General features: G+C 49.0%; 2 protein-coding genes across 5 annotated transcripts; both read right to left on the reverse strand.

Moving 5' to 3' along the window:
* Positions 1-1313: 1313 nt before the first annotated feature.
* On the reverse strand, positions 1314-18986 carry PIGR (polymeric immunoglobulin receptor). Its single transcript, XM_061382063.1, has 11 exons — positions 18852-18986; positions 11770-11863; positions 10606-10950; positions 9204-9857; positions 7710-8042; positions 6440-6763; positions 5041-5203; positions 4544-4665; positions 3773-3904; positions 3593-3651; positions 1314-2596 (listed from the first exon to the last, which is right to left on the reverse strand). Exons 2-11 carry the CDS (start codon positions 11810-11812, stop codon positions 2498-2500), a joined length of 2274 nt encoding a protein of 757 aa, XP_061238047.1. The 5' UTR covers positions 11813-11863; positions 18852-18986; the 3' UTR covers positions 1314-2497.
* A 9859-nt stretch (positions 18987-28845) lies between these two features.
* Positions 28846-41909, reverse strand: FCAMR (Fc alpha and mu receptor). 4 transcript variants are annotated; one of them, XM_061382066.1, is made up of 6 exons: positions 41457-41909; positions 38664-38724; positions 32938-33276; positions 31259-32018; positions 30433-30587; positions 28846-29537 (listed from the first exon to the last, which is right to left on the reverse strand). In XM_061382066.1, exons 1-6 carry the CDS (start codon positions 41493-41495, stop codon positions 29368-29370), a joined length of 1524 nt encoding a protein of 507 aa, XP_061238050.1. In that variant the 5' UTR covers positions 41496-41909; the 3' UTR covers positions 28846-29367. The 4 variants fall into 4 exon arrangements, with proteins under 4 accessions (XP_061238050.1, XP_061238051.1, XP_061238052.1 ...); XM_061382067.1 differs by lacking the exon at positions 41457-41909 and adding an exon at positions 40072-40368; XM_061382068.1 differs by lacking the exons at positions 38664-38724; positions 41457-41909 and having other exon boundaries at positions 32938-33612.
* Between the last annotated feature and the right edge of the window lie 28200 nt (positions 41910-70109).

Consider the following 70109-nt stretch of genomic DNA (forward strand, 5'->3'; position numbering starts at 1 on the left):
TGCTGGCAACCACCAGAAACCAGGAGAGAGACATGAGCAGATTCTCCTTCAGAGCCCCCAGAAGGAACTGACCCTGCTGACACCTAGATTTCAGACTTCTAGACTCCTGAATGGTGAAAAAATAAATTACAGTTGTTTTAAGCCACCCAGTTCATGGCACTTTCTAGAGTAGCCCTAGGAAATTAATATCCCATCCAACCTCCCCTGCAATTTGGTGATTTTTTGTAACTTATTAGCGATCCCGTTGAGGCCATAGACCAGCTTCCTTCTTCATAGAAGGAGCAGGTGGGTTGGGGGCAGGACGTAGTACTAAAGTTGCTGTCGCCTCCTGACAGTGTCAGTTCAGAACAAGAGACGATCGCAGCTTTAGGGATGTTTCTTGGCTTTTGATTCTGGGGACTGGGATAGGCTGCCTGAGCTGAGCACTGGTGTGCAGGATATCGCATTAACACAGAAGTTGTATCTTAGCCCTCTGCCCCAGACATGACTCTCTGGTGGGTCAGAAACCAGCTTCCTGAGGGTAAAACAGCGATAGCTTATGACACACCGTGCAGTTTTAATTCTCCCGAAGTGCTGAGATCTCAGACTGGGGAAGCGCACAGCATGGAAAACATTACGTTCAAGACCAGGCTGTGCCCCACAGTGGGTGGGGTAGAAGGTCAGGAAGGACTCTCTCCCACAGAGAACTCTCCACACACAGACACCCTGAGGAAGAGTCTAGCGGTGACATGAGGGCTTGTAGGATATGACAAGGTTCAGCACCAATACCTCGGAATGGCCTTAGGCAACAAGGGGATCCTTTATCTAATCTCTGCCCCCCAAGAGACTTTGGGTCAACTATTCTAAAGCCCAACACGTATCATCTGGCTGGCTTCTAGTTGATAGTCTGTGGAGGGAGTTTATTCATTTGGTTACCTGAGTTTGGTTACCTGGGCTGTTAATTAACAGCCTCTTGATCTTAGCGGAAAACCCAGGGAGGTATGAGATTTAAGGTCAAGTGCTCCATGGATGCCACACCAAGATATTTTTTAATGTCTAAGAGGAGTGCTGGTTACACCTGCTTTCAGTCTTAATTATCTCCTATAACACAGAGCTTTGGGGTCTTGACCACTGGTATAGACCCCAAACTATCCTTTTGTTGAAGATAATCTTGGTCCCACTCGCAGGCCACCTACTAGCCCCTCTCAGCCCAGCGCTGGAGGTAGGGGAAAGCTGGTTTAGACTTGTGTCCTGGGGTGCCTAGAAGAGCAAACTGCTCTGAAAGCATTGCCTGGGGAACAGACGGTATGGGGACAGATGCAGTCTGAGCCTCCTTGGAGGAAATCATGGTCTTTAATTATTAATTAATTCACATTTTTGATTTGTTAGCAAGTGCCAGCTCATAGATGCTAGTTGAAGTGCAGAGCTTAGAAGGAAAAAAAAAAACAAAAAAACTTAAACCTTAGTTCTTTGGAGATCAGCCCCTCCCTGGCACCATCAAATCCCCCCTTTTTTCTCCCTTTCCACTCAGAACTCTTCACATTCGGGGGTTTTGAGTGTTTGACCATTCTCTTATCCTATTAGGTCTCTGTGAGTGACAGACAGGGAAAGGGGTATCTTCCCTGATGTGGGGCCTGTGAAAGACCAGTCTTATTTACATTTTTCTTCTCCTTCCTATGGAATGCTGTCTCATCTGGAGAGAGGAGGCCCTCCTGTAGGGACAGCAGGTGTCAAATCTTTAGCTTGACACTCGTACATCTCACTTGCTGCCTCTGAGCAAACCTCTCCACCTCTCAGGACCTCGGCTTTCTCACCTGTGAAATGGTAAGAATGTGTTGATGGTGCCTTGTGTGTATGCCTGTGTTACATAATCCCTAAGGCCTCAGGGCTGCAGACCCTTTATGATTTCTCCCAGCAGAGGCAGAGGTCAGTGAGTGTACACGTGAAGAGATGCTGTGGGCTCCAGGGGCTCCTTGATGTTTGCGGAAGGCTGCCGCCTGGGATTGCGGCCTACCTATCCCAGTGTCTAGCAGAGTCCCTGGAATCTAGTGAGTAACCAAATGCACATTTTTAATGAGGGAAAGAAGAAGAGAAGATGGAATGGAGTGGGGATGGAGAGGTGCAGAGATGGGGTGGAAGGGAGGATTCCACTGACATCCCCAAATAAGGGGACAGGGAAGCGCTGAATGGCCCCCTTTCTGCGGTTGTCTCCCCACCCACTCCTTTTCTTTCTGAGAGGCCCCTCTGCGATCTTAATTCTCCTCCACACCTTTAGTTCTCTCGTTCGAATAAGCTGCAGGTGGGAACTCCTCGTACCACCTCACCCCCAATAGGAACAAGTAAGCCAGGCTTGGATGCCACCAAGAAGGGACCAGCATACCCTCTGAGGACAGACAGGAGAAGCCTAGGCGGGGTGTGAGTGCAGGCAGTGGAGCCCCCCGAGCTGAGGGCCCTGAGGATCAGCATGATTCGGAGCGTGATTGCCACGTGCGGAGGGAAGGGGCGCCCAGGGCTCCGTCTAGGCTTCTGTCGGGCCGTTCTGGGTTGCGGCGGAGGCCAGGTTTTTGGCCTGGAGGAGGAAGGTGGTGAAGGCCTCGTCGGCTTCCTCCTTGGACGACTGGGGGGTGACAGGAGAGGAGTCAGTGTTGGGGGCCGCGGCTCCGAGACAGTGGGGGTTGAGGGGAGGGGACGCGCTAAGTGTCCTAAATTCACGATCTTGTCGTAAGCAGCTCGAGCCTGTGTCCGCCCACCCTCCTCACCCCAGCCGCCACACTCACCTTGAGGGACTGATCGTGAGAAACGGAAAACTGCAGCTTCTAAAAATACCTGCCTCGGTCTCACTACCTCCTTCCAACACGTGGAGTGGAACCACCTCTGGGGCCCTGAGCCCGTCCCCGGAAGCCCTGCCCACAGTCGTGGCCAAGGTGACCCAGGCTGGCATTAGCCACAGAGGTTCACAGCTTCTTCCTCTACCGGCTCAGAGACACACCACCAGCCTGGAGGGGATGGCTGTCTCCCAGACCGACCTGTTGCCCTCACTGTTCCAGATGCTGGGGTCTCTACTGTGGCCAGGGGGTGTGGACGTGATAATAAGCATCAGTGATAATAAGCAGAGAGGTTAACCTGTGACCCAAAGGCAGGTAGGATTTCAACTCACGTGGATCTTGGTTGGGGTGGGAAGGGGCCCCCCATGAGCAAAGTCTTCCAGGCCCAGCAAAAATGCCGGTCCCCAAAAATCCTCCAGTGAGGGTGCTGAGCTAAGTCTGTGAGTCCCATGGCCCGGGAAGAGCACCTCTCTGATCCCCAGGGAATGCCATTTGACCTGCCCACCCTGTGGCCAGAATCTTTAATGCGGCCACTGTCCTCACCACCCCCTAGTCCCCTCCCCACGCCCCTGCACCACCTCCCTCCCTCCTCCTGTTGATAGCCCATCAGTGCAGCTCACCTCCTGCCTGGATTTCAGCCACATCAACCCCGCAGCCAGAAAGACACACCCCTTCCCTGCCCTGGCACCAGCCCTCAGCGGAGACGACTTCTCCCCGTGTCTAACTGCAGGCTTTGCTGCCTTTCCTCATCACCCTCAAGAGGCCTCCTTCTCCCTCCTTGGCCTCACCCGCTTTGCCTTCTTGGGTTCTTTGCTCTCCACGGTGTCCTCGGTAGCGGTGGCAAACTCTGTGTGAAGAGCAGGAGAGGGGGGATCAGCTCTCCCTGGCCCCCCATTCCTGCTCCAGAGGCAGAGTCGGGGCTCATGCTTGTCCCCGGGGCCTGGGCAGTCCTCCAGGGAGGGACATACCATCCTTCCCTCCGAGAGACGTCTCTTGGGCCTCTGGAGAGGCTCCCATGTTGTCACGTCCTTCAAAATCCCTGGAGTTCTCAAAGTCCGACATGCTGATATCTGTCCGGTAGCTCCTGATTGAAATCCGGTCTGTCGGGGAGAGAGGGGGGTTGGTGCAGGGCTGGGGGCGGAAGGTCCCCGAGGGATCCCTGCAGGAGGGCTGGAGCGGGGCGGGGTCTCTGACGGCTGTCTCTGATGAGGACCCGAGGCAGAATGAAAATGACCCGAGCCTCCCCGCCAGGTCCTGTCCACAGAAACCTAGACCCAGCAGCCCCTGGCCTCTGCTCATCACTCTGGGACCTTCCAGAGCACAGGATCTCGTTTTGCCCTCGCACCAGCCCTTGGAAGTGATTATCCTCATCTCTGTCTTGAGCCGTATGGACACCAGAGGTATGAAGGGGATGCCCAGCGCCACCCAGCTGACCGGTCCTCACCCCCAGGCTGGAAGCCCAGGTTTCCAGGACCCTGCCCTCCTCTTCCCGGAGCCCCTCCCTGTGAGCTTAGATCCCCTAGCGACTGAAGATGCGCTTCCAGAGTCGGCATTTGGACGGCAGCACCTAAGGGAAGTTTCGGGCACGTGTGCATTGGTTGTCCCCCGCCTCACTTTGCCCGGACCCTTCCTCTGAGCGGATGAGAGAGGATGGACCCCGGCAGACCCCTTGGAGCTGTGGGGCCAGGACTGAGGGCTGGAGGTTGCAGGCGGTGGGCAGGCAGCGCCCTGGGACTCACCGACGTTCTTCCTGTGCCGGGCTCGGACCACCCCGATCGCCACGACCCCTGCGACCAGGACCAGGGCCAGGGGCACCAGGGTGGAGACCAGTGCTTTGGAGCTCCCGCTGTATCCTGTAGGGCTGGGGGAAGGGTTAACTTAGTCCCTGCAGGGGACACTGGGGGTCCCAGGAGGGGCTGGCAGGTTGGGTCCAGCCAACCAGATTTATCCACTCCCTCCTCCGGATACAGCCCCCCAAGCTCCGTCCTTCTAAGAAGCCCTCTCAGACAGGACAAAAGCGAGCACTGGGCCTTCCCTGCATCCCAGGACTGGGAGATGGAGCTGAATGGTGGACCGAGCTCTGGCCTCAGAAGGGCAGAGACCACAGGCCAAGGTGGCGTGGGTGCACCCACTGTCAAGAGGTGGACGGGCTCTCTTCCTGGGACCTGGTGACCCAGCCTCAGGTCCTTGGACTCTCGAATGTTCTCCAGGTGGGGGTCCCCAGACCCCTCCTCACCGGCCAGGATCTGCAGGTGCTCCGGGTCCACCAGCAGCGTCCTTCACACTTTCCTTTGCGAAAAAGCTGGGGTCCAGAAGGGCTTTGTTCTGGATCTCCCCGGCCCTCGACTGTATTGCCGCCCCCACAGGGGCAGCTTTCACTTGCTTGGCGCCTTGGGACCCTGGGGAGAGCAGAGAGGGGCTTGAGTTTAGGGAGTCTGCAGAGCGGGACTTCATTAGAAATCCCAGGATCTTGGGGAGATCTCACGCCTTTTCGGACAGGGTCTCAGAGAACACCAGAAGCAGGGGAGTTACACTCTTCTCCAGCCTGTCACAGACAACCTCTGCCCTATTCATACCAACTTCACTTCCATTGTAAGGCTGCGTGCCTAGATCCAGCTGTGCACAAGGGCTGACAGGGAGATTCTTCACAGGGTTTGCCCAGGGCCTCTTGACTACAAGGAAATGGCAATCTACTCCAGTATTCTTGCCTGGAAAATCCCATGGACGGAGGAGCCTGGTGGGCTACAGTCCATGGGGTTGCAAAGAGTCGGTGGCAGCTTAGCAAGCGGTCCCTTCAGTGAGCCTGACAACTGGAAGCTGCCATAACCTCATTTCTAGAGGCACTAAACATACTCCTTGGGCTTCCCTGGTGGCTCAACGGTAAAGTATCTGCCTGCCAATGCAGGAGACACCTGTTCAATCCCTGATCTCTAGTGCCTGCTTCCCAGGTGGCACTAGCAGTAAAGAACCCGGCTGCCAGTGCAGAAGACATAAGACATCCACGTTCAATCCCTGTGTTGGGAAGATCCCCTGGAGGAGGGCATGACAACCCACTCCACTATTCTTTCCTGGAGAATCCCGTGGACAGAGGAGCCTGGCGGGCTACAGTCCATGGGGTCACAAAGAGTTGAACACGACTTAACCACTGAGCATGCACGCACACAAAAATATCCTCTCGTTAGGGATAAGACATTTCATGGGATATTTTTAGAAGCAGTTTGAAATGCAATCTTACTGGAAGAGATTGCCCGGATTTTCCTTACCAGACCTTGTGCATGAAGGTTATCTGGCTCTCTGGAGCCGACTCTGGCAGAATATGGTATAACAGTGACTTAGACATGTCTACATGTAGAAGACCTCTCCATATAGGACTGGCTACATGGTGGTCAGAAGGGGTGACTATGGGATTTGTCTTGAGACTGAGGTTAACTGACAAATGCACTATTTTTTATGAATCTGTATGTTTATTTGGGATGCCCTTTTTGGAAGGATAAATGAGACCAGGAAGGGGCATAAGGCCTCCCCCGGCCCCTGCCTCTTACAGCCAAACCTGGGGCCACCCTTGATGGAGATGTTCTCAGGCAATTTTCTCTGGAGTCCCCTGGGGCATGCGGGCCTGGCCCTCGTAGACTCACCCTTCACCCTGCTCTCCACTGCCACGTAGACAGCCGCCGTCTCCCCGTATCGGGGGCCCTCCTTCACTCCACACCAGTACCAGCCTTCATCCTCCTTGGTGACTGTGTCCAGGTTCAGGGAGACGACCTGGCTGTTCTGGTCACAGCTCACAAAGGCCTGGCTGGGGCCGTCGTTCTGGGTGGGCAGGGCGCTGCAGCCTCTGTTGCTCCACTTACACCAGTACTTCTCAAAGGAGTAGAATTTGCAGGGGAAGTGGCAGGAGAGCTTTAAGGGCTCTCCCAGCCAAGCCGTGACGTTCTTGGGTACCTTGAGGCTTGGTTCTCCTGGAGCAGGGAGGGAGAAACAGGTGCAGAAGTTGGCCCCAGTGATGCTGCGGGCATGTGACTGGGGGCCGGGGTGGGGGTGCTTCGTCCACAGTCCGGTTCCTTTTTGGACAGCATGCTAAATAAATACACTATACTGAACAAAAAGCACTTACAATTATGTGACCATGTAATAGATTACTGGTGTCCACTATGAGTCCTTCCAGTCTATCACAGACCACGGGCCTTGCCAAGGGCTTCTGTGTGTTTCCTTGCTGCTATCTGCTCTCCTGGACTCAGTACTATGGTGCTGGAGAAGACTCTTGAGAGTCCTTTAGCCAGCAGGATGAAACCAGTCAATCCTAAAGGAAATCAACTCTGAATGCCCATTGGAAGGACTGATGCTAAAGCTGAAGCTCCAGTACTTTGGCCACCTGATGCAAAGAGCTGACTCATTGGAAAAGACCCTGATGTTGAGAAAGATTGAGGGCAGAAGGAGAAGGGGATGACACAGGATAAGATGGTTGGATGGCATCACTGTCTCAATGGACATGAGTTTGAGCAAGCTCCGGGAGTTGCTGATGGACAGGGAAGCCTGGTGTGCAGTAGTCCGTGGGGTCACAATGAACTGGACGTGACTTAGCAACTGAACAACAGCAGCAAGACTCAGTACAAAGAACTGAACTCTGCTTCAGCTGATGCCATACAGACTGTCAAAGAAGCTGATGCTCTTGATCACAGGAGTTGCTATGTGTGGTGGTTTGAAGAGCGTGGGGGCAGGAAAGGGTGTTTGTTGCTGGTATGGACAGGTCGGGGAAGGGTGCTGGTTACGGATGAACGGGTGGGCTCTCTCCAGCAGCTTGGAGGTGGGGGAGGCGGGAGGCAGAGTGGCTGGGGGTGATGCTGAGGTTGACTGGAGGGGTCCCGGAGCTGCCTCCCTTCCCTCTTGCCCAAGTTCAACTCTTACCTTGGACAACCTTGAGCTCCACTGTGGAGATCCAGCGCGTGTCGCCGTCGGTCACGCACCAGTAGAAGCCGGTGTCCTGGTCGGTGAGCTGGTTGAGGATGACGGTGTAGGTGCCGTTGCCCGGCTCGGTGAGCAGCGCCAGCCTGCCCTCGTACTGCTCCTTTATCAGCCCCCGGCTCTCCACCAGCCGCGGGCAGCGGCCGTTTTGAGCCTCTTCCCAGTGACACCAGTACTTCGCGCTGTTGGCATCCTTCGGGTTGTAGGGGCAAGATACGGTCACAGAGCCTCCCGTCACACCTTTCACCACGGAGGGGCTTGCGGGGATTGCCGTCTCTGGAAGCACAGACAAAGATGGGATGGGATAACTCAGAGTGGGCTGGGCAGCCTCCTCCCCGTGGGCTCAGCCAGGGTGGAGAGTGAGGTATAGAGCAATCCCCTTACCGGCCTCAGAAAGTGAAAAAGCCTTTCCGAATGTCACAGAGCCTGGCGCAGGAGCCTTCTCCCCGTCTTCAGGGACCTCCCCCACTATTCCTTCCCCACCTTATTCTGAGCAGAGAACGGAAGGCATTTAAAGAGTGACCATCAGCCTTTCACCTTGGGCTTCTTATAAAATATCCCTCTAGATAGTTTTTGTCTTTTTATTATTAGCTCGTCCCACAAGATGGCCAGGTTGGGTTTTTTTTTCTCCAAATTAAGAAAATACATTTAGAACAGTTTGATTTAAAATATATACTATGTAGCACAGATAAATTTAATTATTGAGGGCCGCAAAGGCCATATCCAAGAGAAGCATGGTCTATCTTCAAGAAACTAAAGCTGAGGTTCTGGGAGAGTCCCAGGTGACTGAAAATGCTGAGGGAGGTGGTGAGGACTGAGCTGGAAGGAGAAAGAAGGACAGGGAATGGGAGCCCCTTATGGGAAAGCCTCAAGTGTAGTGACCACTAACAAGTACTGCTTCAGTTTCTCAAGACGGTAACTCACTACAGAGTGCTCCCAGGGTGGAAAGGGGCAGGGATTCAACCAGATCACGCTGAATAACAAGTAGCCCTAAGAGATGTTGGAGGGGAGATTTTGGAAGCCGGGGCATTGACTTGGGAAAGCTATGAGACCAACACAAGCCAAGGCTTCTTCCACCGGAATGTGATGGTTGAGCTGCCATCCTGCTCTGGGGTCAGGGAGACTCCACGTAGAGTGCTTCCCATGGCTCTTTCAAACCCAGACAGTCGGGATCTTCACTCCCTTCATTCCTAAGGATCAGGGGTGGCCATCAAAGGCCTTTGGTAACAGAGAAGAAGGGTTAAGAGATCACACAAGGCAGAGGCCATCGCGCACAGCCTTGGGGCTCTTGTGCTGCCCCCAGAGCATCTGGTCCAGGGCTTGTCAGTGAGCAGATGCGGTCAATGGACAGAAGCTGTCAGATAGACTCAGAGGGGCCAAGCTGGGCTCTCACTTGCAGACTGCCCACTTCTCCCCTTTCCGCCTCTCAGGTCTCACCTTCATTGACGAAGAGTTGCCAGGCCTGCACAGGCCAGCCGTCCTGGGGCTCACCCTCAGGCTGGGCCCCGCACACGTAGCGCCCTGCGTCCTCTTTCCTCAGGCTGGTAATGTGCACACTGAAGACACCATTGTCCTTGGGCACGGACACGATCCTGCCCTGGAAGTCCTGAGCCTTCTTCCCCAACGTGTTGATGACCACATTGCAAGCTCCCCCATTCTTCTTCTGGCACAGAAATTTGGGCACATTTGCCACCTCGGGGCCCAGGGAACAGTCAAAGGTCACCGAGCTCCTCAAGTCTCCATAAACCAGCTCAGGCTCAGGCTCCAGCACCTGGAGGTCAATGTTGATTTTATCGGCTTTGGCATCGTCCCCAGCCTGGCAGACATACATCCCAGCATCACTGAGCTTGACTCGGTTGATGACAACGCTGAACACTAATGTGTTGGTACCTAGGATACTGATATGTGCTCTGTCTTTATAGCTGTTGCTCACATACCCGGTGGAGTCGACAACTTGGAAACAGTCCTGGATTGTCTTCTTGCACAAGGATTTTCTCTTCTCAGAATTCGCACGCGTGAAAGGGCAGTTGATGGTCACAGTCCTGCCCAGGTCTACAGTGTAGACGTGGGCATGACTTGCCTGTGCAGGATCTGCAGGGTGAAGGGTGGGGAACAAGTTGTGGTTTTCTTTCTTGCATCATAGGATGCTGAGCTGCCTTCCACACGGTTCACTTCCTCAATGTTTCTGATGAGGGCTGGGTATGCTTATCACCCGGAGGGCCCTCTTTCCCAGAGAGACAGTGTCAGAATCTGTCTTCCAAAGCCCAGCTTTTCTGCTGCCCCCTCCAGGAAGCCTTCCCAAGCTGGCACTCATCTCTCCCTGCTCTGTTCTCTCTCGATACTTGTGCCTGTGTCATTTGTTACATCCAATCTTATGGTCTTTGGATAAGAACTGATCATTTAATTTATGCAGAGACTTCTGAGGGACTACTGGAGATCAGGTAAGAGAATACATGTTAAAAGAAGTCTGGTGGCCCAAGGTCTTGATGTGAAGGGTGCTCTAACAGCAGAACTTAAGGATGCCTACAAATCTCCCCTTGCTCCTGGACCTCTGGTCCCACCTGCAACAAATATGAGGAGAGAACTTGTTCTCTTCACACTCTTCTAAGCTAGAGCTTTAGTAAAACCAGAACCGTGTCAGGCCCTTAAGACCTAGAGTGGCCCATCCGCCCTCCACCTGTCCAAGTAGGTCCCATCTGTCTCATTCCCACCTTCTACTGTGCAAATGGAAGGCTCTGGATGGACCCACAGCCTTCCCCATGCCAGGACACCCTGCCCTCTCGGGAAATCCTTCCTCCCTCTCGCTCTCCTCAGAAATCTAAAGAGCCTGAGCCCTTACCTTGGCTGACCTCCAGGCTCACATCGAAGTTAAGGCCACGGCTGCTAATGCCCAGGCCACACTTGTAGCGCCCCGAGTCTTTATGGGTGAGACGGCTGATGTCCACCACAAACGTGCCGCTCTCCGGGAAGTTGGTGAGGTTGGCTCTGCCCACGTAGTCGTCGGAGACGTAGCCCTCCGAGGAGATGAGGGTCGTGCAGCGGCCCTGGGCTCCCTGCCGGCACCAGTACTTGCGCGTGTGCCGGTTGACGGAGGTGGGCGGGTAGTAGCACTTGATGGACACTGAGCGGCCTTCCACGCTGGTCACCTCCTCGGGACCGAAGATGGGACTCTTCATGGAGACCACTGTGGGGACAGAGACAGGGGCTTTCTGAGGCTGCCGGAGGGAAAGCCTCCTGAGGGGGTCTGGACAGTCCACGCTGAGGAACTTTTCCTCCTGAGACATGTGTCTTCTGTGGGTTAGTTACCAGGCGCTGCAGCCAGGCAATTGCTACATTGCACAATTATTAAACAATTCTAAGGTTTTAATCATAATTCATTAATGATAGCCGCATTAAGAAAACAAATGGCAAACTTATTTAGTGGTCTCCTTGCATGTATACATATATGTATAATATTTCTTGCATATATACATATATTTATATATATTTAAATAGGTATAATATATTTATATATTATATATATTTTATATACATTTAAATATATATTTATATATATTATGTATATTAAATATATATAAATATATGTATATTATATATATATTTAAAACCATCCTTGTGGAGTGCTACATTATTTCATTTGTTGTCTGCTATTTCCCTATATTTCTAAAATACTTTGTAGATTCTTTTCTTCTTTTTTTTCCAGATAAAAATGTCAACAGGCACAAATATAAGTCATTTCTCCCAAACCCCAAAGCAACTCAAGAGTGAGGCTTGGTTCTAGGTCAAGGTCTCGTTTTCCTTATTCCCAGTGAAGACCCTTGGCCAGACGCAAGAGAGTGCCATTTTTAGTCCTGATGCCCCAACGCTGGCCCATCCATCCTCCCTGCAGTGTCTGTGGTCGCTCCCCGTGGGGGTGCAAGCCTTGCCTGGATGTCCCTGGGGACGGGCCGATCCCTGGGCCCAGGGGACTAGGATGGAGCGGGCCGGGGCCTGGTTGACGCACCTGGGAAGATGGCCAGCAGGCAGGCGAGGAACAGGCGCGACATCGCTGGGGGCTCCCGCGGGTCTCTGCCGCCAGCCACCGTCCTGTGTGGTTGCTGAAAGACAGTGGCACGAGGGGATGAAACGCCTTTGTTGTCCAAGACTTGCTGACCTTCCGGCCCCTGTAACACCTGTTCAATTCTGCATCTCCAGCAATGGACATAAAACCTATCAAAGAATGAATGGCCCCACCTTTCCCATCACAGCTCAAAGTCCCGTCGTCTCACAATGCCTTTTGTTCTTTAGTAGGGATAGGTAGACTTTCATTTTCTCAGCTAAGTTGCCAGTTCCTTTGTGATAGGGACACACCTGCATCATTTCCTCTGTTTCCCCACCCGTGTGGGGTTGGGAGTAGGCACCGTCCTGGGCAAGATCTGTAAGATCTCAGGAACAGCTCCCCAGATCATTGGTTACTACCAAGAAGTGTCTCCACCTCTCTGCTCCAGCTGCCCTCCCTACATCCCTGGGAGGTGGAGGGGGCTGGCATAATTTATGGCCTGTCACACGAGTAAATAGAGATGCACAGAGGCCGCGTGGTCGCAACCACTGCCAACAGTCCTCGCACTGCATTCCATGATGTACCTGTGAAAAAATGCACCTCCAGTATCTCATTTAAAGTTGGTATCACTCCTAAGAGGTGGGCATTCTTATCTACACTTGACATAGGAGGAGATGAAAGCTTAAAGGTTAAGGGCTTTCCTCAAGGCCACACAGGGGGATTAAATGTGGGGATAGGTAGGGTGGGGGTGGAGGTGGTGGGGAAGACTGAACCCTGCTTTATCTGACCCCCAGAGTCCAAGCTCTGAGTCTGTCTCCCTGCCCATATTCCATCTCAAAGGTGAGGTGCTTATCCTTCATGCTTATTCTTGTTATCTGTGGGGTGCTCTTTGCTTTTCAAATGTTGTCATTTACACCACTTCACTGGAACTCTAGAAGTTCCCTTTAAATGAGACAGGACAGATATAATTACAACCACTTCCTGGATAAGAAAAATCAAGATCGTGAGATGCTGAGGCATGTGCCCAGGATTTCCCAGAGACTCCGTTATGGAGTCAGGGTTAAACATGTAGGTGTGACCGCCTCCTGCTTGGTGAGGCTGACAGACAAAGATGGAAAATCCAAGGTGAGGCCACTCAGAGGGTGTTGCACGTGTGGCCCTTGTCACATCTGGGGATACAGCCCAGGGCTGGGGAAGGTTGAGAGTCCCAGGGCCCGGCCTGACCCCTGCCGTCCTCTGGACCCTGACTGCAGCCTGGAGGAGGATGGAAGTGAAGAGGGGAGTCCCCCCTCTCCCATGGACCTTGCCAGGCTTTCAGTTTTGGAACGGACTTGACGATGAGAGGGGGAAAGGAGAAAGCTGTGTTAACATGTGCTGGGCAGTGACGAGCACCCATAAAGATAAGGAGGCTCGAGGCAGCAGGGAGTGCGGGCACCCATCTCCCAGGCCCCCCTTCCTGCCTTGGCCTCGCTCCTGCTCCCAGAGACGCCCTTCGCTAGCTTGAGCCAAAGGCAATAGAGCTGTTTATCTTGGTTCCTTCTTTTCTGTGAGGGAATTTCCCAGCAAAGCACCTCTTTATTTCCTTGTGGAGATAAAGGTATTCTGTTTCTCCAGTTCTTCGGAAGAGTTGGGGGAGCGGGTTTGGGGAGGTAGGGACAAATATGGGTGTCGGGTGGCAGCTTGAGCCTCTCTTGATTCCGGTTAATTGCCCTGGACTTTTCATACCAGGCCAATGATTAACCTCTGGAGTGTGGCCTTAGCCAAATGCCAGCGTCAGCTCCAGCTCGGATGTGCTCAGGACGAAGCTGGCTGCAGGACCACCCAGGTGGACGTGGGACTGACTCCCAGGTGGGAGTGGGGGTCACAGGGCTGGGAAGTCTCTCTTGTCTCTTTGGGATGGGCTCACTGCAGAGTCCCACCACCTGCCATTTGCACTGGGCTTGGGCGCAGTGGCCGGTGGGAGGACACCGTGCCATCTGCTTTAAGGAGCCACAACCAGTAGGGGCTCTCTGGTTCTCGTCTCTGTTCTCCCCTGACATCAGCAAAAATTTCTCTGGACTGCAGTGGGTCTTCCCATAGGATGAGTTGGAGGAGACAATCCCTAGTCTGTACTGGTAACAGCCACTTGCCCTGGCTTGCTGCAGGCAGAGGCCACATTTTCCAAAGACTTCCTCCCCAGGCACCTCTCATTTGGGACATGCTTGGCTAGTGGTGAAGGTCCGTGCAGGGGGAGGATGCTCACATGTGCCCAATAACCCTTTGCATAACCTCCCATCAGGGATGAGATCACCAGGCATGCAGAGCTAGAGGGCAAGTTTTGTGGAAGCTGACCTTGGTAGGAAGCGCACAGTCCATTCCCTGTGGAGACTGGACTATCCCCACACCCCCACATTCTCAGGAGCAGGAAGTCTCTGCTCAAAACTTCACTTAAAGCACAGTTTCTCTGCTCTCAGCTGAAAGACCCTGGGCTTTGCAAATCATTAGAAATCCCTTCCTCTCAAAGTCTTAAAACCATATTTGTTCCCAAACCTGGGAGATTCGGGTGTCAGGGAGGCCCCAGTTCCATGGGGCTGGAGCTGGATTCAAAGGATTTGCTTTAGGAAGGAAAGAGAGAGCATATTATTTACTTGGCACAAGATGCTCTGCTACCTTCTTTGCTTTATGACTTTATCCACCATCATAGTAACCCAAGGGATAGAGAATATCTTCCTGGGAAGATAGGAAATCTAAGGGTTAGAGAGATTCTGGCCCCAAGACTTACAACAGAATGGGATCAAATTGGTACCCTATCACTCCTTGAATGCTCAGAGGGACCTATTCTCCCAGATATACATAGGTTAGTATATCATGCATGAAGGCACCTTTCCTGGCTCTTAAAATAGAAGTTGTATTTTCAGTAGTCAGGCTGGGGTATTCTAGATCATTCTCATTTTACCAAGTTACTGCCCCTCGTATATTCACAATGTATGTCTGCACAGTTGCAGGTTGGGGCTAGGTGTAGGCTCTGCTGAAGAATAGAGTCTGCCGTCTTATAAAATTACTCTAGCTAGCTCGCCTTCAGTCGGAGTGACTGATCTTCGCTCTTGTGGTTGAGAGTCACATGTTTGTCCGTCTCAGTTCAGGCTTTCTCCTCTATCAGAGGGAGAGGGTCTTCTGGACCAGGGCCTGGCTTGGCTGCTGGTGAGCATATGGCCTTCAGTAACTCTGGGCTTGTCACCAGCTTGGCTCACAGCAGAGGGACAGTTAAGGCTCTCACGGTCCTTGGGGCTTTGGAGGGAAGAGAGAGCAGGCACCACGTGGGGCTTGAAGCCATGTTGGAAGTTTCTGGCTCCTGTGAGTGTGAACTTGGGGCAGCAGGGATCTTGGGGCTCAGAGAAGCAGGGAGCAGCCGGCCTGGCTGGGGAAGGGGCTTTCCTCGGCCTGGACTGATGGCCAGGAGAGGCGCTGCTCGAGTCCGTGTGGACCTATCACTCTCTTCTCCCGTGGATGCAGAGGCTGAGCACACACGAGGGCGAGCCTGGAAACCACAGCACCACTAGGGGAGGGAGGGCAGTCCGTGGAGTTTGGAAGGGCCTCAGGCTTGTAATGACAGACAGGGTTGTAAGAGAGGTTATATAGTTTACGTAAGCCCTGGAATATGTGAGAATCTCCAAGCACAGGCAATGTTGGAGAAAAGGCACTGAAGCTCCCGAGAGCAGGGAAATAGAGAGAAAAGCCATAGGTTCCCCAAAGAAGGCGTGAGCTAGGAAGATCCAAGACATACTGGCCCCATCCCTGTCAAAAGTAGGCATGTAAGACTTCAGCAGAAATTCAACATATGGAATCCAAGCTTCATGAAGCTCTGGGAATAAGCCTTGTAGATTTTCAGATGGCCTTTCAACAGAGACTGAGAAGCCCTGTCACTGACTCTATCCCATCCTAGCTTGGTCTGTGGGTGTTTATCTCACCCACCTTACCAGATGGCAAGCTCTGGAAAGCAGGGTCAACTGAGATCCATCTCCCCATCTCCAGAAGGCCTTGCTCTCCAGGGAGTGCCTGGCAAGGACCAGCTGTTCAGAAAAGACCAATCAGATTGGGAATGGTTATCGCCTCATTCCCTCTCTGAGAAGGACAAAGTCAGGGCTGATTTCTCTCACTTTGCCCAATGCCTTCTTTGTTCTGGGTGCTCAAGGGACAGTAGCTCAAGGGAGGGTGGAAGAGACTCAGAGGTCCAGAGTCCTGCTCTGTCACAGGCTACCAGAAGAGCTCTCCCACTTGGGCAAAATGTGCTGGCTCAACTCTCCCATCTGTAAAATGGGTATTGTCGTCCCTGACTCGTCTAGTTGAGGGGCTACCTTGGGATGGGGGACTATGGTTAATATACATAGAGGCATTCCCAATAGTGTAAAGTGCTCTTCCACTGTAAGAGACTGCAATTACCTGTTAGCACAGGAGGTTGAGGGGCTTATGCACTTGACTTTTACGGGTGCCGTGCACTTAGAGAGTAGCACAGTGTACGGACTCCTCAGGTTGGCTGTTGGCTCTCTCACTTGGGGATTGTGTGATTTGGGGCAGACTGTTCAAATCCATTGAGCCCCACTGTTCATCTGTAAACTGGCAATAATTGCATCTAGTCTTGTGAGTCGCCATAAGGATTAAATGAGGCAACATATGTAAAGTCCTAAGTAGGGTATCGGGCTTAAAAATAACAGTCCTTTTCCCACATCCTCTTTAAAGTCAACACAGTCTTCTCTTTTTCCTGTCTCAGAGTGAGAGAACAGACGTCTGTTTGCTGAGCATCCTTCGAAGACTGGGGGTGAGCTGTTCAGATTGGACTGTCACGGCCGGAAGGAGCAGACATGTGCCAGGGACTAGGTTACAAGTGAGGGATTCTGATTATAGCTGGCACAATGGAGTCACTTTCAGGCGCTTTATATCTGTTAACTCATTTAGTCCTCACAGTCACCCTGGGAGGTAGGGTACAATGGGTAAACTCATTTCACAAATGAGACAGTGGAGGTCCAGAGAAGTAAGACGCTTGCCCAAAGTTACACAGCAGGTAAGTGACTGGGATGGGATCCAGATTCAGGCACTCTGGATCAAGCATACAAGATTTTAGTTACAGTGCTGTCCTGCAGAGGGTCTTAAAGTTGAGAGGAAGCAGTCAGAAGGGGCAGAAACAGGAAATCAAGTCTTAGAGGAGAACTTAGTCCAATTCTCTCCTCTCTGCTTTTCATAGGAAAGGTGGTTCCTGTGAAAAGACTCTGTTTGAACTCAGAGGTAGGTGCCAACAGAAGAATTTCTTCCTGAAAATTAATAATGGCTGCTATTTATTCAGCACTTACCATATGTATGGCAGGTTATGTTTGTTTCCTGTAACCAGACACATGGCCTCCAAAACTTCTTTCCAGTCCATCACACTGTGTCAATGCCAGGGTCTTTGGGATTCCCAGCCCCCACCCACCCAGAGAGGGGGCAAGACATAGGTGCGGGGGTCTCTGCTGACCACATGCGTGTGCTACTTTTTAAAAAGTTGTGTATCGTGTTTTTTTAGGTGATGTCAAAATATCCGCATGACCATACCAAAATGACTGTACCCAAATGTTGTCATTTATACCTGCTGGGTGGCCTTACACCACTCACATTAATTCACAATCTCAGTTTCCTCAACTGTAACACAGGTTTATGTTCTTGTGACTCCCTGACTCCCACTGGGTTTGTTTCAGGTAGGAAGAAGATGAAGCTGTGAAAGTCAAGGGTAAGTGTGTTTTCTACCTGGAAGCTGCTGCTATTACACTATTTGTAAAATAAGGCCACAGAGTCCAGAGGTTCTAAGACACAGGCAGAGATAACAGAGCCAGCTGCTCTCCTGGCTCCTGGTTCGTTGCTCTGTCTGCCACATCACCACACCCAAGGGCAGGGAGAGGGATGATGGATGGACAGTTTCAAAACTGGCTCTGAGCATAGACAGCTGCCTTCTACACTAACCCATGAACTGACACATCCCAACTCCAGATGTTCAGGGACTTGTAATTCCTCTCGTGAAGGGGGAAAGCGACAGTGAAGGCTGTGGTGCAAAACAGCGTGGGCCACGTAGGTGGCCTGGGGCAGTGGCGCGCAGTGGGGCTGGTGAGGGATGCAGCTTGCAGAGCAGCTGCGCTTGTGCTGAGCGTCCCCTGGCTGACCTGGGATGCTGTCAGGATAAGAGAGCTGCAGGCTGAGGTCTCCTGGCTGCAGAGGCAGCAGGAGCCTGAGGACTGAAGAATGCTGCCTGCGCCTGGCAGGGGGCTTTGCCTGCCTAACTCACTTTCCTGGGAAGGACTTCATTTTTCCCAGCTTAGCAGGTACAGGATGAAACGGTGATGCACATTATACCTTGGGGTGGCAGGGATCTGTGAGAGCAAAGCGGGGCTGAAGTTGGAAAGATCTCAGGATGTCTTCGAAACCCAGAAAAATGGACTTCGTGTGCCTCCACCAGAAAGCTGAAGGGAGAAATATTCAACGACTAGAAGGGTACCTGCCTTGTACCAGGACCTGCTTAGGCATTATCCTATCCGCGTCGGTCTGATGCTCAATAGTTCTGGAATAACTGAACTGAATTGGAAAACACCAAAACAACTGTTATTTTGCTCTAGAGTTTTCAAAGCGATTTCACACATCTTTTTTCATTTGAATCTCACATCAACCATAAGTGATCGGCCTTAGTTTTATGCCCATTTTGCGCATTAGGAAACAGAGGTTGAGAGAGCAATTAGGTGCCTTGCCTAAGGTCCCAGTTAAATTATGGAGGAATTAGGAGGGAACTCAGAGACAAAATTTTGAGCAGAATGCCATGTGCCAAGCCCAGACATCCCTTCTTCCCACCTGCTGAGTGTTCACCCCTGGTCCTCACTTGTCTCTCTGGGATGCGCCCGGGCTTATGCCCATCAGCTCCCCCATGACACGCTTGGGCACCCAGGCGGTGGCCACGTTCCCCTCATCCCGTTCTTTGGGGATTGGGGGTCGTGCATACAGAGGGCCCTTCCCAGATGGCATCCTTTCGGGGACCCCAGAGCAGCCCCACTTACTTTGAGCTCCTTCCTCCTATCCCGTCAGCTTTGGGAGCACCGCCTGCTGACCAGTCCGCAGCCCTGGCTTTTGTAGAAGCCTCCGGCAGGACGCTGGATGCTGCTGCCAAAACTGAAACTGTGGTGCTTGACCCACACCTGGGCTCTTAAAGGGACACTCTCCCATGGGCATGGCGGCCGGCCAGCGGCACGTGACTCCCACAGAGCCCTTGCTTTCCTTTCCTTTCCGCCTTCCTGCCTGGCTCCACTTGCTTCTCCTTGACCTTGGGGAGACTCTGTTACTTGGGAGTCCCCCATCATTGCATCTGCAGGATGGGAGACAGGGTATCAAGCATGGAGAGCCTGTTCTGTTTGCTTTCCAGCTGCAAGATCTTAGGCAAGTTCCCTTCATTATTTCTTTTTAGCCGGAAAATAGAGAGAGTGATACCAAACCTTCAGGCTGAGGCTAGCACCAGATATTAATGCAGAGTTGATATGCATTTGAAGGGGTACAGGTGGCAGGAATAGCCTCACATCTCCACACACTTGGGGACCCGTCCCCCACTTCCTGGATTAAGTCCACTCTTTCTGCGTCTCCTGCAGAGCCCCTTTCATTTAGTCCCAGAGCCCCCAGGACCCAGGGGACCGTGTTTTTCCCCTCTCACATGCTAGAGGAGCTGGAGGCTTCGGCTGCCCCGGGCTTCCGGGAATGGCAGAGCTCAGGATCTTGCTGGGACCCGGGCTTGGCGCCTCACTCGGCAAAATGAGCGCTGAGCATCTGAGCTGCGGTAGAAGCCTCCCTCCCTGACTCTCTTAGTCCTTGGTGGTTTCCCTGACCTGAACTGGTTAGGACTCCCAGGAGTTCCCCAAACGATCTTCGTCCGAGTCATACAAGTGGAGCCCCGTCCCTGACACTCGTGTGCTCCCCCCACCCCTCACACGCCCACCCCATGCAAGAATCCCACCCAGTCCTACCTGTGCAGGGCTGGCCCAGGCTCTGTCTACAGCGTCCTGCAGGCCGGACCCCAGAAGGGGAAGAAGGAAAGGGGAAATAGAGTCCTGGAAAAAACACAAGGCAGGCAGAACCTGGGTCTTATTTTAGCTAGCCACTCAGCCACAGTGGGCTATCAGCCTGAGGTCATGGGTTTGGATGGTGAGAAAATAAACCTTGTTTTCTATTATGCAGCTTTTTTTTTTTCAGACCTTAAAGCCATAATCTGACTGATGTTAGAAAAACGTTACCTAGTCACTTATATGTAAAGTTGGTCCGATTCAGTGATATCTCGTTCACTTTCCTCCCGATTTAAAACTCAGTCTCATTCTGGGTTGGCTTTCCTTTCTGTCCCCCTGTTGCTGCTCTGGTGTTTCTGTGAACCCTGGGGGAGCGGGTCTGGGTGAGGGGGCAGCTTGCACCAGTGTGACTGTCAAGACAGAGGGAAGGAGCCCCTACGTTGGCTCTGAGTGGGCCTCGTGCTCTAGAAGGGAATAGCCCTGTCCGCTTCGGTATGACACCTCCTGCTGGCTGGTGGCCTTTACGCCAGCCCATCTTGAAAGGTCTGTTGCCCACCCCGGGTCTCCTTGTCTCTGCGTCTGGGCTCCTGCAGGTAGGACCTCCAGTATGTGCAGGGCCAGTGTGGCTCACTCACATTTTTCTGGTACTTTCAGATCCCGTGCTTCAGAGCCTCATTTTCCCCAATACCCCTGCAGCTTTCTGCGCTCACGTGCCCCACGTAACTGGGGCTTCAGTGGACATTGGTAAGATGCCGACCCCAGGGCTCCATACAGGACAAGCAAGGAGCAGGCCCCCTTGTCTGGCATCCCCAAACCCTTGGGGGTCTCTCCATCAATGTCAGTCTCTTCTCCAGTGGCAGCCCTGGACTAAGCCCCGCGGTGACGGGGGGATTACAGGCCCAGAGACGCATCGATAGCTGAGCCATCTTTCTTCCCCGCTCAGCTGTCATTCTCCTTCCCTAGCCCCAGGGTCAGTATGAAGTGGGAGAGTGTGAGGGGAGGTGGAGATGGTTTGGGGACGATGAGGGGAAAATTCTAGTTCTGCCAGGTTATACGGCTCCTTTCAAAGGTTTTTCCTTATTTCTCTCTTCTTTGGAATTCGATCGTCAAGCTATTTGTAGGTTTTGTTCTCTTATTCTCATTTACCCACTTCCCCCAAAGCAGGGCTACCTTGTGTCTAGTTGTCTGGAGTCCGACTTAAGGGGGACCCGCTCAGCCCTAGGACACAACCTTGATGAGTTTCGGGCCTGTGGGGAGGGAGAGAAGCATGTCCAGGAAACTGCTGCTTCTCAGGCTGCCTGAGGGGCCCAGGGCTCCTCTCCTAGCCCTACAGTCTGTGACGACGGGACATTTCTTGGATCATGTCCTGGTGCGTTCCCAGGAGCCCCAAAACCATCTTAGCTGATGGTGCCCATGGCCCCACACGTACCCCAAGTCCACGTTGCCTACTGACCCAGCTTAGGGAAAGAAGCAAATGAGAAGCAGAACCAGGGAAGAGTTATGAAGTCAGAACCCTGCGTCCTATTTTGGGCTCAGCCACATGCTAGCGGTGTGACTGGAGTCCCCCAGCTTCCTATCTTTCGCTGCTGTTTCCCCACCAGAAACCTACTGGCTCCAAGACATAGGCCGTTCCTCCCAGTCCTGAGTGAGGAGAGTGGCCGCCCGACTCAAGACTGATGACGATAAAAGCAGGAGTTACACCTGCAAGATGGACAGCGCTTCATCTGTTTAAGAGCTCCCCCTCCCTCTTAAAATAATAATCAGAGAGGAAAATAATAATGAGAAAGTCTCCTCGTTTGCCTTTCATGACCCTGGGACTTGGCACGAATCAGTTGGGGAGCCCTGGCCTGGGGTCAGCGAGCCTGTACCCGGCTCTACCTTACTGAGCGACCTTTGCCAAATCACTTTCCCCTTCAGGGCTGCAGGTGTTTCATCTGTTAAACTTGGGCACTGGACCAAATGACCTCCAAGGCTTTCCCGCTTCTAGGACTCTGTGTTTTGATTGAGAATCATATTAGTTTCCTGTGGCGGCTTCAACAAATGACCACAACCTGAGTGGCCTAAAACAGCTGAAAAGTGTTCTTTTTTGGAAGGCAAACGTCGGAGATCAGGGTGTGGGCTCAGGGCTCCCTCGGAGACTCAGGGGAAGAACCGGACCCTTGTTTCTTCCAGCTCCTGGTGGCTGCTGGCATTCCTTGGCCCTCTTTGCCTTGTAGCCACACCACTCTGATCTGTGTCCTTGGCTCACATTGTCTTCTGTGCATCTCAAATGTTTCTCTGCCTCTCTTATAAGGACACTTGTGATGGCCTTTGGGGTCTGTCTAGATAATCCAGGATGATCTCATCTCAAGATCCTGAACTGAATTACATCTGCAAAGACCCTTTTCTCAAATAAGATAACACTTATAGATTCTAGGGATCAGAGGTGGACCTATCTTTGGGAGGCCATTTTTCAGCCCACCACAAACTTCTGCTGTGTCCGTGACCAGTTGTTCAATCAGTCTACTGCAAAACTACGCCTGCAGCAAGTTCGAGGTCCAGGGAAATTTGAGACATGCAGGGGTGTGCATCCCTGTTCCCTAAGGGCTTTTTGTCTAACTGAAGAGTCATCAGCCCCACACACCAGCCAGGCAGTGTAGCCTTGGGAAAGCTCCCACACTCCAGACCTCGAACTCCCTGGGTTCACATCCAAGTCCTGCCACCTCCTAGCAGGGGGCCCCTTGACAAGTTATTTAATGTCTCTGGGCCTTGGTTTTCTCATTTATAAAATGGGGCTAATTATCCTTACCCCATTACTATGGTGTGAAGATTAAGTATAATATGGACAGTGGCTGGCATCTAGAAGGTGTTGATGGTTCAGCATGGGGACAGCAGAGGCTGTTGGAATGAACTGATTTCTCCGCTGACCCATGAGGAACCAAGGGCAGGGAAGTGGGAGGCCTTGGCCAGGTTTGCACAATGAGCTGATGGCATGGATGGGTCGAGAACCAAGGTCTCCCAACATTGAGCACTTTCCTCCACTTCCCAAAGCCTTTACTCCCCCGGATGAATCTTTGGAAGTCTGTTTTCCCAGGCAGCCAAGGGCTCCCATTTGCACCTGCCAAGAATTGATCCCGCCAAGACTGGAGAAGGCCAGGTCCACAGGCCCCCAGGTTGGCACTACCAGTGTGAGGCTCCCAGATCCTGTGCTGACTCAGCCACCAACAGAGAAGGGGAGGCCTATGCTATCTGGTCCTTCCCCAGGTCTCCACTGCCCTTTCAGCATCGCTCCCTGGGGATAGTCCTCATGAATGCAGCTTTGCGGGACAAGTAGGATAAGAGTGTGGAGAGGAAATGCCTACTGCTGCTGTTTGCTGCCAGCTCTCTGCTCCCATGTGCAGGTCTTTAGCTGAGTCAATGTTTAACCCTTGTCTGAAGTCAATGTTTAATCCCAGGCCAGCCAGCCCTGAAATTGAGCATTTCTTGGTAAGCATTTATAGAGCATTTTAGTAACAATCGCTGGAAAAGAGAATTGTGACAGTGACTCTGCAAAAGCTAAATACCAAGCCCCTCTCCTCCTCTCCCAACCCTGTTTTTTAAGGAAGTGGACCATTTGGGATTATTTATGCCCAGGTTGCCTGCCCTTGCCATCAGCAAATAATGATCTAGTATTTCCTGGCCCAGCTGGCATCCATTGGCAGGAGCACAGCGTTGGCTCTTGCTATTTTAATTTCACCTTTGGGGCTTGAGAGAGGGCCTGGGACGTGGACGACTTCACTTTTGCTCAGCTTGGCAGCGTGGTCCCTGTGTGGTCACTGCCTGGAGCCCCAGACTGGAACCGTCCGGTAGGCCTGGCTTAGCTCGGGTCAGATTTTGGAGGAGTCTCTGAGCCCAGACTTATGTCCAGAGGTTTTCTGGTGAACCTCCCTGTCAGGAAGTAGGTAGGAGGAAGCTTCCTTATAAATGTTTGCCTGGCTGGTGGGTGATTTCATAGGGGATCCACAGGGCCCTTCTTAGGGGACTTGGAGCAGAGCGTCTATGACCTGGCAGCTTTGTGTCCATGCCAAGAACAACCGCAATGAGGGAAAAGTCACAGCGGCATGCTGGGTGGCAGGCATGTGGGGAGTGTGAGGGGAGGAGGGCTGCTACCAGATTCAAGGTTCAGGTCACTGGATGTGTCGCAGAGAGCGACTGACTGGCCACGTGTGTGCACTGGGGCCTCAGATCTTTTCTCTGTCTCCATGAGCTCACTGAGTCACCTCCTTATCCCTGACAACCTGCCTCCCTGTGTCACTGCCCAGATGTCCAGCCCCTCACTGTTTTCCCAACTCTGTTGATTCCTAATTAGAAAGTGAAAACGACATTTCTTCTAGGCCTTCTGGAGTGGGGCGGGAGTCAGGGGTTGTCTGTACTCAATCGTTGTGACTGGTGGGGGTGTGACGGCAGAGATGGTGGTGGGCACGCCTGAGCCCGAGGGGGCTAGAAGTGTTGAACCAGAGCGTGAAAGATCCTGGAAGTGGAAAGTCAGCTTCGGTCCCCAGGTTCCTTCAGTTTCCCCTAGGCCAGTTCCGGGACCCCAGAGAGCTTTTATTCTCTGATTCTGCTAGGCAGGAACAAATGAGCAAATCTTTTCTGAAGTTACCAAACCACTCTCTTGCCCTCTACTGCCTCTATCCCCTGGCCAGGGAGGGGCGGAAGAAGGAAGATTTTCAGAGCAGACATCCAAAGTCAATAGGTGGAGTGTCAGGTGGCAGGGCCCAGCCCCTCTCATAAGCCACTGGGGTCCTCCTGAAAACTTGCTGTTTCCTTGTTCCTGGTCTGAACTTGGCCTTTAGCCGAAGCTTTGCCTGGTGGCAGCCATTAAAAACACATCCTCTGTGATCCCCCTGCAGCCTGTGCCCATCCGAGCCTCAACATTCCCATCTGTACAATGGTGTATAATCCGTTTCTTTCCAGTGACATATACTGTAGTTGGTTTTCAGCTGTCTGTGCTACACGGTGGGGGAGAGTTGTATTTCCTAACCAGTCTGTCCTTCCTATGCCAGGATTTAAAGAAGCAAACTCCCCAGTGCCCTCTTCCTGAACTCTTGTTTGAAGTGCAACATCATCAAATTATGGGACAACTTGGAAAATGCTTTCAGTCACGGTCATCATGGCTCTCTTCCTTCTAAGATACTCAGGGTTGGGGAACCAGGAATCTGTAACGTTAGGAAAGGAGGTGGCCCTTGTTAACTGAACCTCTGTGCTCAGAGCAAAACTGGTAGGTCTAGATCAAGGCAAGAAACAGGCAAAGGATGGGAACTTGGTCAGAGGCCGGAAGAGGCAGAACAGAAAACCCTAGATGCTAATCAGCGAATGGTTCAGCCAAACAGGACCAGGAGGCAAAGAGCGGCCCCCTGACCCAGTGCCTCAGTACTCGTGATGTCTATGGGCCTCTAGGAGTGCGGTATCGGGTCTGTTCCGGCAGCTGGCACCTCTCTGCTGCCCATCTGGGTTTCAGCTGTCCCCTTGGAGGGTGGGCCGTGGGGTGATGGCTCAGCCCCTTGTTGACAGTGAGGGGAGCAGTTTGGCCTGGGAGGCCCAGTGCCTGTAAGTCACGCTGGGTCACTTCCAGAAACATGGAGGGCTTGGTGGCCCTGGACTTGCATGCAGCACCACCCACAGAGAACGCACTTCCTTAGTATGGGCTCTCCATTCTCCATTCGACCTTTGTCAAGCTCTTAGCCCTGGATTATCTGCACCAATGGAAAATAATCACATAATACATGTCTACTTGACTGAAGTGAAGTGTAAGTCCTTTCGTGGAAATACCTCCCTCTCTGTATCTGACGGGAGCTGATTCTGTACTTCCCAGACCCCACTGGCTCCTGGAGTAGAGGAAGTAACCCCCCAAACCTTGTATGAGAAGGGTATGAGAAGTCGGCTGCCAAGTCAAGCGCTTGTCCTGAGTTACCTGTGACAGATGGACACCCCTGCAGGTGGTTAGGATCTGAGCTGGATTTTTGCAAATGCCAGTAAGGACCTCAGGGCTGGTCAGTGAAGTTTTCTCACTTAGCTCCAGCTCTCTGAACTTTTCCACTTCACTTAGCCAGGACAGGAATAGGTCAGCTCAGTGACTGAAGAGAACAAATTACTGGAAATGATTATGAGACTTTTTACACACAGGCCTAAAAGAGGAAAACAAGGACTTCTCTAGAATCTTAAACAGGGAAGCATGTGACCAAAATAAGCAAGCTGTAAGTCCAAGCACGGTGGTGCAGTGCCATGATCAAGGATTTCGTTTGTGGCTGCCTTGTGTTCAGTGGCTCCCGGCCGCTTTCTGTCTCCTCGGTCTTCTCATCTGTAAAATGGGGATTATCTTGCCTACTTTATAGAAATGTTGCATCAAGTGAACGTAGAACGTGAAAACACCCGGGAGTGTGCCTGCTTGGTAGAGATACTCAATGAACAGCAGCAGCATTGTTATGTAGCAAGGTGAGACTTGGGAGGGTTGCTCCCTAATCCAGAGAACATGCTTGATCTTAGGAAAGGGAGTGCTTCCCTGTATCTTGGATACTTCCTATGGACACTTGGCTGATTCTAGCTTCAGAGATGGAAGTCCCCCTGCTTCTCGTCCCAGAGATGTGGGTATCAAGCTAGCTGGGGATAAGAGACTAAAAACCAGAGCGCTGACAGTTCCCAGCGGTGGCCATGGCCTTCTTAGCCTCCTTTGCCTTTGGCCCTTTAAATCCTGGCCCTTGCCCCTCTCCAAGTATCCGTTAGCCCATAAAGGAGCACCTTAAGCCCATAAAGGAGTGCCTTAAGCCTTAGGGGTTCCCCCACTTCCTTCCTGGCCAAGATTTCACTCAGATCTTATCTCTGCTCAGCTCCAAAGACTTTGGTCTTGGCTCTGCTCCATCCCTTTGAGCTTGTACTGGTTCTGCCCGCTGGTGGACCTCAGCTTTCCTTGGAACACTCTGGTTTGGCAGCCTCTCCTACTTCTGGAAGCTGCCCCTGACCCCAACCCCTTGGACAACACTCTGGCCCCCAGGTGCCCTCCCTCCCCCAGGCAGGTGGTCAGGCAGAATGCCCAACTGCTGCATCCCAGATAGAGGCTTACAAGGGCTCAGAAGGAGGAAGGTGCCAGCAAAGGGTGGTCAAGGGAAGCTGTTGAGGAGGTTGGGGTCAGATCCTTCATATCAGAGTGGGAAGTGGAGAGCCTCAGTTGGTTTTACGGTTTAATGCAGGGATTGGCACTAAGGCTGTAAATTAATTACCACTCTTGAGCCAGATCCAGCCTGTGGCCTGCTTCTGTAAATAGTTTTGTTGGAACACAGCCAAAAGTTATTCACTTCAGGATGGTTTTTGGCCACTTCTGGGTTGCCAGGGCAGAGTGGAGCAGTTGCAACAGAGGCCTTACAGCCTGCAAAGTCTGAAGTATTTGCTCTCTGGCCCTTTATAGAAAAGGTTTGTGACCCCTGATTCAGTGCATCAGGCTTCCCCAAACAAGGAGCGATTTGAGGAGCCCAGTCTTGTGAGGTCACTTCAAGCTAAACACGATAGTCCAAAACCCGAGGAAACACGTACAGTGTCCCCTGATCCTCCCACCAGGGCTATTCATAATGCACCTTGGTGTATTAAAGTCTTCCAAAATTCCTGCACAAAACCTGCTTTTGGTTTAAGCCATGTTTCCCAAATTTCTTTGATCTACCAAACCTTTTCCTCAGAATAGCTCGTAACAGTCCTCAGAAGCTAGCGTTTTGTGGATGCCTCTGGAAAACACTGCTGGAGTGTATAGGACCCTGTATAGTCTGATTTGCTCCCATTCCTGCATGCCATGAGCTGAGGGACCGTGGTTGAACTCTATACCCCTGAGGGCCTGTTTCCACATCGGTTGGATGGGATGACGGTGGCTCTTCTGTCTCTCTTACAGGTGTTTGAAGCAGGCCCCTGAGATCATGTGCATGAAAATGGTCTAGAGCCAGGGGTGTGGTGTCTTTGATTCCTGAGTTTTGATGATGAGTTTTGCTCTGATATGGTGTTTAGCAAAGGTGAAGTGAGGAAAGCGCTAGGTCAAGGTCATGAGTTCCCTTTTCTAGTCCTCATCCTGCCAGTCCTAACTGGGTTAACTGAGTGACTTTCAGCAAGCTGTTTTGCTGCCACAGGGTCTCAGTTATCTCACCCTGGGCAGTGGGTTTTAGACTGGTTGATCTCTGAGGATGTATTAGTGCTAAAGTTCTGTAATCCATTTGGTTAGCTGCAGGCAACTTCACTGCTTATCCAAAACAGTGAGCCTTTCTCTCCCAAACCATGAAGAGCGTTTCATATTTATGCTCTCTGGACAGTGTCTGGGTTCAGCCCCAGCTTTGCAGGGGCAGCAAGGTAGGATTTGTGGTGCTGCTGACAGCTTAGGAGGCAGGGCTGAGCTTTCTGGGAATATCTACCTGACAATTCCTGACTTGATGGTGGAGCCTTTCTTTCCCTTCTCTTCCATTGCTTGAGGGCTGCTCTGTCCAAACGTGAAGCTCAGACAGCTTGTTGACAGATCCGGCAAAGTGAAAGAGCAGAGGTGACGCCTGATGAGACATGACACCCGGGACTAGAGCAAAACCCCCAACAAGCATGTGATGAAATGGTCGCAAAGCAGAATCCACATAAAATTCCTCTTGGCTATTTCCTTCTTATCCACCCCTCTTACCATAACCGCTTTCCAGCTTTATCAACAGTCCTTGGCATCAGGGATTTATAAGCAGTTGAATAAGAGGAGCTTTATGAAGAAGATGAGAATCTACTGAAAAATACCCTTCTCCTTCATGAACTTAGGAAAATCCCAGAAAATCTTGACTGGGTCAAAAGGTCTACAGCATCATGTGTATGGGGCCAAATGGGGAGGGATGAATGGGGAACAAGTGTTCTTTCTCTTGGTCCCCATGTAGGGACCTGTGGGATCATCTATGGGCACCTCCCCAACATTGAAAGTGCTTCAGAGCATCTTCACGGGCAGGGTCACCAGAGGCCACAGAGACCACGCCCCTCCAGTCAGCCATTCAGTACACTTATTTATTGGGGGTTCTACTGAGCTGAAGTTCTTCGGGGACATGGTGAGAAGGACAACATGCAATTACTGCCCCCAGAGCTTAGAATCTACTGGAAATGAATAATCAAACGTGTGCAGTAGGCTGGGTGCTAACAGACATCAGAAAAGGGGGCACCTACAGGGGCTAGGAGTGATGGTTGAAATTTTGCTAACATTGCACTCTGATTGGAAGCCTCTCCTATTTTCAAACCTCCAGGAATGGAAATTTCATGCCTTATCCGGGTCCACTGACCTCCACCAGTAGTGAACTGATTCTTTCTGGCAGCCTTCTTTGAGTCACAGTGTCACTTATGGCCGTGGAAAATGCTCGACCTTCCTTGGCCCAGCCTTTGTCTCCCTAGATGGAGTCCCACCCCGCCAGCTCCCTCTGCCCCAGCTCTTCACGTGCAGGAAGGAAGAGAAGAAGCTGGGCTATGGTATTCAGTCCTGGTTCCTCTTCCACAGTGACCGAGTGGCTTATCCTTCCATTCCTTAGGGTCCTGGGTCTCTCGCCGGGAGACTCAGGCTGGCGTGGAGGGGAGGAGGGTCAACTTGGAGCCTCTTCCTTCCCACCGGGGGTGGCTGGCCTGGCTGGAGGCCCAGCTCCGGGAACTGTGTCATCTGAATCAAGGTGACCCCTGAGGACCTTCCTGTCTTCTGAGCTGCACAGACACGGAGCACACTGTGAGGGTCCTGGGCGCTGAGCCCGACTCCCCAAGAACCACCCTCACCTGCTGCAAGCGTCAAGGGCTTCCTGACCCTTAGATCCGCAGACACTGGGCCAGGCCGTCAGGGCCCTGGGTCTGGGAAGCTTAGCTCCTTTTTCTTGCTCCCACAGTATCTCACCCTTTCTTCGCCACATCTAACCACAGTGCAGCAGTTGCTTTAGATGTGTTTAAACCTGGGCCTGGTGCTGTAAGAGGTCTGCAGAGGGTGCAGGTAGCCTGGTGCTGTAAGAGGTCTGCAGAGGGTGCAGGTATAGTTTGGCTGCACCTCTGGGCCCTGCACTCCTGTCTGCTGCTGGCATTGTTCACGTGGTTCCTAAGCCTACACTGCGGAGAAGGCAATGGCACCCCACTCCAGTACTCTTGCCTGGAAAACCCCATGGATGGAGAAGCCTGGTGCGCTGCAGTCCATGAGGTCGCTAACACTCGGACACGACTGAGCGCCTTCACTTTCACTTTCATGTATTGGAGAAGGAAATGGCAACCCACTCCAGTGTTCTTGCCTGGAGAATCCCAGGGACAGGAGAGCCTGGTGGGCTGCCGTCTATGGGGTCGCACAGAGTCAGACACGACTGAAGCAAGTTAGCAGCAGCAGCAGCAGGCCTACACTGAGCAACAGTCTCACCATTCTCTGAAGAACGTCTCCCTAGGCTCTCGGACATTACCAGGACATAAATAAACAGATGACTTTCCCATTTGACAGATAAAGGAACCAAGGCCAAGCTTGGCTGGCATGGCCCAGACTAGCATTTAGCATTTCCGCATCCAGCAGTGCTGGCCCCGGCCCTGACCCGCCCCAGTCCTGAGGGTGTCAGAGGGGAACGAGCCCTACCCTCTGCGGGCCTGGGGCGAGTTAGACCCCACTCACAGCTCCCTTTCCTCTGGAGCTTCCTTTTCCATAGAACAAGGGTCACCAGCATAAGCAGGCACAGCACCGATGAGACTGGAGTCAGGAGCCCAGAGAAGTTCTTCTCTTCCAGAGAAATGCTGCAGAGGAAGCAGCAGGAGTGGGCGTCAGAAAAGCACAAGAGAGGGGGGCCTGGAGCACCCCAGGAAGCCAAGGCCCTGGGGCCGCACCCCTTATTTTACAGAGGCGACGTGGAGGCCTGGGCCGGTTGGCCGCCCTTGTTCCACGGCTGGCGGGTTAGTCGCTGACCTGGGACGCGGTCCCCTGCCTCCCGGTTCCCAAGTCCTCAGTCCTGCCCCTCCCCAACCACCTGTGTGGGGTCCCTGCCAGTGGGCCACAGGGGCCAAGAGAACTGAGTCAGGGTCAGGGAATCCACGCTAGGCATTTGGTTCTGCTGCAAAGTCTCTCTTTGTGGCTTCAGTGAGTCACCCCGCCACCCCACCTTGCCACCCGCTGGAGCTTTGTTTCCTCATCTTTAAGGAACGAAAAGTCCCAACAGTCCCACCTAAATATTCTAAATATTCTGTTGCTTAGATGTTTGCTCAGTCACGTGAAAATACTCAGATGGCATTCTCCCAGTGAGGACCTTGGAAGGAGGGAGCATTCTGACCCCCCGTGACCTCTGCCCTTAACTGTCCTGAGGCTACAGAGGGGGAGGAGAGGAGTGAGCAGACCCAGGGGCATGTGAAGCTGAGCTCACTGAGGGAGCGGGCAGAGGTGCAGCCCCAGGGGAGGGGGGCCTGGGGATTACCTCTTTACGGAAGACTCCTCGGTCGGGAGCCCGGGGGGCCCCGCTGCCAGGGCCTGGCTCGGCATCACGCGGGGACCACCGTCTCCTGCAGGGGTGTCCAGGTCACCTTCACTGCTTCCCTCCGCAGATGCCATCTCTATACGGGTTGGCTCTGAGGTCCACACAGCCGCAGCCGGGATGGTCCCTTCGATGGAGCCCAGGCTCTGTGGCTCAGAAGCCGATGTCTCCTCTTGGAGGGGTTCCCACATCCATCTTTCTGAGGCCAGGGGTGATGGCCTAATGGTCCCTGCGGCTGTCTCAGTGGTGCCCGGGGTTGCGCTGACGCTGTCTGTCTCCTCGCTTGGCCTGTTAACCCCAGGAGTAGTTTCCCTCTCTCTTTCGCTGGCCCTGGCCCTGGTTGCTTCTGAATTGCTGGTGCTCCACACCAGACCCTGTTCTGTTGCACCGGTCATGCCTCTGACTGTTGAAGCCGGACTCTGCACAGTGGGCACAGTTGCCCAGACGGAGCCCTCTACCTGGCTGCCTGTCCCTGGAGCCACTACCGCAGTTGCTCCTGGGGTTTGCCTTCCTGTGGCTGAAGCCGTGGTTTTCCTGGCTCCTGGAGTCAGGGCAACTGTATCCCATCCTGTCCTCTGTCTTCCTGTCGTCTGGGTGTTTCCTCGTGTGCATCTTTTGGTGGCTGGGGGTGATGTTATTTCAAAGGATCCTGTGATGAGCTCACCATAGTCCAAAGTGGCTGTGGGGATGGTTCTGGAAAGACCTGTGTGAACAGCAGAAGGAGGCCTAATGAGAAGGCTGTCCGGGCTGCCTACAGGCTTTAGCAAAGGACATCAGGCTTGAGGTGTTTGCCATGTAGAATGTACCCTCACTACGCAGTGCGGTCTTTGGCCAATATATTGGATAAAACAGAAAAAGCCAGATGTATTCTCCAGTCTGTTGCAAATATTGACACTTTATGTTCCTGTCTCCTTCTTTTATGCCCACATGTTCTCTATCCAACTGCCCCAGGACCCCATGGTGTCCGCTTCCCCAGAGGCCCACAGCCCTTCACGTACTGCTCTGCAAATGAGAAAAAAAGAAAAACTCCAGCCACAGCAGAGTGGCCAGTGTCTGCAGATGGTTAGAGAGCAGCCTCTAATCGAACAGTCCTCTCTCTGGACTCCTGTCTGCCTGCACCTCCTCTCACAGCCTGGACGCCCTTCCCTGGACTTTGGGTACCTGACTCCGGACAGCTCTCCGGAACTGGCCGCACAGGACCCCGGCCTGGCCCCTGCCAGACGCCTGCTGAGAGGCTCTTGTCTTAGGAAGGGCTCGGTCCTGCCCATCTTACCTGCTCCGCACGTCTGAACAAAGAGATGTGACCACACGGAGCCACATTATCTAACTCACTAGCTTCATGGAACACTTCAAATACGTGTGCCACAGCGTTCAGGGGGAATAGGGTGGGATCGCTTACGGGGAGTCCCTAGTATTGGGCCGTTGGCGCAACTGGGCCATTTTCCCTGGTATCTACCTTCCCTCCATCTGAAATGCAAGCCCGCACCTTCGGTCCTTGGATGACCCCACCTTTCATCATCACTGTCCTCGTGTTTAACGCCCTCCTGGGCTTCTGGGCTTCCTGTGGTCTCTCCCCCTTCCTAGCATTCATCACGCCTGACCCGCCAGCCGCCGGCCCTGACCTGGAGAGACCGTCAGGTTCATGCTGAAGAACAGCGCGTTGTTTGAGTTCCCGAGGCCGCAGCGGTAGCGCCCCTCGTCCTCCGGGGACAGCCGGGACAGCCTCACCACAAACAAGCCTCTTTTCGGGAAGTCCGCGAGGGCCACGCGGCCGCGGTAGCGCAGGTGCGTGTAGCGGTTGGTGGACACGACGGTGCGGCAGACCCCCGCCGGGGGCCCAAGGCGGCACCAGTACTTCCTCAGGTGGCTGTTGATGGCCAAGCTGGGGTACCGGCACTGGATGGTCACAGCTCCCCCAGGCTCCCCGGACACCAGCCGTGGGCCCGTCAGTGCGCTGGCGGCTGCAGGCAGAGGGAGAAAAAAGTCCATGGAGAAAGAGTGCTGAGTGTGTCGCCGTTTGAGGAGCTCTGAGCTCCAGACTCTGCTAGAATTAGGAAACAGGTCAGAAAGTGCCTCTGTGAAAGTAGAGATTTTGTTGTTGTTAAAGTCGTGTCTGCCTCTTTTGTGATCCCCCATGGACTGTGGCCCTTCTGGGCTCCACTGTCCATAGGGTTTCCCAAGCAAGAATACTGGAGTGGGTTGCCGTTTCCTCTTCCGGGGCATCTTCCTGACCCAGGGGTCGAACCTGTGCCTCCTGCATTAGCAGAAGGATTCTTCACCACCAGCGACAGGGGAAGCTAGAAAGAATCAATATAGAAATGTCAGTGCTTAGCATTAGATCAGGAGTAGCCCCAGAGGATGGAATGGAGCTGTGTGAAAGGCCCCATCTGAGAGATGAAAATGCAAAAATGATTTTACCACTGTTCAGCTAACCACCACAGAACTTACATTGTGCCAGCTGATCTTCTGCGAGTCTGCCCAGAGCCTGGGTTCTAGCCACTGGGCTCCAGTGCAGATGTTTAAAAAACATGCAGATGTTTAAAAAGCTGCCACCTAAGCACCTATAAGGGGGCCAAGGCAACACCTGACAAAAGACCGTGATTTGTTTGCATGGAATGTAAAAGAGAGATACTAGAACAAGGAGCTCCCACTGTATAGCAGAGGGAACTATATTCGGTATTCTTTGATAAACCACAATGGAAAAAGAGATGAAAAAGAATATACGTATATGTATAACTGAATCACTTTGCGGTACAGCAGAAATTAATACAACATTGTGAATCAGGTATACTTCAATACATTTTTTTTTAAAAAGAGAGATGTAAAATAGTAAAAACAGAAGCGTATGCTTGCTGCTGAAAGGAGAGGGTGCTGAAAGCACAGGAATCCTGCCCTGCTTGGCGGTACCTCCTCAGACCAGTGCTTGCAACACTTCTCACTTTTCTCTAGAAATGGAAACCACCAAGGGCTGCCGTCAAAGCTGAGAAGAACGGTGACTACGTCTGCTTTGGCAGTGGCTGCGATCATAGCTGAAGCTCAGTCTACAGCCCTTTCACTGACCGCCTCTTCACCCTGGCTCTGGGATGTCTCTGCTCCTTGATGAGATCTCAGACCTAATTTCAAGTACAGTAGCTTTTGTAGTGTCACTTGGATAAGAAAACACACAGCCCAATGATTGTTGCAATTCCAGTCTCTTATCCAGTTGAAGCCTTTTTCCTTTCTTCCAGCTATGCTTGGAGGCCTGATGTTTGGGAGGGGGACTGCTCAGGGTACCTTGCTTTGTTGGACCCCCTTCTCTACTCAGAGCTGCTGTTGGGGCCCCTCTGGGGCTGGGCGTGGAGGGGAGAGGGGAGGGCAGGAGGAGTCCTGGCCTGCAGGTGGCATCCTCTGGGCAAGGCAGCGTCCAGCGTCGTGTCCTTCCCTGTTGCCTCCCAGATTCCCTGTCGGGGCCTCTTGCTGCAGTTAGTTCCCACCTGGTAGGAACTGCCTCCTCTCCTGCTGGCCTTTTAACAGCCCCTTGACATCAAGCCTGTGACCTGGGGCCTCATGCCCCTTCGGTTGAAGTCACAGTTCCCCCTGGGTGACCCTCTTGCTGGAGGCCCTGGGGCAGCTCCTTATCTGGGATCCACATTTGGTCCCCGCTGGATCCGAGCTGTCGGGAGACTGCTGGGACTACAGCAAGCTTGTTGAGTGGCTTCCTAGAAGTGCCTTCTCTTACTCCTCTAAAAGTGGGGAAGAGGTGAGCCCTCTGTCCCTTATGGACAGGTGGTGCAGGGCACATCACACTGCTTCTTTCCAGAAAGCTCTTACTGTGAGATCTTCTTTTCAACCCATGATGATTCTGCGGGGAACCATATGGGGGCTATTTCTGGAACAACCAGCTTTGCCATCTCTCTCCACAGTCCTGTATCGGTGCTATAACATCTTGCTTTAGGATATGGGTGCCTGGCATCTACAACTTTTTCTATGTCTTTGAAAGTGAAAGTTAAAGTCGCTCAGTCATGTCTGACTCTTTGCGACCCCATAGTCTATACAGTCCAAGGAATTCTCCGGCCCAGAATACTGGAGTGGGAAGCCTTTCCCTTCTCCAGAGGATCTTCCCAACCCAGGGATCAAACCCAGGTCTCCCACATTGTGGGCAGATTCTTTACCAGCTGAGCCACAAGGAAGCCAAGAATATTGGAGTGGGTAGTCTATCCCCTCTCCAGTGGATCTTCCTGACCCAGAAATCGAACCGGGGTCTCCTGCACTGCAGGTGGATTCTTTACAAACTGAGCTATCAGGGAAGCTCTATGTGTTTAGCACCTCTGAACCCAAGAAAGTTTAATCCTGTTGCCAGGATTGGCTACATAATTTGCAAGGCCCAGTGCAAAATAAAAATGGAGGACCTCTCGTTCCAAAGTTACTAAGAGTTCACTAAGGCAATGCTATGCTATGGTAAGTCACTTCAGTCGTGTCCGACTCTGTGTGACCCCATAGACAGCAGCCCACCAGGCTCCCCCGTCCCTGGGATTCTCCAGGCAAGAACACTGGAGTGGGTTGCCATTTCCTTCTCCAATACATGAAAGTGAAAAGTGAAAGTGAAGTCGCTCAGTCGTGTCCGACTCTCAGCGACCCCATGACTGCAGCCTACCAGGCTCCTCCGTCCATGGGATTTTCCAGGCAAGAGTACTGGAGTGGGGTGCCATTGCCTTCTCCTAACTAAGGAAATAGTAGAGCATTAAACCAGGCACCTTATAAACCAGGCCCTGTGTGACTGCACAGGGCACATGCCCATAAAGCTGGCCTGCCTATTGCATATGTCTTAAGGTCTCATTATAGGAAGAGTCAAGACCATAAATGTTAGAGATAAATCAATACTCACTGTGGGTTTAATTAAGTGACATATCGCAACTATGCCATTGTTGATAAAGTTACATAGCAACTTATCATAAAAAGCAAGAATCTTTGTAATTACAAACAAGGACTATCTCAGGACAACAATGATGATGCTCTGATTTCTGGAATCTGTGTGTGATCTACATGTGTGTGTGGGGCAGGGGGCAGAGCAAGAGGATTTATGAGCCTCATTGATCAGCAGGATGGGGTGTTCTGACTTTGCAGTTGAGAGCTGATTAGGAATCCTTAATCAACTTTTGCAATGCACATTTTTTTCTTTTATCAATATCAAATTTCATGCACCCTGAAGAACTTGTTCAGTGGATAACTGGTAGCTCTTGTGTGTGCGTGCAAAGTTGCTTTAGCTGTGTCTAACTCTTTGTAACCCAGTGGACCGTAGCCTGAGAGGTTGCTCTGTTCATGGGATTCTCCAGGCAAAGAATAGTGAAGTGTTGCCGTGCTCTCCTCCAGGGGATCTTCCCGACCCAGGGCTCGAACCTGCGTCTCTTATGTCTCCTGCATTGGCGGGCGGGTTCTTTACCACTAGTGCCACTCAGGAGGCCTGACTCTTATGTAAGCTCTTAGTTATATACGATAAAGGCTTGGGGAATTTTGTACTAGTTGACTGTGAGAATTAAAGAAAGGGCTGGCATTTTAGGGTCAGTGTGATGGCTCCCAGGGGCCCCTTTGGTGGAGGCGATGCCCCTGTTATCATTCACCCATCATCTCCCAGCAGTGTCCGCTGTATGGCTTCAGGCAGGGACGGGGAAGTGAGGCCTGCAGTTGGAGACCACAGACTGGAGCCTGACTTGGTGTGAGGAGTTGTAAGGGGCATGTGGCAGGAGCAGGGAGAGCCGGCTTGGGCCTGGGATGGATCACTTTTGCCCCAGCAACAGGATGAGAAAGGTCTGGGCGCTCCCTTTGCCCAGCAGTGGGGCCCAGCCGGTAGAGAACCAGCCTGCAGCCATCTGAGATGGGGTCTTCTGTGTGCAGGGACCACAGTAGGGAGATGGTCCCTGGAGGGGTCCTCAAAGACATCCACAAGAGGAAGATCCAGCTCTTAAGCCTACCAGGCCAGAGAGTTCCAGGCCACTCCATCAGGTATGAGCAGCCTGCCTCCTGCTTCCCCTCCCACCCGCCACTGTGACCCTGCTGGGGTCCCAGGTGCCAGCTGCCTCCGAGTGGGGGAGAAGGACCAAGGGAGGGGGGGAAGGCAGCCTCACACCCCTCCCTGCCTTCCTGACTGCAGGCCTGGGGTGGCCGGGGTGGGGGCACATCTCTGAATGAAGATGAAATGGTTGACCAAAATATTTAACTGGTTACTTAAAATGATTCAATTAGAACTTTCAAGACTTGAAAAATCATGGGCCTGCCTGAGTTTTCATTTGGGGGCCAGGAAGCTTGCTCCTACTGAAAAATTTTAAAGCGGGCAGTGAGAGATGAAAATAAAGAGGTGGTGTGATTATATCACAGAGGTTTCTTGCTCCAATATTAGCTACCTTTGATTCATTAAAATATGATTTGTTTATAAGCCAAACAAAATTATTTTTGGTGTTATTATTTGTTGTTCAGTCAATAGATCATGTCTGATTCTTTGTGACCCTGTGGACTGCAGCACACCAGGCTTCCCTGTCCATCACCATGTCCTGGAGCTTTCTCAAACTCATGTCCATTGAGTTGGTGATGCCATCCAACCATTTCTTCCTCTGTTGTCCCCTTCTCCTTCTGCCTTCAATCTTTCCCAGCTTCAGGGTGTTATCACAGGATTTATTTGTTAATTTACTCTTTCAACATTTTTATTAAGCATCTACTTGGATACTCTGGGCACAGACTTACTGCCTTCCATAGTGGCTCCCCATTACCATCAGAATAAAACCAGATACCACAGCATGGAGACAGGACTGTGCTGCCCTGTCTGAGCCTGATCACCACACCAGCCTGCAACCTGACTTTCATCCATCTGTCCCTAGTGCCTGGTACAGGCTAGGCCCTCCATAAGTGTGCACTGACTAAAGAAGTAAATGCATCGATGTGGTTTTTATTTACCCATCTGGTTTCTTTGTAGACCCTGCACTCTTTAAGGCAAGGTCTTTGTCTTTACATGACTGGTACTGTGGCCTGGCACTTGAGTTATTTTAGAATGAGTGCTAATAGAGCGATGCTATCCTGGAACCCATATCTCGAAAATGCAGCTGACTTTCAGTTGTCAGCTTGAATGGAAGAGGGCAGAGACAGATCAAAACACTGAATATCCCAGTGATCATCAGGCTGGACATACACCTTTTCGTGTGAGCTCTCGCCTCCCACCCTCTTCCTGGGCCCAGATCCAATCACTCCCTCGCTCCAAAGCCATGGAGAATGCCTGTACTTTGGAGGGGTTGCTGAAGGTCACTGAGGTGCTCACCGGCCTGCAGCCTGGAAGGCTCGGGTCTGGGTGTGCAAGCTCTGAATCTGGCTGTTTGGAACTCACCCTGTAGCAGGCACATCAGGAGGAAGACAAGCATTCTCCATCCTGCCCTCTGGCTGGTGACCTGCAAGAAAAAACCACTGTCAAAGAGGAGGCCTGAGAGCAGATGAGTGAGACGCTGGTCCAGTAGCCCTGGGATCTGGTTGGTCACCTTCTCACTGAGGGATTGGGGTGAGCTCAGCCCTGGGGCCGGATCAGCTTCATTTAAGAGCAGGATGTCACGGCCCTTTGAGAGAAGCGTGGCTCCATCCTCATGGCCCCAGACACCCCACATTTGGGCTGGCTCGCTGCCACCAAGCCTGGAAAAACTCCCTCCGTGGCATGCCAGCCCCAGCACCCGCTTGCCAGCCTGGGGCTCTAGATCTGGGGGAGCACTGTGTAGTGGAAACTCTCCAAGCCAGAAGTTTAAGGCTTAGTTGGAACTGTGGGACCCTGGAAAGGTTACTCAGTGTTGGGGATCAGCTTCCTCTCCCGGGGAATGAGACTCAGTACAGGTGCTGTGCCACTTAAATGACTGAGTTAGAAGCGTCCGCAGGGGGCCTGGTGCCGAGTCTCCCACTTCCCCTTCTGTTTCACAGAAGGATTGCTTCCTACAAGGAAAAATCTCTCTCACTGATGTGAGCCTCCAGGCAATAGCAGGAGTTAAAAATCAACTCTCAGGCCAAGTCGTTTCTGCCCGAGGGTCCTGTTCCGTCTCTCCTCCACAAGCTCTTGAAATCCCTCCCTGGCCCCTGGCCCTTGCTGACCTCCCCCTGCTCTGGTCTCTCCCACAGGCCAGGGAGCTCCTGGAAGGTAGGACTTTGAGCCTCCAGGCTCTGAATTGGGATCTAGCCTGGTGTAGGTGCCCAAGGCACGTAACTGAGCATAACTAAACAAGTTATGAACAAGAACCTCTCATTCTTTTGACAAACACCATACTGACCATTATCAGTGGCCCTTTGTTGCTTGCTGATGGAAAAAAGGCAAGGATTGTGTTAATACATTATGCTTCTTTTGTCGTCCCCAGAGGGTTTTCATGGATGCTTTTTGAGTGGTTAAAAATCTCTTCTTTGAATATTTCTACTGCCTGCAGCTCCTGGGACCTGTGGATACTTTTTCTAAAGAAATCAAACTGCAGTTAGCCATTGTTTCCTTCTTCCCACGCTAATACCTGTCCTGCTCATGTTGAGAACAATCTCATACAGTCATAATCTGGTCCCCTCACCCCACTCCCTCTCCAAATTGACAAAACCACATGTGGCCAGTGGCCAGACTGGGCTTGGGCTAAAGGAGGAGAAAAGGGAACAAGGTGGGAGTGGGGGGGGGTGGTTCAGAGAAACAGGAGAAGGGGGAAGGGAGGGTGAGGCAGGAGGTGAAGGGAGAAGAGAGCGGAGAGAAGGAGACGGAGTCCGTGGTCGGCTCTGTGAGGCACCTTGTCACCTCAGCATGGCTCTGCCTGGCTGTGTCCACTCAAGCCTCTGCGAGCTGTACCCAGGTGGAGCCCCCAGGGTGGTCAGATCTGGCAAGGTTCACAGGTTCCCTCTGCCTCCTGTCTCGGGCACCATCATGGCAGCCTCAAGCCCTCCCTGCCCTCGAAGCTGCTGGCTTCCTGCTCTCATCTGGAGGCTCTCCCAGGTGTGTCTGCACCTAATCTGTTGTTTGATTAATATCCACCAGGTCCAGGCTATTTCTGGGGCTGCTGTCCAGGTTCCCCCAGGCAGGTTTTTCTCAAGTGCTAAGTGCCGACACAGCGCACATTGGGGCCAAAGTCTGCACTGCCTGGCTTCTCTGAAGCCCCAGTGGGCGCAGCTATCTCTTGGCTACAGGAGCAAAACCGCCTCTGCGGGGCAATGAGGAAGCATGGGGTGTGAGATAAAATGCCTCCAAAGAGTTATCAGCCTTGATTGGAGGTTGCAAGGATAACATCCAACGGAAAGCCTCCAAGTCAACAAACCTCTTTCCAGGAGACAGGGAGCCCCAACTCAGTAGCTTGGGGCCAAATACCTCTAGGATCGTGCATTGCATTTTAGAGGACAGGGCACATTGGGGAATTCTCTTGTCCCTCAGTCCCACTGGGAAGGGCTCTACCCCAGCTTCAGCCCAGGCTGGTGTGTAACTCCCCAAGTCCTTGCTGCCCCCTTGAGCCCTGCTTCTCTCTTGTCCTCCCACCTGTGGCAGCAGACGAGAAAGGAAGGAGGCAGGTGTAGAGGAAAGAGCACAGAACCAGGATTCAGGAGGTTCCGTGTTGCCCATGGCAATGACCTTGAGCAAAGCATCTCTCCTCTCCACAGCCACACAAAAGCTTTGACTGCAGGAGCTCCATGCTTCCTTCTCCTTCTTAATGTTAACATGTGTGTGTGCTAAGTTGCTTCAGTTGTGTCCGACTCTTTGCAACCCTAAGGACTGTAACCCCATAGGATCCTCTGTCCGTGGGATTCTCCAGACAAGAATACTGGAGTGGGTTGCCATGCTCTCCTCCAGGGGATCTTCCTGACCCCAGGGATCCAATCCGTGTCTCTCATGTGTCCTGCATCAGCAGGCTGGGCTCTTTGCCACTAGTAGTACCTGGGAAGCCCTTCTTAACGTTAGTTGGTTCTAAGTCACTCAGGGGACTGTGAGGAGTCCTACACTCTGGTGGGAGGGAGAGTGGGAGTGAGAGAAGAGTAGCACCATAGGAGGGAGATGCTGGCCTGACCTCCAGAATCCTTCCCTGGCCCCTGGGAGCAAGGCCTGGCTGTTCTGGGACAGTTGCTTCTGCCCCTCATCACCCACATCAGGAGACAAGCCCCCAACCCCTTGGGGAAAGCCTCGTCTCACCTTTGGATCTCCAGGCTTAGCTGGGGATTCTAGATCCATCTCAGTCCAGAAATAAAATCCACTTGGACTTTTCCTTTTCTGTTTTTGACGTGCTGGTGATTGGAAACCTTCTAGTTTCTTTTCTTTAAACCTTGAGGCTGAGTTGGCTGTCCGATGCACTGGAAGGCAGCCGGAGTTAGCACTGGAAACTGGAGGCGTGAGGCATAGGGCTGCTGGTCACCACTCTACACTCCCATCAGCACTTCATGCTGGGCCTCGGTTTTTATTTCTTATAATAGGGAGCCAGTCCAGGCCCCCTGTCATTCTTACCACCCCTCATTCCTGCAGAACTTTCCCAGGGGTGATGACAGTAGCTTTAAGGGAAACGCACTGACACATATCCTTCTACCTCTTATGTCCCCTCCAGTCCAGGGCCCAGAGTTTTTAGAATGCCCCAGATCAGCCAATTCATTCAGAACTCTTCTGGGTAAAGTGATGCAACAGCTTGGGCAGAAGAGAAAATTCAGGAAAGGAATTCCCCTGCTGTCTGGCTGGCAGCTGGTGCCTACTAGCTGACTGGTCCCCTTCGACTTCCACGGGGAGGCAGTTTGAGGTCCTGACTCCAGTTCAACTGCACGCTTGGCAGCTACCGCTTATGCTCTGGACAAAACACAATAGAGTAAATGAGATGATCTCCATGGAGAGAGAACACTGGCAAGTGTCGCTTATCCAGGTGGATGACATACTTCAAAATTACCCCAATATTTCCCTGTGGAAGATAGTTCATGGAAATATCTTGCACAAGATGTAATTTGTCTGCCTCTTTTGGCTTTAAACTGACATTAAAATGGCAGGCGTAGCCCAAGCACTCAACAACGAAAGGGCTTCAGGGGACACAAGACTCTCACCAGGACCCCTGATAGACTAGGTAGTATTCTTGAGCCAATTAGAAACGACACTTCTTCCTTAAAATAAATAGATGCAGTTGGCGTATTGTTACATATTGGAAACCACTGGGGCAGCATGTATTGCCTATGCTTTCTCCCTTCCAGGTTTGCAGACACAGTAGGGATAGGAACTGAGTCACTGAAAGCAATAGGAGAGGAAAAGAAATACCCCCAGGGGATGCCTAGCGTATGGCTGGGACAAGACGGTCTCATGCAGTCGTGCGTGCCACTGTCCTTGTGTTACAGAACCCAGGTCTGGCTGCGAGCCGCTCAAAAGCCATTACAGAGGCCAGGTTGGTGCAAAGGAAAGTTTGCTTTATTTTGGATGCAGGCAATTGTTGGGGAAGCTGGACACTTGTCCAAAGGCCTATCACCGGCACTGACAATCAGGAGTAAGAGCTTTTATAGACAGAGGGAGGGGCTATTTGCAGAAACAGCATGGTCAGTTCTGATAGTCATCTTGAAATTGGTCATCAGTGATCTGGCCAGTGTCATCTTGATTAAGTACAGTTAATCTTCTGTTCCAGGATCTGTTTTTTTTTTTTTTTTCCATTTCTTGAGGACTTCAGAATTGTGGCAGCTTATGTCATGGCTTCAGTCTGCTCATCATGTACTTAACTTCTCTACCTGGTGGGGGTTTCGGTATCTATAAATGCTCATGGGATATGGCTCAGAATATTACCTTGACAAGGAACTAATGGCTCTTGACTGTTCTTAATGAGCACATTATTATTATTTGGTTTCCTTTGAGTGTTTTCCCTTGTTTCTGCATTTCTCACTTCTCTGATTAAACTTATTCTTTGGCTAAAGTTTTTCTGCGGACAAAAGGCAGGCTGAGGACCTGGGGGGCCGGGACCATAGGGCCCTACCCCGTTTCATTTGTGCACAGCTGTGTGTGCTGCTGTCCCAGGACCTGGTCATGGCCTTTAGATCTTCGCGAATACCTAAAGCCTCCCTTGTAAGTTGGAACACGTCTACCATGTGGATGGCCTCCCCTCAGCTGTGGCATCCTGGAGCAGTGTACAGGGTGAAGAACTGTGTGTGGCAGTCCTGCCTTCAGAAACTCACCCTCAGAGTTGAATGACTCCTATGCAGGTGCAGGGGAGAAGGCGATGGCACCCCACTCCAGTACTCTTGCCTGGAAAATCCCATGGGCGGAGGAGCCTGGTGGGCTGCAGTCCATGGGGTCGCTAAGAGTCGGACTCAAATGATCGACTTCACTTTCACTTTTCTCTTTCATGCACTGGAGAAGGAAATGGCAACCCACTCCGGTGTTCTTGCCTGGAGAATCCCAGGGATGGGGGAGCCTGGTGGGCTGCCGTCTATGGGGTCGCACAGAGTTGGACACGACTGAAGTGACTTAGCAGCTTAGCATGCAGGTGCAGAGAGGATTGGTGCTTGGCTAGAGTCTCCCCTCCCAGCTCCTCAGAAAGCAGTATAGCCTTGTGGTTGATCACAAAGACTTTGGAATTAGACTCCCCTAAACTGATATCCCAGTTGTACTTTTCACTGGGAAAGTGATGTGGGTCAGAGTACTTATCTTTTGCAAACTTCGTTTTCCTAATCTTTAAAACATGTGAATATTAGTACCTATCTCATAAAGTTATTATGTGAATTAAGTGTGATAATCCATGGAGCTTGAAGTGCCTAACAGGCAGTAAATTCTCAGTAAATATTAGCTGATAGTGTTAATAGCTTAACACAAAGCAACAGGGAGCAAGAGTCTTACAATGATCAAACCTTCCCCCAAAGTCCTTTTTGAATGTTTTCACCTATTCTGAGGTCTGCTGCTCTTTATCCTTTTTTCTTTTGCCTTTTGAAAGATTAAAGGAAAGTCAATTTTACTCAGGATATGTCTGGAATGATCTTGTATTTAAAAATAAATACTTGTCAAATTTTCATTATTTTATAACCTATGTGGTCATTTTGCAAAAAAATAATGTCTTCTTTTTGAACACCTTAAAGGCTTTTTTATTATAAATACATGAATTACAAAGTCGAGTTAGTTTGGAAAGCATGGGCTAGTTTTCAGAGCACTGGTCCAAAGCCAAAGTGGTGTCCTCTCTGAAACTTTGTGGGGGTGAAAACTGTGCTGGCTACTTCTTTTGGGAGCGTAACTGAATTCTCTTGCCCAGCACAAAGGTACAGGTGGCCTGTTCACATGGATTTATGACACTGTGACCTTCTGATTACAGGGCCCAGACTCCAGAAAAAGGCGAAATAATACTTAGACCAAATGTCAGATCTGGGAAGAGCTTTATTCACTTCCCGACATCCCCATCTCCAACCCCCAATTCCAGTTGTGGCAAAGGCTCTTATTCGCTCAAAAGACACACTAGAGTGAAAATCAGCATACAGAATATTAACCAATCCAAAAAAATCATTTGTTCTGAAAGAATCTATATATTAATCTCTCTCCTTTCCAAAACATGTTTTCTAATGAATAATTAAGAACAATGTATAGAGATGTTTTCACTTCCGTGTTGCTGGTGGTCAAGATTTACATTCCTCCTTGCACATCATTAAGAAGAAGTGGCAAGAATACACAGAAGAATTGTACAAAAAAGATCTTCACAACCAAGATAATCACGATGGTATGATCACTCACCCAGAGCCAGACATCCTGGAATGTGAAGTCAAGTGGGCCTTAGAAAGCATCACTACGAACAAAGCTAGTGGAGGTGATGGAATTCCACTTGAGCTATTTCAAATCCTGAAAGATGATGCTGTGAAAGTGCTGCACTCAATATGCCAGCAAATTTGGAAAACTCAGCAGTGGCCACAGGACTGGAAAAGGTCAGTTTTCATTCCAATCCCAAAGAAAGGCAATGCCAAAGAATGCTCAAACTACCACACAATTGCACTCATCTCAAAATTCTGCAAGCCAGGCTTCAGCAGTACATGAACTGTGAACTTCCAGATGTTCAAGCTGGTTTTCGAAAAGGCAAAGGAACGAGAGATCAAACTGCCAACATCTGCTGGATCATGGAAAAAGCAAGAGAGTTCCAGAAAAACATCTATTTCTGCTTTATTGACTATGCCAAAGCCTTTGACTGTGTGGATCACAATAAACTGTGGAAAATTCTTCAAGAGATGGGAATACCAGACCACCTGATCTGCCTCTTGAGAAATTTGTATGCAGGTCAGGAAGCAACTGTTAGAACTGGACATGGAACAACAGACTGGTTCCAAATAGGAAAAGGAGTACGTCAAGGCTGTATATTGTCATCTTGCTTATTTAACTTCTATGCAGAGTACATCATGAGAAACGCTGGACTGGAAGAAGCACAAGCTGGAATCAAGATTGCTGGGAGAAATATCAATAATCTCAGATATGCAGAGGACACCACCCTTATGGCAGAAAGTGAAGAGGAACTCAAAAGCCTCTTGATGAAAGTGAAAGTGGAGATTGAAAAAGTTGGCTTAAAGCTCAACATTCAGAAAACTAAGATCATGGCATCTGGTCCCATCACTTCATGGGAAATAGATGGGGAAACAGAGGAAACAGTGTCAGACTTTATTTTGGGGGGCTCCAAAATCACTGCAGATGGTGACTGCAGCCATGAAATTAAAAGATGTTTACTCTTTGGAAGGAAAGTTATGACCAACCTAGATAGCATATTCAAAAGCAGAGACATTACTTTGCCAACAAAGGTCCTCCTAGTCAAGGCTATGGTTTTTTCAGTGGTCATGGATAGATGTGAGAGTTGGACTGTGAAGAAAGTTGAGTGCCAAAGAATTGATGCTTTTGAACATCAAAAGTATGTTGATGTTGAACACTCAAAAGCATGTGTTGGAGAAGACTCTTGAGAGTCCCTTGGACTGCAAGGAGATCCAACCAGTCCATTCTGAAGGAGATCAATCCTGGGTGTTCTTTGGAAGGAATGATGCTAAATCTGAAACTCCAGTACTTTGGCCACCTCATGTGAAGAGTTGACTCATTGGAAAAGACTCTGATGCTGGGAGGGATTGGGGGCAGGAGGAGAAGGGGACGACAGAGGATGAGATGGCTAGATGGCATCACCAACTCGATGGACGTGAGTCTGAGCGAACTCCAGGAGTTGGTGATGGACAGGGAGCCCTGGCGTGCTGCAATTCATGGGGTGGCAAAGAGTCGGACATGACTGAGCGACTGGACTGAACTGAACTGAACTGAACTTGCGCATCATTGTACATTTTTCTGCGTACTCTACCCACACATGTAAGCTTTTTTTCTATCCTTGTTATTTGCAGGAGAGACTCTTCCCTCCTGCCCCTGCCTCACCAAAGCTCTGGTCAGAATACTGAAGGCTGCAGAAAGCATTATTTAAAAATGCTTGGAGGGACTTCCCTGGCAGTCCAGTGGTTAAGACTCTTTCTGCCAATCTGGGAACCAAGATCCCCACATGCCTTGGGACAACTAAGCCTACTTGCTACAATTACTTAGCCCACTCAGCCTTGGGTCCGTGATCCATGACAAAAGCAGTCACTGGATTAAGAAGGACTGTAACTAGAGAGAACCCCCTGCTCCCTGTGACTAGAGGAAGCCTGCACACAGCAACGAAGATGCAGAGCAGTCAGAAAAAATAAAGTCATTTGGATTACTACAAGTCTTTTATGACTTCCTTAGAAATTCATAGAGGAAGGTGAACTATGAGACTTGTCACTCGTCCAGATGATAACAGAAGAAAGTGCTTGTATAGAACAAATGATCATTCTATAATGCCATTAGCAAGATTTTACAACTCCAATCATCATTGGGCTGATAGCAAAGATTACAACCCAGCAACATTCACACCCTCCAAACACAGAAGACATTCTAAAGGCAGCCAGGAGAGTACTGAGGTGGTTTAACTTCCTCCTGGGAAGAGCACAGAGTAAAGGATCCCAGGAGACCGTACCATAGATCATAGCAGTGTACTCATAGCCTAAGATCTTAGCTGATACTCATCTCGGGGTACTGGTGGAGACCACCATGGGAAAACATGCTTCACAGCTCTTAGCGTAAACTTTCTGCAGTGACTTGAGTCTGGGGATTAAAACAAATGTATTTCTTACTGGTTGGGATTATTGGGTTAAGATCCTATTTGGAATAGACATTATCCTGTGATGACTAACCGCTGGCCCTTGCAGAATGGAAGGGACCCCAAATAACTACTTTGTCATGGAAGAGCAGCTGGTCTCCCCGAATGGTGCTGGACGGGGGACTTGGGTCAGCTCTATTGCTCGCAGGCTGTATGGTCATTAGCAACAGTGCTAAACTCAGCCTGGTTGGCGGAAGCCCATAGTCCTTCCCTCTGACCCTGACCACTTCTCTTTTGTGTCCATTATGCCAGTGCCATGGTGGCTGATGCCTGAAACTGGCTGATGTCAGGTGGCCAAATCATCCTGTCCGCTTGCTAATTTAGTGCCTCTTCCATGGTGGATACTTTCTAGTGGGCATTAGCCTATGATACAAAGAGCTTCATGCGCCACACCCCGCTCACGTTCACCCACATGTCTCTAACCAATCTTTCTCTACCCAGACCTCTGAATATACTCTAACATCAGGACATTCTTCCTTTAACACAAATTAGATGACCAGGTGCACTGCCTAAAGTTCTGCTTATTGGAAGGATTCTCTTGCTTTCACTGTTTCTCAAGGCTACTCCCTGTAGCCCAACTAACTACTGTTTACTTTCAACTTGAACCCACATATGGCACTAAAGTGAAAGTGAAAGTCGCTCAGTCATGTCCGACTCTTTGTAACCCCATGGATTATATAGTCTATGGAATTCTCCAGGCCAGAATACTGGAGTGGGTAGCCTTTCCCTTTCCCAGGGGATCTTCCCAACCCAGGGATCCAACCCAGGTCTCCCAAGTCGCAGACGGATTCTTTACCAGCTGAGCCACAACTCTTCTATAGATGAAGCCTGGGTTTTGCTCCTCTGCCATGTGGTTTTAAGACATGCTCCTGTGTGGCCCCTTTTAAATGGAGTGGGGGCATAGGTGCAGCTGTGGTCTCGGAGATGAGGGGCAGCCTACTGGCTCATGCAGCCTGCATGTGCCCTCAATCCCAGCACTTCCCATTTCTGCTGAGTTGCTGCTGGCCTACTTGACCCTGTAACCTCGTAGGTATAGTGGCCCTCAGTTCATGATGGGCAGTTCCAGATGCATATTCATCTGGGGTCCTGTGTTCAGGTGTTACCTCTACCAGAGCCCAGTATCATGCTAGCAGTGGTTTTTCAAAGGACACATGATTCTTCCTTGCAGATGGTATGGCCTTTCCAAAGAACCACAGGGGACTGTGCAACCATAAGCTCCACATAGCATCTTTTGCCAACACCTGTGCTTCTCAGATTAAGTGGCAGGACTGCTTCCATCTCAGCCTGGACCTGCTGCTGAGCCATTTCCCGACCTGGGCCCCACTCAAAGGGGAGAGCGTTTCATGCCATTTGCTGCCTGGCCTGGAGCAGGTTTCCCATGCGCTGCCTCCAGAGCCAGAGACTTGTCAAATAGGCTGTTTCCTTCATTGGGATGGAAGATACAGGATATGATGTTCTGTCTTTCACTTGAGATGAGAGTCCCTGGCAGGTCCCTGATCACTGAACCCCTAAAAATATTGCTGATGTGATTATCCCCCGGAATTTCCGTGAGGTTTTCCTCTGAGTCATGTGTATCTTACTGGGGCCTCCAACATGCTAACAGCTTCTTGCTCACATGGCCTGATTAGCATAATACCATCAATAAATAATGGATCCATATAACATTCTCCAGGGTGTCCAGTTGGTCAGATCCTTTTGGACTGTATTGTGACATAAGGCAGGGGAGTTAACATAGCCTTGGGACCAAATTGTAAGTAAATGTTGTTATTCACCCACACAAATGCAAATGGTCTCTAATCCTCTCCTCTGAAGGGAATAGCAAAGAACACATTCACCAAACCAAAGCTTCATATTATGTGCCTGAGGCCATATCAAATCTGCTACAGTAGATAAACAGATATGGTAGCTAGAATTGGGGTTAATAATTGGTTGAGTTTGCAGTAGTTTATTGTCACCCTCTAGAGCCCACTAGGTTTCTATAGGGGCCAACTGTTGAGTTGAATAGAGATAATATGGGAATTGCCACTCTGCATCCTTTAGATCCTTCAGTTCAGTTCAGTTGCTCAGTCATGTTCGACTCTTTCCGACCCCATGAATCACAGCACGCCAGGCCCCCTGTCCATCACCAACTCCTGGAGTTCACTCAAACTCACATCCATCGAGTTGGTGATGCCATTCAGCCATCTCATCCTCTGTTATCCCCTTCTCCTCCTGCCCCCAGTCCCTCCCAGCATCAGAGTCTTTTCCAATGAGTCAACTCTTCACATGAGGTGGCCAAAGTACTGGAGTTTCAGCTTTAACATCATTCCTTCCAAAGAACACCCAGGACTGATCTCCTTCAGAATGGACTGGTTGGATCTCCTTGCAGTCCAAAGGACTCTCAAGAGTCTTCTCCAACACCACAGTTCAAAAGCATCAATTCTTCGGCATTCAGCTTTCTTCACAGTCCAACTCTCACATCCATACATGACCACAGGGAAAACCATAGCCTTGACTAGACCGACCTTTGTCGGCAAAGTAATGTCTCTGCTTTTGAATATGCTATCTAGGTTGGTCATAACTTTCCTTCCAAGGAGTAAGCGTCTTTTAATTTCATGGCTGCAGTCACCATCTGCAGTGATTTTGGAGCCCAAAAATAAAGTCAGACACTGTTTCCCCATCTATTTCCCATGAGGTGATTTAAGGGTGATGCAAATATTAACAGTTCCTCCCTACCATGAGATACTGTTTTGTATTTACGATCTTGGCTAGAGATGGGGCACTTTCACAAGCTTCCACCTGGCTTTCCTCACTATGATAGCTCTTACCCAAAAGCCTAAGACCCAGTGACTCAACTAACAAGCAGGTCAGCCCCAGTTACACTTTCAGGGTCTGGAGAAATTACCACTGGGTGTATCTGTAGACCCAGTGGGCACACTGTAAACCAGACCTTGGCAGGGACTTTAGTCATTACCTGGCCCCCATATGCCCCACTGGTTAGAATAGGGGGTCAGGGTGATGCTCTGGTTCTCTGGGTATCATGTCAGCTCAGACTCTGTGTCCAATAGTCCTCAGAACAACTGGGGGTTCTCTTCCCCCAGTTACCCAATCAGACAACTGTGGGTCCCTTTGGGAAGGACTTATGGAATCTTGACTCTGTATGTTAGGTGTGGTGTTGTTGGCTTTTTTTTTTTTTTCTTTTCGGGACCTGGCTGAATCTGAGTCTGACATTTTATTGGGGTGGCTGCCCTAAGACTCAGAGAAGGCAATGGCACCCCGCTCCAGTACTCTTGCCTAGAAAATCCCATGGGAGGAGGAGCCTGGTAGGCTGGAGTCCATGGGGTCACAAAGAGTCTGACACGACTGAGCGACTTCACTTTCACTTTTCACTTTCACGCTTTGGAGAAGGAAATGGCAACCCACTCCAGTGTTCTTGCCTGGAGAATCCCAGGGACAGAGGAGCCTGGTGGGCTGCCGTCTCTGGGGTCGCACAGAGTCGGACACGACTGAAGCAACTTAGCAGCAGCAGCAGTAGCCCTAAGACTGTCATCCATCATTGACTTCTTTTAATGGTAGAATTTAAGAAACGATCTTGTTGGTTTTTATTTTGCTTGTGTGTGTGTGCTCAGTCCCTTAGTCATGTTCAACTTTGCAACCCTATAGACTGTAGCCTGCCAGGCTCCTCTGTCCATGGGATTTTTCCTGCAAGAATACTGGAGTGGGTTGCCATTTCCTTCTCCAGGGAATCTTTTTGACCCAGGGATCAAACTCACATCTCCTGTGTTGGCAGGTGGATTTTTTTTTTTTACCACTGTTGCCACCTGGGAAGCCCCATTTATTTTGCCTGTAAGAACACCAGATTCTTTTAATCATCTCTATAACTCTCTGGAGTCAGGGCCTGTGTCTGCACTCCAATCCTGTTACTCATCCAATAATTGCATCCCTTTGGCCTCTCTGGTTCTGGGCCTCTCATCACTGCTGGTATCACTGAGCCAAATTCTCCACCTACCTCTCCTACCAGCAGCCTGGCTTATGGAGAGCCCCCGTCTATCTTTTTTAGTAATACTGGTTCATTTCTTGTAGTTTTTGTAAATATATATTCCCCAGGCCTTCTCATGGAACAAAATCATCTGGTAGGTGTTCCAAATGTATGGAACATCCATTCTAGCACGATCCCTTCCTGAATCCTTTTATTTCTTCCTCCACTGCCTGCTGGAGGAGCACTGGCATTTCATTTGCCTCTAGCTTGGGCTATCACTTTCTCCGTGCTTCTAGGAGTCATGGGAACAGTGAGGACTTCCTGAAATCCCTGCCAGGGTGTTAAATCTTATACCCTTGGAAAGCTCTTCCCAGCATTATCTTCTATTTCAGCCTCCTTCGTCCAGACCTTCTGAATCTAGTCCCATATGATCGTCTCTGACTTTGGTTGAGTCACACTGACTAGGGCTTGCAGCTCATTTTCTTCCATTATCAGGACCAGCACATCCCAACTGGTGATGTTGGGACTTATCCCTACTTCATAAGCTTAGTTATCTGGAAGGTAGATGGTGGGGAGAGGTCTCTGTAGGGTCTTCAAGGAAGATGGGGTGGTGGGAATTGGGGGTTAGAGAGAGTGGTGCTAGTTCTTCATAGGGAGAGGTGGGCCAATTATGCAGGCTCTGAGAGTTTAGAAGAAGCTGGGACTTAAAATTTTGGAAGCCTCATGCACCAGATGCCCCATCCCAAGCTCCAGAACTCCATCTCCCCACCAGATGTCTCCCTTCTCTAGACTTCAGTGTATAGAACAGAAAGGGCAGGTTCAGCTTTCCTTTACAGAGAGAATGCTGTGTTACTTGCCCAACTTGCCCTGAAATTCGACAGCAGCTGATAACAGGAGGGTCTCAAGGGCCGTTTCCCCACCAAATGTTGAAACAAGCAGATGGATGTGTATCCAGATTTGCTACGATGGGGCAAGCTCCATAATGATTGGTAATTGACATTTCATTCAGTTCTCAGTGCTAAATAAAGCTTATTTGTTCACATTCTCATCTGGTAAGCTCCACAGTAACAAAATGTCTTAATTTGAGAAGAAGGGAGATTATCTTCAGAGATCATTGCCCTTAATCCTCCATCTTTCAAAAATCTCTAAAATTTTTAATGGCTTCTACAAAGATGCCTAAGGAAATGTTGAAGCCTCAGTCTTCATTTCAGAAGCTAATACCTAGGTCCTCAAAGTTCCTGAGGTTTTCTCCTTCCTAAATGTTCAATTTTTGAGGCTGAGATTTATCTTGAAGGAGAGAAGGGGCTGGAATCCTGCAGCCCTATTTATTCAGCCTGGAAGAATTGCTCTCTAAAGGCAAGACCAGTTGCTAGAATTTTGTTGAGGACTTTTGCATCTATGTTCATCAGTGATATTGGCCTGTAGTTTTTTTTTGTGTGTGTGTGTGGCATCTTTGTGTGGTTTTGGCATTAGGGTGATGGTGGCCTCATAGAATGAGTTTGGCAGTTTACTTTCCTCTGCACTTTTCTGGAAGAGTTTGAGTAGGATAGGTGTTAACTCTTCTCTAAATTTTTGGTAGAATTCACCTGTGAAGCCATCTGGTCCTGGGCTATTGTTTGTTGGAAGATTTTTTTATTACAATTTTGATTTCCATGCTTGTGATGGGTCTGTTAAGATTTTCTCTTTCTTCCGGTTCAGTTTTGGAAGGTTATACTTTTCTCGGAATTCGTCCATTTCTTCCAAGTTGTCCATTTTATTGGCATATGGTTGCTGATAGTAGTCTCTTATGATCCTTTGTATTTCTGTGTTGTCTGCTGTGATCTCTCCATTTTCATTTCTAATTTTGTTGATTTGATTCTTCTCCCTGTTTTTCTTGATGAGTCTGGCTAATGGTTTGTCTATCTTACTTATCTTCTCAAAGAACCAGCTTTAAGTTTTGTTGATTTTTGCTATAGTCTCTTTTATTTCTTTTTCATTTATTTCTGCCCTAATTTTTATGATTTCTTTCCTTCTACTAACCCTGGTGCTCTTCATTTCTTCTTTTTCTTGTTGCTTTAGGTGTAAAGTTAGGTTATTTATCTAATTTTTCTCTTGTTTCTTGAGGTAAGCTTGTATTGTTATGAACCTTCCCCTTAGCACTGCTTCTACTGAATCCCAGTAATCTGCACCTCCCACTCTCCCACCCCTATATTGCCTCCCCCTACTGGTAACCGCTCATCTGTTCTCTGTATCTATGAGTCTGCCTCTTTTTTGTTATTTTCACCAGTTTGTTGTACTTTTCAGGTTCCACATGTACGTGATATCATATGGTATTGTCTTTCTCTTTCTGATTTACTTCACTTAGTATGCTCCTCTAAGTTCATTCATATTGTTGCAAATGGCATTATTTCATTCTTTTTTTATGGCTGAGTAGTATTGTATAGTATATATGTACCATACCTTTGCCCATTTATCTGTTCACAGACACTTAGGTTGTTTCCACATCTGGACAATTGTAAATAGTGCTGCTATGAACCTCGGGGTACATGTATTTTTTTGAATTAGCATTTTTGTTTTTTTCAGATATATACCCAAGAGTGGTATTGTCGGTCACATTTATTTTTAGTTTTTTGAGAAATCTCCATGCTGTTTTCCATAGTGGCTGCACCACTTTACATTCCATCAGCTATGTATAAAGGTTTCCTTTTTTCTACATCCTTGCCAAGTATTTGTTGTGTTCTCTCTGATGACAGCCATGCTGACAGATATGAGGTTGACTCATTGTTTTGACTTGCATTTCCCTGATGATTAGTGATGCTGAGCACATTTTCATATGCCTGTTGGCCATCTACATTTCCTTTTTGAAAAAGCATCTATTCAGTTTCAAAGACCTATTTTAAAATGAAGCATTCCACCTCAGTTTGGTTACTCCCAGTGACAGGAAACTCATACAAAGCCATCACATTCTCAAATGTCTCTAATTTTTAGGAAATTCTAGTTGAGAAAACTCTAACTGCTTTTAATTCCTTCCTATTGATAATGCTTATATCTTCTGGAAAGAGGAAGATAAGATTAAATCTACTCCCACTTCCCTTAGTAGCCTTTGAACTCATCCACTAGGGTCTTCTGTCTGCTCACCTGAACAGTCTCCATTCCTTTGAACTAAAATCATAGAATCTTATCAATGCAAAAATGCGTCCTTCATTAAATGTCTATTTTCTGCTTGTCCTCATACCTACCACAGTCTCATTTAAGTGCTGCAATGACCCCTAAGGCAGTATTACTATCCCCAGTACACAGACAAGAGCTTTCAGATGTATACACATAGTGGAATTTCAGCGTTCTCCCTCCCAACCCCACTATCAAAAGTGCTCCTTTCTAGATACACTTTTTTAGTATGTCTTCAAAGCAGTTGGAAATTGGCCCTGTGGGTAATGGTCTTTCGAGCCGGCTGGAGGAGAGGACAGAATGTACTGGGGGGAAGTCCCTGGTGGGCCAGTGGTTAGAGCACAGTGCTTTCACTTCAGGGGCCTGGGTTCCATCGTTGGTCACGGAACTATGATCCCATGAGCCATGTGGGGTGGCCGAAAAGTAAAATAAAGTAATACATAGAAATGCATTTAAAAAAATGTACTGGAGAGCAAACATTTGGAAAAACGAAAGCCTATTAGGAAATTCTGATAAAACCAAAGGTGGTGAGGTTGGGATGTCAGGGAGGAGTCACAGGGGGTTGCGCTGATGTTATACAATTGTAACACCTGTAGTTATATACTAGCAGCACTTAGGCTGGTGAATGAGAAGCCCATCTTCCTGCTTAAAGTGATGTGCTCCAGGGTCAAGTCTGGCCCCTGACCGTTCGCAACTGGACTGTGAGAATCTGAACTGGAGATTTGGATGATACTCCTCACGAAGAACCTTCTAGTGTCAGGAAAGGAAGGTAATAGCCTGAGAGAGAGGGAGCTGGGGAAGGAAGAAAGAATTTAAGTGAGGACTTGTTTTGGAGATGGGAGGCCCAGTCCTTTTCTTAGGCCAAGGAGACACCCCCAGGGACCTGTGCTGGCAAGTTGAGGATAAGGTTAAAGTGCGTACCACCCTGGTGCCCCAGAGTGTGCCCCTGTATCCCTGCCAGTAAAACAGATGATGAGCTTGGAGCAGCTCCCTTGCTTTGCATGTTTATTTATTTACTCTTTACCAAAGCCTTAAGAGTAGAGCTTATTTTACAGGTGTGGAAACACCTGTAATTTGCCCAAAGTCATGTAGCTTGTAAGTGGCATAGAACAGAATGAGTTGTCAGTGTTGCCATCCAAGTGGCCCTGGCAGATCTGTCAAGCCTGGGGCAGGTTCTGAAGGTTTCAGAACTGCTGGCTGAGCTTCTCTGCACCGTTTTGCCTGAGGCTGATAAAGAAGCCCAAATGAAGGTGATCAGCAAGGGTACTTATCACTAAGCTAATGTGATAGACAAATTTCAAAACCCAAGTGGCTTAATGCAATGAACCTCACTTCTCAGTCAAGTGATATCCCCTGTGGTTAGCAGGGGCTTTCTGGCAAGGAGAACCACGTGTCAGGACCCAAGCTCCCTCCATCTTTGGGCATCACCCTCTCAGCACTAGGCCTCCAAGCTTGCTGAGTCTGCGGAGAAAGGGATGGAGGAGACACACTGGACTTAAATTTCTTCACACAAGAGTGTTGCACCAAACACACAGGGCCTGCACCGGTCACATGGCCCCGCCTAACGGCAAAGGAGTACGGGAAAGCGCAAGGCCATGGACCATTGAGAGCAGGCTGTCCCTGCCATAAAGTGGGACTGACCCATTGCCCAGCAGGAGGCAAGGCAGAAGTGAGTGAGGGTGAGCAAGGCTCATTCATCCCTGAAAGAAGATAGTACACACCAGGCTCAGGGAGAACACAGCCTCTCCTTGCCTCAGATCAGACTATTTTCAGCTTTCAGTCTCTGCCCCATCTCAGAATTTAAGGGCCTTCTGTGACATGTTCAGTTGGCAGCAGAAAGGAAGTGGGAAGTGTGGGAAGGGTGTCATCCCACAGACCAGTGAGAAGTTTCTTTCAATTTGGGAATGGGGAGGGAAAAATCATTTTATTGTTTGGATATGTGGGAAGGTATCCCACATCTCTTAAAGAGATGAGAATACCAGACCACCTGACCTGCCTCTGAGAAATCTGTATGCAGGTCAAGAAGTAACAGTTAGAACCGGAGATGGAATAACAGACTGGTTCCAAATAGGGAAAGGAGTATGCCAAGGCTGTATATTGCCACTCTGCTTATTTAACTTATATGCAGAGTACATCATGCGAAATGCTGGGGCTGGATGAAGCGCAAGCTGGAATCAAGATTGCCGGGAGAAATATCAAAATCCTCAGATATGCAGATGACACCACCCTTCTGGCAGAAAGTGAAGAGGAACTAATGAGCCTCTTGATGAAAGTGAAAGAGGAGAGTGAAAAAGCTGGCTTAAAACTCAACATTCAGAAAACTAAGATCATGGCATCTGGTCCCATCACTTCATGACAAATAGTTGGGGAAACAATGGAAACAGTGACAGACTTTATTTTCTTGGGCTCCAAAATCACTTCAGATGGTGACTGAAGTGATGAAATTAAAAGACACTTGCTCCTTGGAAGAAAAGCTAAGACCAACCTAGACAGCATATTAAAAAGCAGAGACATTACTTTGCCAACAAAGGTCCACGTAGTCAAAGCTATGGTTTTTCCAGTAGTCATGTGTGGATGTGAGAGTTGGACCATAAAGAAGGCTGAGTGCTGAAGAATTGATGCTTTTGAACTGTGGTGTTGGAGAAGACTCTTGAGAGTCCCTTGGACTGCAAGGTGATCCAACCAGTCCATTCTAAAGGAGATCAGTCTTGAATATTCATTGGAAGGACTGATGCTGAAGCTGAAACTCCAATACTTTGGCCACCTGATGTGAAGAACTGACTCATTGGAAAAGACCCTGTTGCTGGGAAAGATTGAAGGTGGGAGGAGAAGGGGACGACAGAGGATGAGATGGTTGAATGGCATCACCAACTCAATGGACATGAGTTTGAGCAAGCTCTGGGAGTTGGTGATGGACAGAAAAGCATGGTGTGCTGCAATCCATGGGGTCACAAAGAGTCGGACACGAATGAATGACTTAACTGAACTGTGGAAAGGTAGGGGCTAGGGAGAGCTATAGGGACTCAGGCCCCTGGATGTTTGGCCTGGAAATTTCATCTCCAAGTAATTTGTTGTCCATGGCCTTGCTAGATGGTGGCTTCCAGATCACTGCCTCCTGGTGCTCATGATTTTTCCTCAAATGTGAGTGTAGTCTGTGACTTACCTAAACCAAGAGCATAGGTGATGAGAGGTCACTTTTATGATTAAGATGCATAAGATTGTAAGGAGAGTTTTTTCTTTGTGGGCTTTGCTGAAGGCAGTTGCCCTACTGTGAGCTGCTCTGAGGAAAAGGCATTGGGGCAAGGAAATGAGGGCAGCCTTGGCTCAAATGGTAAAGAATCTGCCTGCAAAATGCAGAAGACCCAGGTTTGATCCCTGGATCAGGAAGATCCCCTGGAGAAGGGAATGGCTACCCAGTCCAGTATTCTTGCCTGGAGAATTCCATGGACAGAGGAGACTGGAAAGCTATAGTCCATGTGGTTGCAGAGAGTTGGACCCGAGTGAGTGGCGAACACTTTCACTTGGCCTCCAGCCAACAAGAAACTGAGGCTCTCAGTCCGGCATCCCCAAGGACCTGAATCGTACCAATAATCAGGCAAACATGGAGGTGGATTCTTCCTCAACTGAGCTCTCAGATGGGAAGGCAGCCTTGGCTGATGCCTTGATTGCAGTCTTACAGAGATCTAAGCTAACCGCTCCTGGGGCTCTTGACCCAAGGAAACCATGAGAAAATAAATGTGTGCTGTTTTATCTGCTAACTGTACGGTAGTATGGTTATGCAGCAATCTGTGCTAATCTGTGGGATCAGTGAGTGAAATAAAATTTTTCTAGGGCTGTTGTAAAATATCACAAGCTGAGTGGCTAGAGAAAAAAAAAATGTTTTCTCTCATAGTTACAGAGGTTAGAAGTGCAAAATCCAGGTGTTGGCAGGGCCATGACCTCTCTGAAGCCTGCAGGAAGTGATTTATCCTTCCCTGTTCCACCCCAGGTGTTCCGTGACCTGCATCCGCATCACTCCGGTCCATTCCTCTTCTTTTCTTTTATGGACACCTGTCATATTGGATTAAGGGTCTGCTCCACTCCGTACGGCCTCATTTGAGCTAATTGCTTCTTTAATGACCTTATTTTCAAGAGGTCTTGGGGGTTAGAACTTCAGCCTATCCTTTCAGAGGAAAGAATTCAGCCTGAAAACAGGAAGAAAAAAAAGAGCTAACAATGAAAGGATTGTTGGGAAAACCAAACAGGCACGTTGAATACATCTAAGCAGTGTGCACCTTCAGTGCAAGGACTAGTGCCTTTGTAGGTCAGGATCTCAGAAACTGCTGGTGGAGAGGACCCTTCCCTGGTATCACCCAGGAAATGCTTGAACAAAGGGCTAAGAGAATCCCTATCCCCGGGGGGGACAGCCTCTCTCATAGCTCTCAGGTCTGGAGGGTGGACAAGACGACCCCCTTACAAGTCCCTGAATTCTAAGTTACCCTTGTTTCGTTGGTCTGGTCTATATTTCCACGCTTCTCCTGGGTTAAGGAATGGGCTGCTTTCTGTCACAGACACTGGGATCGCCCACCAGCTGCAGTGCTTTTTCAACGATGAACAGATGTTGCCACCTTGTGGCCGCAAGGCTTCATGGCTAGGGCGATCACATCCTTTATTACTAAGATCCTGAGCCTGCATGCCCTCTCTGTGACCCCATGGACTGCAGCCCGCCAGGCTCCTCTATCCATGGTATTTTTCAGGCAAGAATACTGCGGTGGGTTGCCATTTCCTCCTCCAAGGGATCTTCCCTACCAAAGCATCGAACCCGTGTCTCCTGCATCTCCTGCATTGCAGGTGGATTCTTGACCGCTGAGCCATGGGGGAAGTCCCATTACTCAGATTAGGACACTTTTTAAAGTGGAAGGGGGCTTTTAGTCTTAGTGCGGGAACAGCAGGTGTAAACTGGGACTATGCCAGACAAACTGGGACAGGGAATGTGAGGGAAAAAGGGGACAATTTGGCGTTCTTTAGAGGCAGTGTTTTAAATTATGCTACTTCCCTCTGTCGACTCCCAGCAAGAAGCTTCCTACAACTACCCACGCTGGCCATCCTCCACTTAGTTCAAGGTTAGTGATACATGAAAGAGTCTTGAGACCCTCTGGCACAAAGTATAAGGAAATCCCAGCTACACCTATTAAAAGAGGGGCAGGGAGGAGGGGAAGATAGATGTCTTTCTACATTGCCTACGGACCCAAAATGCCCCAAGCACATTTAAGGTTTATTTCTAACTTTAAAGATACATTTTAGGGATTTCCCTGGTGGTCCAGTGGCTAAGATGCCAAGCTCGAGGTTCAATCCCTGGTCAGGAAACCAGATCTCCCATGCTGCAGCTACGAGTTCGTATGCTGCAGCCAAGGCCTGGCGTAGGTTATATGGGCATCTTGACAATGTTAATTCTTCTCATCCACGAGCACAGGAGACCTTTTCATTTATTTGTGTCTTCTTCAACTTCTTTCATCAGTATCTTATAGTCGTTCACTTCTTTGGTTAAATTTACTCCTAGGTATTTTATTCTTTTGTTGTAGTTGTAAATGAGATTTCTTTCTCGATTGTTCTTTCTGCAAGCTCATCCTTAACATATAGAAATGCAACAGATTTTTGTACCCTACAAATTTATTGTATCTGTTGTTATTTCTAACAACTTCTAAGTGTCTTTAGGGTTTTCTTTTCTTAAAATATAAATTTATTTATTTTAATTGGAGGCTAATTACTTTACAATATTGTATTGGTTTTGCCATACATTGACATGAATCCGTCACGGGTGTACATGTGTTCCCCATCCTGAACCCCCCTCCCACCTCCCTCCCCATCCCATCCCTCTGGGTCATGCCAGTGCACCAGCCCGAGCACCCTGTGTTATGCATTGAACCTGGACTGGCAATTTGTTTCACATATGATAATATACATGTTTCAATGCCATTCTCCCAAATCATCCCACCCTCGCCCTCTCCCACAGAGTCCAAAAGACTGTTCTATACATCTGTGTTTTTTTTTGCTGTCTCTTATACAGGGTTACCATTACCATCTTTCTAAATTCCATATATATGCGTTAGTATACTATATTGGTGTTTTTCTTTCTGACTTACTTCACTCTGTATAATAGGCTCCAATTTCATCCACCTCATTAGAACTGATTCAAATGTATTCTTTTTAATGGCTGAGTAATACTCCATTGTGGAGAAGGCAATGGCACCCCACTCCAGTACTCTTGCTTGGAAAATCCCATGGACAGAGGAGCTTGTTAGGCTGCAGTCCATGGGGTCGCTAAGAGTCAGACACGACTGAGCGACTTCACTTTCACTTTTCACTTTCATGCGTTGGAGAAGGAAATGGCAACCCACTCCAGTGTTCTTGCCTGGAGAATCCCAGGGACGGGGGAGCCTGGTGGGCTGCCGTCTATGGGGTCACACAGAGTTGGACACGACTGAAATGACTTAGTTTAGCATAGCAATACTCCATTGTGTGTATGTACTACAGCTTTCTTATCCATTTGTCTGCTGATGGACATCTAGGTTGCTTCCATGCCCTGGTCACAAATAGTGACCATTTTACTTCTTCCTTTCCAATTTAGATGTCTTTTATTTCCTTTTTTTGCCCAATTGATCTGGCTAGAACTTTCAATAATATGTTGAATAAGAAAACTACAAAGAACTAAAACAAGTGAATAACCCCCCCAACTGCATGTATGACTTCATTTTAACTGCATGAACATTGTCTAAATAAACATACAAACACTGATGGAGCAGGGAAAATATAAAGCTAATTGATGTGTTGGTGAAGGGTGGCTATAGGTGATATGTTTTCTTTAACAGATTTCCTTCATATTTGCAAATACCAATGAATACAAATACCAACTCCTTGCAAATACCAATCATGTTGTTTATGAAAGAATTAATCAATTTTGCCTCCAATAATACAAAGCCTTCTTGGTTCCTTACTTCCCACTTTGTCTCCCATCGATGTCTGATATGACTTCTTCACTCTGGTAAAGCCAGAGTCTATACCCACAACCTGCTCATACCAGCTTCCACATCTTTGCTTAGCCCAGTGGTTCTCAAACTGTAGCCATTTAGAATTGCTTGATTGTTCATAGCTGATTCAGCACATCTGGGTGAGGTCTGAGAATCTTCGTTTCTTAGAAGTTCCAGGTGACGTTAATGTTGCTGGTCTAGGGACCACACTTTGAGAACCACTGGCTCAGCCATACCTTCCACTTGAAATGTCTCTTCTTTTTTCCTCCCTCCTTCCATCCCTTCCCTCTCTCTTTTTTCTTCCTTTCTTTCTCTCTCTCTTTACTTCTTTCCTTTCTTCCTTCCAAAACACTTACTGAGAGTACTGCACCACCCAACCATTGTATAATCCAGCCAAACCAGATATCAAAATATATCAAAATAGTTTCCATACTATTTAAAACTATATTTACTGCATACCTTTGTAATTATTTCATACATTTTATTTTCTCTCCTTAACCAGCCCTTTGAGACTCAAACACAATATGCTCTTTCTCCTCTTTCATGGGCATAGAACCAATGTGTGCTGATGGGGCCCCGGAGGGCCAAGCATGCCATCTATTAACAGAGCCCTGAGTAGAGACACCGTCTGGCCCAGCGGCCTTCCCCGCCCTACTCATTGTGATGTGGGATTTGTCTCCCCTGTCGTGGTCGGGCGTTTTCCATGTTCCTGCTCCTCTTTTACAGTGAGAGTGCCTCCCAGTACCTCCCAACAGACTCTGCTTACATCAAAACCAGTTCCTGAAGACAGTTCTGCAGCGGATACAAGAAACAGCTATTTAGTGTTTGAAAAGTGGATTTTATTATAAAATTTATAAATACCATTTCATAGTTTTATATTAAAAATATAGAAAAGCCAAAGAAGAAAATGAGAATTTACCCATTACCTCACTACATAAAGATATCCTATTTTAAAATCTGAATGTTCTTCTCTCATATGTATTTTCCCACAAAATTATCCTGCAAATAGTTTTTTCATTTGTCAGTATACCCAGACTTATTTACTGATGTCATTTCACCTTCTATAACATCTCTTCAGAGGATTGATTGCAAAGAATTACATCACCTATGGAGGTTATAAAGTACTTAACCAATCCTTTATTGGTTAATGATTTTTGTTAATATAAATGTTGATTCAGTGATTCTTTATTCATTCATCTTTGTACACCTGCCAACAATTTCACCCAATTTTAAAGACTTTGATGAATATTGAAAAATTGCCATCCAAAATATTTGAATTCCTCTCAACAGTGTACAAGCATTTCTCTGGTGGCTCAAATGGTAAAGAATCTGCCTGCAATGCAGGAGATCTAGGTTTGATCCCTGGGTCAGGAAGACCCCCTGGAGAAGGGAATGGCTACCCACTCCAGTAATTCTTGCCTGGAGAAGTCCATGGACAGAGGAGCCTGGCAGGCTACAGTCCATGGGATTGCCAAGTGTTGGACACGACTGAGCGACTAACTCTGACTTTTTTCAGCAGTGTATAAAAGGTCTATTCAGGCCCTTGGAGGGTGTTATCAAACTTTAAGATCTTCTTCCTCTCATCAGTGAAAATGGTATCTTGTTTTAATATGAATATATTTAATCACATGGAAAATGAATTTTAAATGAATATTAATTATTCATATTTATTTTGCGAATTGCCTTTTTGTGTCCTCTGCTTACTTTTCTCTTTTTTGTTTTTATAACAGCAGATGAAGTTAGATAGTTCGACTGAATCACCAAGACATGAAATAAATGATCCCAAAGTGAGATGAGAGGCAGATCTGCAGAAAAAATATTCCACCAAAAGGACCAGTGAGGCAAATCCCTGTACCGAGGATGTGAGGGGTTTGGGAGTAGAGACTGGGGGCTGGTGAGGCAGCTGTTTCTGACCTGTGCTGAGACTGAGCCCCCTCCCTCAACAAAGGACCATGGGTGACTGAGTGGCTCTGCTTCCCTGCTCAAGCTTTAGCTGATCACTTAGAGTGCGGGGCCTCCTGCAGTTTGGGCAAGGGCCGACTCCTGCCCATGGAATCCAGGGCAGAGGCTAGGCTGGTTGACTAGCAACTTTAGGAGAGGAGCAAGCTAAAGAGAGTCACTCAGCTTCTATCTGGGCAAAGAATGAGTTCCCTGTGGACCAGAAGCAGAGGTGGCCCATTCAGGAAGGAGAATGGACTGTGTCCGTTTGAAATCCCACCCATAGCAGGCAGAATAATGGTTCCCCCCAAGATGTCCACATGCTAATCCCCGGAACCCATGACTATGCCACCTTACCTGGCAAAATGGACTTTGCAAGGGGATTAAATTAAGGATCTTGACCTGAAAAAATTATCCTGGATTATCTGGTGGTCCCAAGGGTAATTACAAGGGTCCTTATAAAGGGGAAGAGAGAAGCAGGAGGGTCAGAACCAAAGAAGATTTTCCCACAGCTATATGTGTGTGTGTATATATTTTACAGAGCTTCCTGGGTGGTGCTAGTGTAGAGAAGTCATATGCCAACATATGTCTTTTATGTCAGAGACGTAAGAGACTGCCGGTTTGATTCCTGGGTTGGGAAGATCCCCTGCAGGAGGGCATGGCACCCACTCCAGCATTTTTGCCCGGAGAATCCCCATGGACAGAGGAGCCTGGTGGGCTACAATCCATAGGGTTGCAAAGAATTGGACGTGTAAAGTGACTTAGCATGCACGCGTATACATTTTATAAGGATATTTTGTTTTCAAAATTCCCTTTTTAAAATATATGACATTTTCTTGGCTCATGGTTACAGTATCTCTTTGTTTCCAAAGATATTGATTCCTTTTTTTTAAAAGAATTGTTTGTAGAGTTTTTTTTTTTTTTAATCTCTGCACTGTATCTGTTTCCCCTCAAGTTCTTTCTTCATGTTTGTTTATTTTGGCCTCTGGGCTGATTTTAGAGGCTTTCCTCAGGTCTAGAGGTCCGTGTACATGTGTTCATCCTTAAGACTGAAGCACCCAAACAGCTATCTGATTGTGTGTATTTTGGGGGCCTGTCGATAGTCTTGACAAGCTTCACTGCAAAAGATTTGTTTTGTTTTTTCAGGCAGTGACCCATCCATTTCATGGCAGAACCCCCCAAATTCAGTTGCAATAGCCATTTTCTCTTGGGCTGGTTGGTTTCCCCAGAGAATCTTCCAGTCCTGTGCAGGGTGGGGTGGGTAGAGGGGCAGAGGTGGAGAGAGAGTATAAGCCTCTGCTGGCATTTTTGAATCAAATAGAGGAAGACTGAGGTTTCAACTATTCAGAGTAGACAGTGAATTAATCTCTCAGTTCTCAGCTGTGCCTGGTGTTTCTGTGTTTAGTTATCTGGTACAATTGCTTTACTTTCAGCTGGAATTCTCCACATCCACACCTTCTGAGTTCCACGTTCCTCTAATTCCTGATGTTTCTGCAGCTTCAGCACAAAAGGCTGCTTTTCTCCGGCTTCCCAGTCTCAGGCTTGGGATCACATTCTCCCTGCCCCACCTGGTCAGGAACCCTCTCCTAACTTGCTTTTCATTGTTCACTGTCATCTCCTTTTCTCTTTTTTGTCTTTGTGAATTTTTACCTTTTAAAATTCTTTACATGTTAATGGGATTTTGGAACAGAGACAAAATATTGTTTCTACTCCACCAAGTTCAAGTAGCACTTGGGATTTTTCTAGCTAAGTTCAGTTTGATTATTGTCCTGCTCTTACTAGTGATTGAAACCTCTTGGTCACTCTCTAGGCCAGTGGCAGCCTTAGCTGTAGGGCTTGCTCCCAGGCTCCGGGAAATGAGGTTTTCTATTGCATTAGGGGAGGGTGCTCCAAGGTTATCAGATTCTGGAGAAAAGGTTCTTGGCCATCACACTGCATAGTTTTAGGTGGTTTTGTAATTTGGTGAATAGAATAATTCATTTCCAATTATTTATTTAATTTCAGTAAGACCAGCATTTATCTTTGTAAGTCTTTCAGAAGAATTAGTAGTATACTTGGGGTGTTTTGGGGGCTTCCCTGGTGGCTTAGTCGGTAGAGAATCCGCCTGCAATGCAGGAGACATAGATTCAGTTCCTGGGTTGGGAAGATCCCCTGGAGAAGGGAATGGCTATCCACTCCAGTATTCTGGCCTGCAGAATTTCATGGACAGAGGAACCTGGCAGGCTACAGTCCATGGGGTTGCAAAGAGTCAGACACAGCTGAGTGATACCCTGCCTTCTGCCCCATTAGCAGAAAGTAGACTGTGGTCAAATCACAGGAGATAGAGGGTGAAAAGGAGAGGTATCCCTGGCTTTCTCTCTGGGGCGTTTTGAAAGAAGACTGGAGAAACATTATTTAATGAATCATTTGCATTTAAAGAACACATGGATGAGAAGTTAAATTCCATTTTGTATTAGAAAAGCCTGCAGTCTATGTGTCCTGGTTACTTTTACAGAGAACATTTTACTTCTGACACTTCTGGTCACCAAACATGTAGGATTCCCCCACACCAAGCAATGTAGGACACCCAGTCAGCTGGGTGTCCTACAATTTAACTCAGTTCTGATACTATTTACCTGGAGACAGCATCAGAGCCTGCAGGTAAGGGCTCAGTCCCACAAGTCTGTGCCACCCCTCACCCTCCAGATGCCAGTTGCAAGCCCATCTGTTTCCTGTACTTCCGGTCCATCAGCTATGAATTGGAGGTTCCCACAACTCTTTCCTTGTGTTTGATTAACTTGATAGAATGGCTTACATGACTCAGGGAAACAGTGTATTTACTGTTTACCAGTTTGTTATAAAAGAATATGATGAAGGATACAGATGAACATCCAGATGGAAGAGACGCACAGGGCAGGTATGTGGGGAGGGGCTTCCACACGCTCTCTGAGTACGATACCTTCCCAGTACCTTTAAGTGTTTATCAACCTGGAAGCTCTCCCAACTCTGCAGTTTGGGGACTTTTATGGAGGCTTTCCTCACTTGGGCATGATCATTTATATATTCCATTTCTAGCCCCTCAACCCTCTCTGGAGATTGGATGGTGGGGCTGAAAATTCCAAGCTTCACATCACGGCGTGGTCTTTCTGGAGATCAGCAGTATCCAGGAGCCACCCAGGAGCTGACTGAGAGTCCCCTGTTAGAACAAAAGATGCCCTCAGTGCTCTTATCCCTTAGGAATTTACAAGGAGTTGACAATTCTGTGTCAGGAATGGGGACAAAGCCCAAATATATATTTATGGTAAGTCACATTTCCTCCTTCAAACATTCAGTTTATCTCATCTGCAAATAAGTGAATAGCAGGTATATTGGTTTGCCAGGCTGCTATAACAAAGTGCCATAAACTGGGTTCTTGAATAATGGAAACTTTATGTCTTATGGTTCTGGAGGCTGGAACTCCAAAATCAGGGTGCTGATTTGGTCTTGTTCCCTTTGAAGACCAGCGAAGTGTCTGCTCCAGGCCTTTCTCCTAGCTTCTGGTTGTTTCTTGGTTTCGGGTAGCAGAACTCCAATCTTACTGTAGTGTTCACCCCCTGGGAAAATATGTCCCCTCAGGTAAAGTTTTGTTTTTCATTTTATGTTACAGAAAAACCCAAATAAACATTTTGACCAACCCAATATAAGGACACCAGTTATGTCAGATTAGGAATCCACTCTATTCCAGTATGACCTCTTTCTTAACTGGACTTTTTTTTACCAAACCAGGTTCATTTTGCTCAGTGTGTTGTTGTTCAGGGGTCTCCCTGTCCTTCACTATCTCCCTGAGTTTGCCCAAGTTCATGTCCACTGAATTGGTGATGCCATCCAATCATCTCATCCTCTGTCACTCTCTTCTTCTTCGGCCTTCAGTCTTTCCCAGCATCAGGGTCTTTTCCAATGAATCCACTCTTTGCATCAGGTGGCCAAAATATTGGAGTTTCAGTTTTAGCATCAGTCCTTCCAAAGAGTATTCAGGATTGATTTCCTTTAGTATTGACTGGTTGGATCTCCTTGCAGTCCAAGGGGCTTTCAGCAGTCTTCTCCAGCACCACAGTTCAAAAGCATGAATTCTTCAGGGCTCAGCCTTCTTTATGGTTTAATTCTCACATCAGTACATGACTACTGGAAAGACCATAGCCCTGACTATAAGGATCTTTGTCGGCAAAGTGATGTCTTCGCTTTTTAACACAGTATCTATATTTGTCATAGCTTTCCTTTCAAGAAGCAATTGTCTTCTAATTTCATGGCTGCAGTTACCATCTGCAGTGATTTTACATCCCAAAAGAGGAAATCTGTCACTGCTCCCACATTTTCCCCTTTTATTTGCCACGAAATGATGGGACCAGATGCCATGATCTTAGTTTTTTCAGTATTGAGCTTTAAGCCAGCTTTTTCACTCTCTTCTTTCACCCTCATTAAGAGACTCTTTAATTCCTCTTTGCTTTCTTGCATTAGAGGGTTATCATCTGCATCATTTGAGATACCAAGGATTGCAGCAAAGAGAGGGTTTATTTGCAAGGCAGCCAAGTGAGGAGCATGGACAACAAATCTCAAATCCAACTTCTTCCAGGTGAGGGGCTTGATATGTTTATGGGATAAAAAAGCAGGGTGGTTTTAGGTGTGGGAAAAATTGATTGGAGTTAGGGAAAAGGTTCAGTCAGTTCAGTTCAGTTCAGTTCAGTCACTCAGTCATGTCTAACTCTTTGCAACCCCATGGACTGCAGCACATCAGGCCTCCCGATCCATCACCAACTCCTGGAGTTTACTCAAATTCATGTCCATTGAATTGGTGATGCCATCAAACCATCTCATCCTCTGTCATCCCCTTCTCCTCCTGCCTTCAATCTTTTCCAGCATCAGTCTTTTCAAACGAGTCAGCTCTTGGCATCAGGTGGCCAAAATATTGGAGTTTCAACTTCAGCATCAGTCCTTCCAATGAACACCCAGGTCTGATTTCCTTTAGGATGGACTTGTTGGATCTCCTTGCAGTCCAAGGGACTCTCAAGAGTCTTCTCCAACACCACAGTTCAAAAGCATCAATTCTTCATTCCTCAGCTTTCTTTATAGTCCGACTCTCACATCCATACATGACTACTGGAAAAACCATAGGTTTGACTAGATGGGCCTTTGTTGGCAAAGGTGGGAAAAGGTTAGGTAATCACTATTCTGTACAGGCATATCTGAATTACACGCTACTTCATGGGATGTATGCTAAAAAAAAAAAAAAAAAAAAAAATGGAGGTGCTTAGCATGATCTAAGAGTAGAGTTCTGGCCTTCTGACATCAAAAGTTCATTCATCAGACACCTGCTGCTGCTGCTGCGTCACTTTAGTCGTGTCCGACTCTGTGAGACCCCAGAGACGTCAGCCCACCAGGCTCCTCTGTCCCTGGGATTCTCCAGGCAAGAACACTGGAGTGGGTTGCCATTTCCTTCTCCAATGCATGAAAGTGAAAAGTGAAAGTGAAGTCGCTCAGTCGTGTCCGACTCTTTGCGACCCCGTGGATTGTAGCCTACCAGGCTTCTCCGTCCATGGGATTCTCCAGGCAAGAATACTGGAGTGGGTTACCATGTCCTTCTCCATATGACCCAGCAATTTCACTCCTAGGTATTCTCCAAGAGAATCAAAACATACACCCCATACAATAAAATGTAAAACAAAAAATCTATACAAGAATGTTCACAGCAGCATTATTAATAATAGTTAAATGGTAGAAACAACCCAGATTGTTGATCAAATGAAGAATGGATAAACAAAATTGTCTTATGGCTACACAATGGAGCATTACTCAGCCACAAAAGGAATGAAGTGCTGATAACAGGCTTGCTCCTTGGAAGAAAAGCTATAACAAATCTAGATAGTATATTAAAAAGCAGAGACTTTACTTTGCCAACAAAGGTCTGTATAGTCAAAGCTATGATTTTTCCAGTAGTTATGCATGAATATGAGACTTGGACCATAAAGAAGGCTGACTGCTGAAGAATTACTGACGCTTTTGAACTGTGGTGTTGGAGAAGACTTGAGAGTCCCTTCGACAGCAAGGAGATGAAACCAGTCAATCCTAAAGGAAACCAGTCCTGAATATTCATTGGAAGGACTGATGCTGAAGTTGAAGCTCCAATACTTTGGCCACCTGATGCAGAGCCTATTTATTAGAAAAGTCCCTGATGCTGGGAAAGATTGAGGGCAAGTGGTGAAGGGGATGACAGAGGATGAGATGGTTGGGTGGCATCACAGACTCAATGAACATGAATTTGAGCGAGTTCAGAGAGATGGTGAAGGACAGGAAAGCCTGATGTGCTGCAGTCCATGGGGTCACAAGCAACTCAACAACAACAATAGCAACTGATAACATGCTGTGATAAGGATGAACCTTGAAGACATTATGCTAAGTGAAAGAAGCCAGTCACAAAATGTTCTATATCATATGATTTAATTAATATAGACTATCCAGAATTGGCAAGTCTTGTAGATAATAGAAGGGCTTCCCAGGTGACGCTAGTGATAAAAAACCCTTCTGCTGATTTAGGAGACATGAAATGCCTCCTTTTAAAGTAAGTGAAGGTGCTTACTTTGAAGTAATTGATTGAAGGAAGG

This window comes from Bos javanicus, chromosome 16 (genome assembly GCF_032452875.1).
Source record: "Bos javanicus breed banteng chromosome 16, ARS-OSU_banteng_1.0, whole genome shotgun sequence".
Taxonomy (NCBI): domain Eukaryota; kingdom Metazoa; phylum Chordata; class Mammalia; order Artiodactyla; family Bovidae; genus Bos; species Bos javanicus.

Bases quoted from the DNA above. Each gene is read 5' to 3' on its own strand.
- PIGR (XM_061382063.1), bottom strand. From the start codon at position 11,812: ATGTCGCGCCTGTTCCTCGCCTGCCTGCTGGCCATCTTCCCAG. The intron at 10,951-11,769 runs GTGCGTCAACCA...CTGTCCCCACAG, and splicing joins CCTGCTGGCCATCTTCCCAG to TGGTCTCCATGAAGAGTCCC. The intron at 6,764-7,709 runs GTAAGAGTTGAA...TCCCTGCTCCAG, and splicing joins GGAGCTCAAGGTTGTCCAAG to GAGAACCAAGCCTCAAGGTA.
- FCAMR (XM_061382068.1), bottom strand. From the start codon at position 33,538: ATGCCCCGGAAGAGGAAACGGCAACCCACTCCAGTATTCTTGCTTGGG. The intron at 32,019-32,937 runs GTCAGGGCCGGC...CTGTTCACACAG, and splicing joins GAACCTGACGGTCTCTCCAG to GTCTTTCCAGAACCATCCCC. The intron at 29,538-30,432 runs GTAGGGCTCGTT...GTGTCTGTGCAG, and splicing joins TCGCCCCAGGCCCGCAGAGG to CTCAGAAGACAGGAAGGTCC.